The sequence below is a fragment of the Brassica rapa genome, chromosome A07, assembly GCF_000309985.2.
Source record: "Brassica rapa cultivar Chiifu-401-42 chromosome A07, CAAS_Brap_v3.01, whole genome shotgun sequence".
Classification (NCBI taxonomy): Eukaryota; Viridiplantae; Streptophyta; class Magnoliopsida; order Brassicales; family Brassicaceae; genus Brassica; species Brassica rapa.
This window is the reverse complement of record NC_024801.2, coordinates 5028262-5089209: the sequence shown is the minus strand read 5'-3', so window position 1 is coordinate 5089209 and position 60948 is coordinate 5028262. Positions and strand designations below refer to the sequence as shown.

Sequence of the window (60948 nt, the reverse complement as noted above, 5' to 3'; positions counted from 1 at the left end):
TGTGTGAAATATAATAACCAGTTATGGTAGTGGCAGGATTGTATTATTACTCGAGACTATATTATAAATAAAGATCTATCTTTCTGAAGCTTCTTCTTCGATCAATGTTATGTTCACTTAAAAACGATATAACACTCATATTACACCTAGACAAACTATCCAAATCCAAATGATGATTAGCATGTATTAATTTTCAAGGTCACAAATCCAGATGTTGTACATATATTTACGTAACATATCCAGTTCTGTCCTAATATATACAAGCTGGAACTCCGGTTTTTTTGAAATCAATCCAGTTATTTAAGGAGTATGGTTGATCAAATAAATTTTTAGTTGGTTATGGCAAAAGACAATCAATACTTAAATTAACTTCAACAAACGATCATCTAATACTCTCTAAAGCTATAGGCACTTCTATTTGGAAAAGAGTCATTCAGGTGTATAACCATTAAATCCAGAGTTTAATTCATGTTTCAATTCTCTTAAATCTAATTAATTTCGACAGGTATTAGGTTGCTATTCACAGAGTTCAATTCATGGTTAACAAATCCAGTCTTTGTCATTATTTTTAGAAGTTAGAGTCATTTAGGATTTAATTCATTTTTAATCAGAACTCAACCTAGGAAATCCGGTTCTACTCTTCTTACAATCACGTATATCAACTATAAATATCATCATGTTTGATCATTATTCATACATAACCATTTTTTTAACTAAATCAATCATGTTATTTTAACTCGTATGGTTGACCTATTCCTATTTTCAATGGTTGATCCATACTTAACCTCACACTTCGATCAACTAATATCATCTAAAGCTTGATTCATTCCTATTCTGAAAACTTAATTAAATCCGGTAAGTATTATTTTGCTATTCATAGAGTTCATACATGGCCACTAAATCCAGTCCTTGTAATTATTTTAAGGATTTAATGCATTCTTAATCAGAATATAACCTAGGAAATCCGGCTCACAATCACATATAAAACTATAAAAATTATTATTGAACACAACACACTAAATAGGCATACATAAACCACGATAACATGCATCAGTATTCATACATAAACCAAGTATACATCAAGTCTTCAAACACATTAACTGAAAACACACAGAAAATCCAAACATAATTCAAAGTACGAGGTAATTAAACAAGCTAAAACATCAACTGATCTTATCACTACAACTGCTCATGGAACTCATATGCCATCACAGCTGCCCCCTTTGCTTCTAAGGTTACATGATCAGCATTGACTGATCGGCAACCCTCCAACCCTCCAATTGAATGGTTCCACATTAGCACCATTGCAGTCATGCCGGAGACGCTGACTTCCATGTTTTGTCCTACTCCTTTTACCCTTTCAATAACCATTGGATCCAAATTATCCTCGTAGGTTGAGCCACACGCATGTTTGAACAGATATGGAAAGGCCTCCGCTATGGGTGTTAGGTCTTTCACAATATCCTTGTCACTCTTAATCGACGTGTTGCAATCGAGGACATAGATTTTCCACTCCTTGCAGTCAATACAAACTCCCACCCAGTGTTTTTTTGTCAAAGTTGAATGGCAGGTAAAACCGACGTATCATACATATTGAATCATTTATATTGTATAGAAAATCCAATGTACCTTTTCGGAACACGTGACCTTCTTTGTTCCTGCACTTGGCGAACTTAGAGTAATTTCTTGACAGAGATGCAGCAAATTTGGTATCAAAGAACTCATCTCTTTTACTCCTTCCACTGTTTGACTATTTTTCTTGAACTGTACGGAGTATACGGGTGACTACATCGACAACCTTCGCGGAGAGAGGACATGATCTTTCAGCGATGTCCTTAATGTCCTCATCCGACACAGATAGTCCAGTCACATTGATAACACTACAATATAAAGCATAGCGTTAAATCCCCTTCTTCAATCCGGTTTATATTACAAAATCGGGATATACATTAATGATGATTAATCCAGTTATTATAACAAAGTCTGGATAAACATATTTGATAATAGATATATGATAGACCATGGACTATAAGTGTTTTAATAACTAATTATTATTATATAGAATCTATTTAGAGTATTTAGAGGTTTAAGTACGTTCTAGAGAAATATGGTGATTTTGGAGCCTTTTGAGGTGTAGAACTGCACATACGCGTCAGATGTCTAGCTATGGATGGAGACCTTTTCACCGTTATATTAAGCTCTTATTTTGACACAAGATATATTTTTGCGCTATCTTTCCATTGCCGCCGGTTTGAGGTCAATCAGCATACTGTAGCAGAAGTTATGCCCGTTTTACTGAGGAGTGGTCAGTCTGCCTCGTGAGAGAAAGCTGCTGAGTTTCACAAAAGAGTGAAGAGGATACATGATCCTGTGAAGATTGTGGTTCCATGCGCTGTGGTTGAAGTTGAATCTCCTATTCCACCTGATTGAAGTATGCAGCTCAGTCCTTACATTGGGGTACTTGATGATCCTCTACATGCAGAAGCTTCTCAGAGAGGGTTGCGATTTAGAGATGAAGTCGATAAGAGCCCAGCAGAAGCAATATCGATCGACACCGACCAGATACCATCGAATGACATCAACAAGCCGGCATCGATCAACGCTAACCCTTCTCCATCGATCGACAGTGGACGTGTATCAGAGCAGAAGGAGTTCAATGTGTGTGGAAATCTTAGGGATGTAAATACCACCATGCGATCAGACAAGTCTTGGGGGAAAGAAGAGGAGGAATTGGAAGAAGAGAAAAAGGATCAAGGATGGTCCTCAGGTATCATTGACCCCTCACTTCTCAGATTGTGTCAGAAAATCCAGAGTGCGCAGCAGGTGCTTCTCACAGCCATTTGCAAAGCTTCGAGCACTCCTTATTGATTAAATGATAGACAAAGGAGAAACGTCTATGGAGAAGGCTTTCACACAAGAATGATAAAGCTTCAGAGAGCAGACCTTGATACTTGTTTTGGAGCATGTTCTCATTCTCATCTGGACAAAATCAGATATCCAAAGTCAAGCTAAATGACTATAACAAAGCGCTGAGTGGGAGGTAACCCACTATTAGGTAATTTCTTTCAGTTTAGTTTAGATTGTTACTGATTCAAGTTTTTATTTATTGCAGTTTAAAAAAAACAAGGATGAACAGTAATGATGGGACTGTAGCAACCGAACTATAGCAGAGGCACTGTAGCATCGATTGACAATGTAGCAAAGAAATCGATCGACACTGTAGCAAGGAAACCGATCGACACTGTAGCAAGAAATCGATCGACACTGTAGCAAGGAAACCGATCGACACTGTAGCAGTCACTGTTCATAAAAAAAATTGAATTGGTTTTATTAGTTATCTATTACTAACTTGTAGTGTTTTATTTATGTTAGGTAAAAGAAAAAGAACTGAGGAAGACGAGTTTGCAAGAGGTTCGACGATGGCTGCGCAGCATCGATCGACAGAGCATCACTAGCATCGATCGATCACCACTTAAATGTGTCGATCGACAAAGCTTCAAGAGTATTGATCGCCGCTTAACTGTGTTGGTCGACACTCACATCAAAAGCAGGTATACCGTTTTTCCTTGTTACATATTGTCCTTATAATTTATTTCCCCACCAATCTTAGACTGTATAAGACTGGTCACAGTGTTGTTTAATTTTGGGGAGGTTCTACTAATATTGTGCTTTAGTTAGCTATTTAGAAGAAAAAAAGATCCGAGTAGACGATTCCTCAGCATATCGACCGATGAGACCAGCTCGATATCGATCGATAGCACTTCAGATCCAACGATCCATTGTCTCTTCATTGTGTCGAATGATTGCTCTAGCCATCGACCAATGAGAGACCATGTCGCTATCAGTCGACAGCATTTCATCAACATCGATCGATTGTCACTTCATTGTGTCGATCGACACTGAGCAGGTTATCGTTCTTACTCATTAAATTATGTACTTATGTTTATGTTATTACCATAACTCCGACTGGATATACACTGGAGACAGTGTAATTTAAGCCTGAGGGGATGTTGACTGATATTAGTGTGTTCATGAGTCTTATCAAAATGTTTTAAAAAGTTTTATTGAGTCAAGAAAGGGATAATGAACTTATTAGATTTTTGCTTGTTATCTAACCACTATTTAGCACCATTCTAGACTTACTAATTGCAGATAATATTAACGATACTAAAGTGGATCAACCTGTCAACTATTCACACTTGCTGAGATTGTTTGAAAGAACCAAAGCTGACCTCCAACACTAAACCTGACACAACTGCTTGTCTTGAGGTTTGGTATACATGGGATCAGATTCTTCAAACAAGTCTGGAAGGTAAAGCCTTGTGTAGATTTATCACCTTTTCTCTCTTTATTTCGATCCTAGATTTATAGGTAGAGATATTTTTTTTTAAATAATAAATAACGAAAAAGAAAGAAAAATATAAAAAATAAATTATATATATAGGTGTTAGTTAGGTGGAATCCGAACAGGACTTGGTGGCTACAACCATTAAGGCTTGCTTCATAAGGATTCCAACAAAAAGAGTTCGAACGGGACTTGGTGGCGGCAATCATCAAGGTTCGATTCACATGAATTCTTGGATATAGGTCAAAAAGAAGTGAATAGGACCTGGTGGCAACCACCATTAAGGCTTGATTCATGGAAGCCTGTCCAATCTTGGTCAATAATCTTGCAATATAAGCAGATTTTGACTAAAGAGAGAAATTAGTAGGGAGAAAGGATATGAACTAACTTTTACCTGCAGATCCAGATACTTGTTTGAAAATCCTTGCATCATGTGATCGATACTCCCAAGGTAAAGCCTACACTTTTATTTATGTCAAGAAATGAGGTTGGTAGAGGGGAATGTCAGACAAGATTTGCTAAGTTGTTGGCTAGGTGAATTTGGTTGCTAAGCTAGGATATGGTATAATGTGCTTTTGTGATTAGGACTTCTTAGATGTGGATTACAATATTGTAGAGGTGATGATTCTAAGTTTTAAATCATGTGAGTCCCTGCTGTTTTCAAACCTCTTTCAGAGAGGCTGCCCGTTTGTTTTGCTTGAAGACAAGCAAAAGGGTAAGTCTAGGGGAGTTGATAAACCATGGATTTTATCCAGTTTTCAGCCATGGTCTATAAGTGTTTTAATAACTAATTACTATTATATAGAGTCTATTTAGAGTATTTACAGGTTCAGGTACGTTCTGGAGAAATATGGTGATTTTGGAGCCTTTTGAGGTGCTGAACTGCATAGACGCGTCAAATGTCTAGCTATGGATGGAGACCTTTCCAACGTTAGATTGAGTTCATCGTTTGACACAATATAGAGCTTTGCGTTTCATTTCCAATTCCGCCGTTTTGAGGTCAATCAGCATCCTGTAGCAGAAGTTATGCCCGTTTTACTGAGAAGTGTTCATTCTGCCTCGCGAGAAGAAGCTGTGGAGAAGAAAAACGTATGTCGATCGATCGATATGGATGCCAGAATTCGGGCCGAGTATATTTTATGACCGACTGAAGCCTAGAAGCAACCTTAAATTACCAGAATACCCTTGGACGACCAGAAACCCTATTAATGTTATTTATAAGCCATTGTTGACGGCTATGCTATCGAGGCTTTTCGATGTTTCTTGTTCTTAGTTAGGAGAGAAGAGAGGAATTCCTTTAGAGTCCTCTTGGAACTCCATTGTTTTGGTTTTATATTATTTATGCTTTTCATCTATTCATCTATGATTTTTGTGACAAACTTCATGTCTGAATAGGTCAACCTGTTAGGTTTAGGGTTCAAATAGGTTAGAGGGATTAGCCCCAACTATAGATTTGCTAAGTTGTGATATTCATTGATTGATTGTTCCTAATGCTTGTTTTAGCCTTGCTAACTAGAACATGAACCTAAGAATTTGCATGTGTCAAGCATCCTTGATCATCCTGTCCTGAATCTAATCTGTCATGCTAGGACTGCTAGAGAGAGCTAACCGCTGATCTAGGAGACTAGTGAGAATTATCAACATGAGCCTAGGGCTTAACTATAAGCTATCGATCGATATTGTCATCTGACAATCGATCGATATTGTGAAAGGTGTATCGATCGATATCCCTATAGGATCATCGATCGACACTTTCTTGTGATCAAAAGACTACAGTTGAGATCCAAGATCTAGTTAGTTAACCAGTGAAACATTTCCATCGCTGATCACTGTGATTAAGGAGTTGAGCTCTAATATATCATGCATGCAACTGTTAAGCATCTATAGGATTATAATCTCCAACACCTGAATAGAAACTATAGATCTAGCAACCATCCTTCCATCAAACAAACTCCTTGCCAAGCTGAACAAACTGCATTGCATTCACTACTTTATAAACTATTAGCCTAGCTTAATCAAACTGATTAGATTCCCTGTGAATTCGATCCCTAAGTACTACAATTCGACCTCTTATTTGAGAGAGTATAAATCACTCCTTAGGGTAATTTGAGTGATATCAATATATATGTAATAGTAGGTTTTAGTTATTACAATCCGGCTCACATAGACAGATTATGATTAACTTACAATGAGCTGAGAAGCTTCTCCCCTAATTGTTGGAACTTGGTTATAGTCACTTCACTGTCTGGCAACACAAACAGCAACATAGGGGCTTGACGACCATGACCCACTATGTTATGTCCACATTCGTAATCAGCCATTAAATTGGAGGGAAATATTTTTTGTCTCTTTCTTTTCCTACAAACGTTATTTCCCTCCACATTCTCCTCGCCTTCGTCATGCGCAACATTTAGATCTGCAGCTAGCCTTACTGTCCCTAACTGCTCATTACAAGGACTCTTCTCCTGCTGAGTGAGACCGAGTGAAAAACTAGGAATTTCGGGTACTTGTTCATTTGTCGCATTGTCGGGTACCTAGTAACCATAATTATGTCATTTAGTTTTTACAAAAAAAATCTCAATCACCATCTCCTATATCTAGTAAGACACCATGAGCTTACAAACTGACCTTTATCTCATTGACTCCATCCTTCCTCATATGAGTGTGGCTCGATGCTGATAGAGCAGTCCCGTTGTTCTGTGGATCAATAGTGACGTTGGCCTCGGCTCCAACGTTTTGACGTCCATCAGCAACGCCGACCTCCTAATTGTTTGTTTCAAATATTCTATTAAATCATTACCCGAGAATTACATTATTAGTAAATTAGTTAGTTGCATACTCACCTGAACCTGGATGTTCTGGCGCGGAGGCATCGTGTACTGTTTGATGCTTCCCATAACGTTTCGAATGGTATTCCGATAAAACTCATCCTCTACACTTCCTCCACCTACTAGATTTCTCGGGGCAGTTGGTGTGACTATAGGAACTGCTGGAGGATGTGTTGATGTTCCTACTGCTTCCTTAAGAGCCAAGCTAATCTGCCCCTGAATTTCCTCTTTTATTTTCTCCATCCATTCTCCCACCTCTGTTTTTATGGCCCCATGCTACACTCCTATCTTTGTGATCATATCATTAACGGCTCTCATTGTAGACGGCACATTCCCATCAATCCTCATCAGATCCGGCTTTATCATATCCATCAAACCAGCAGCAGCTTCACAATTTCCTCCATCTACAGCGCTTGGTCTCACTGGTGCTTTTCTACATTTCTTCTCTTTACCTCGTTCTTTTGCATCCCCTCTCATCCTCTGCACATCTGCCTTTGTCACTCCACCTTTAAACATAGAGGCACAAAACTTATAGCCTTGATTTATAAGCTTCACTAGATTGTCCACCCCAACATCTTCCACATCATTAGACCAACCGAGTGTACTCTCATCCAATGGTCGGGTTGGATCTTCATCAATTATGCTCTTCACATATACCTGCAATGCAACATAAACCACCAGTTGAGCAACACATGTTACTCTCATTTACGGACATAATAATCACACTTCATATATATTTTCGGTAGCTCTTGGATATGACCACCTCAACTTTACTTTTTTTTTAGTAAGTCGAGAACCAATTAAGCGTTTTGAGTTCCCGATGAAGAAGCGTGTAGAAAATAGCAAATCTCAGACATCATTGCTTGTGTGGAGTACGTCTTTCTCTAGTAGCTAATAGGGGAGCATATGTTAAGCACATGAGCACAGAGAATGTCAGCTAATGCTATCCACCTAGTATTAGGGGTATAAATGGAATATTCACCTTTCTCATAATTTGTCAAAACAACATGGTCAGTTACCTAATTACCAACCCTTTTATGGTTATACACCTAAATGACTAATAATAATAACAAGAAAAATTACTTAGAATAACTCTAATTAATCTAAAAATTACTAGAATGACTCATATTAAATTTTAATTACTAGACTAAAATGAGATACTAGCAAATTTACCAAAAACCCATTTCTAACTTGATTAACTACAAGTTTGCCTTTATAGTAAGTTAAAAAAATGAAAAATATAGGTTAAATAATAAAAATAATAATAATTAGAAAAGAAGGTGACGACAAAAATTAAATTAGAAAAGAAGAAAAGAGTTTCTCGGGTCTCTCTCACGAGTCACGACGTCGACGAAACTGGAGGTGAAGCCATCTCCAATCGAGAGTCGCCGTCATCCTTATCCCACTCCGGAAATATCTACTCCGATGCTGTCGTGGTTGATTTTGGCACCTCCTCGCCAAGTCGTCATCGTCCCTGTCGTGTAAGCCCTAGGTCCGATTTGTCTTTCCTTTTAAATCGACGAAATTGAAATTGTAAGTGCTAAATCTATCCAATTCCAAGTTGTTATTACACATTTTTAACATATTGTTTGGTTGAGCGTTTAGTTTCAAAAACCCTAAATCCCAATTTCAACATTCCTTCCCCTTTGAAATCGATAGCCTGTTTTTTTTGTTCCATAATTAATTTGGTTATGACAGGTTGTTTTATTATTGTTTTATTGATTGTGAAAGTTTGTAGACTCTAATTCCTAGTTTAGAGATAATGAACCTGTTTATATAAAGTCTAGATATTTTTTAGTTGCTGCTCACGCAGCTACTGTGAAATCTGGTTCTTGTAAAGTCATCATCTTTGAAAACTGATATAAAGTGATCCTGGTGTTACATGTCCCCATAAAAAGTTGACTTAAACTTATAATGATGAAAATGAAGAACTTAGGCAACAGTCGCATACAATTTTACCTGCATTTGTTCTGTTATAACGTTAAAACAATGATGTCTTCTCAGGTGCGAGCTGTCACTGTCCATGCAACGAATAAATACTCTGTGTCTGCATCGCTTGACAGTGCTTGGTGCTTCTATGATATGTCCTCCGGTTTATGCTTTGCCCAGATTCGGAAGAAGATGGGTTTGTTCTTGTTGATGTTTCATCTTCTAGGTCTCATGGAGAAAGGCTCGTCTACAGTTTGCATCTTCAAATGGGAAACATAAATAATCACGAGCTGACGTGCGAAGAGCTAAGCCAGAGAATGTTATACTTGTATGAGGAATGCGGAAACTTGTTTAGATAATAATCTGTTCTTGTTTCTTTTAGTTATGTCGTCTGTTTCTCAACATGTAACATTCATGTAGCCGAGTTGTTTCGTTTATTTTCTTGTTGAAATCAATGATCGATTATCACATTTACATGCTACTGAATATTGACTGATTACTATGAAACTCACTAATATTATATAATGAACTGTCTGCATTGCTTGACAGTTCGTGGTGCTAAGTATACTATTTTTAATTAGCTTTGGTAGCTTAAACTTATTTTTGCTTTGAGCATCTCTAAACAAATTCATTATCTCTATAGAAGTGATTAAACCACCACGAAAGAGAATAACTTGATGAAGAAAAAAAGAAAGATAAAAGAGATGATGACAAGTACCAAAAATTACCTAATTCTGATATTATTTAACCTAAAAATAAACAAGATTTGAAATTAATGTAAACCGGATCAAAATTAGATATTAAATTAAATCTGATATACATAAACCCAAATTTCCGTCAATAAATCTTCCACAACATAAATTAAAAAGTCTGCCACCATATAAACAAAAAATCTACCAACAATTTTAAATCATATATATAACTTTGCCGTAAAAAAATAAGTCGAACATAAAAAAATAAGTTGACCACAAAAACCTACCATTCATAACAAATCTGCTACCTCATTTGACAGATATATTCATAAAAATCTATTTTCTATTTAAATCGGACAATTAACTCTGCCGTGTAAACAAATCTCACGTTTTAAAAAAAGTCTGTCACCATTTTAATGGTAGATTTATTTTTTCATACAGATTTTATAAACAAACATATTATTCGATAGATTTATTCTTTTGAAAATAAATCTGCCGTCGATCAGATGTAAGGGTATTTTCGTAATAATTTTTTGGGCAGGGGCATTTCGACCAAAAAAATATTCTAATAATTTTCAAAAAATATGAGTCATTCTAGTAATAACTCAATCAATTTGTGTCATTTTAGTAAACTTCCCTAACAACAATAATAATATTTTTTTCTGCTTCCATTTCTATGTACCAAGGTAATATAACTCTTTTTACCCCAGGGTCTTTAACATTACATCAATGATATTGTAAACTCTTGTTATTCGTCTACCTTTAACTAAAATATTGAATTATAATTTAATATTATATTATGATATATTATTATAAAAGATTTATCAATGTTATTGTTCTAAACTCACAAATAGAGTTAATTCATGCCTGAATTTTGGTCTATATCAAATATTCAAAAGCAAACATATAATTTAACTATGAATTGCTATGAAGTAAACAACAAACATTCTTTTTTTCCTTCAAAAACAAAGCCTTCAAATATTCCGACGTAAGTATGTATTCTCTTTGCTTCTCCTCAAAGATATTCTTTGTATATGAACACAATCCATTCAAACACTTTTCGTGGAATATAAAATGTATATATACTGATGCCTGATCAGACGTCCAACTCAATCTCGTGCATTTTAATAATTTAATGACGTCCGTAAAGCGGTCAAAATCATTTGTACTTCTAATTTATTTAATCTCAAGTTTGCTATTACGGGTCTCAGAAGCGTCCGTTGTTTCATCCGGAGATTTTAATAAGGACTTCCTCGTCACATGGTCTCCAACCCACGTTAACACCTCCAGCGATGGTCGATCAAGAACTCTTAAGCTTGATCAAGAATCTGGTACATAATAATATGCTCATTTACCGTCACAAACTCTTTTTGACTTTGTATTCATTATCCATAACTTATATATATTTCGATTTCATATGCATACGTAGGAGCTTCCTTTTCTTCCATCCAGACGTTCTTGTTCGGAAAAATAGATATGAAGATCAAACTAATTCCTGGACCTTCTCAAGGAACCGTGGTTGCTTATTATGTAAGAAACATTCTCTCTCTCTCCAGGGCCGGGCCTGGCTAAAAGCTGATCAAGCATATGCTTGGGGCCCTGAAGTTTATAACTATATTAAGGGCCAACAATTTTGACAAAAGCGCAGCCAGTTCTACTGATCTTTGAAAAAATCAGAGGTTCAAGGTCGCCTGTTCGAATTTGTGCTACATGATTTTTTTTTTTTCAAACATAAGTTACTGAAAGGCCAAAAATGTATTATGTGCTTGGGGCCCCATAAAACTCAGGCCCGTCTCTCTCTCTCTCTCTCTCTCTCTCTCTCTCTCTCTCTCTCTCTCTCTCTCTCTCTCTCTCTCTCTCTCTCTCTCTCTCTCTCTCTCTCTCTCTCTCTCTCTCTCTCTCATCCATCCCAATGTTTAGACTTGGTCCAGAGCATTAGCAAATATATTTGTTCAGATTTTGGGAGAAACTTTTAGGCCTTTCTCTACAAAAACAAAAAAAAAAGAACATATTAAAAGAGGCACAAGTTTGTGCTGGATATATATATAGAAAAAATCAAAACCACCATACGTAAATCTCATAATGATAATCTTATGATTAATCTTTAAAACATTTGATCAGATGTCCTCGGACCAGACCAACCGGGATGAGATAGACTTTGAATTCTTGGGAAACGTAAACGGGCAGCCTTATATTCTTCAGACTAATATCTATGCCGATGGAGTTGACAATCGTGAAGAAAGGATCCATCTCTGGTTTGACCCAACCAAGGACTTTCACACCTATTCCATCTTGTGGAACGTTCACCAAATTGTGTAAGATTCTTTAGCCAAAATCTGTTTCACTACGTACTCTAAGAAGTAAGATGCGTAAAAATGATGTTTTGAGGGGTGGTTTTAGGTTTATGGTGGATCAAATTCCGATAAGACTATACAGAAACCATTCAGAGAAAGGAGTAGCCTATCCAAGGTTGCAACCTATGAGTATAAAAGTGAGTCTATGGAACGGTGAGAGCTGGGCTACAAGTGGTGGGCATGAGAAAGTTGATTGGTCAAAGGCTCCATTTGTGGCATCCTTTGGGGATTACAAGATAGATGCTTGTATTTGGAAAGGCAACCCAACATTGTGTAACGAAGAGAACAATGAAAATTGGTGGAACAAAAATGAATTCAGTTCTTTGACAAGAGTGCAAAAGAGATGGTTTAAATGGGTAAGTAAGTACCATTTGATTTATGATTATTGCCAAGATTATGCAAGGTTCCATAACAAGCTCCCCAAGGAATGTTCTCTTCCTAAATATTAAAGATTGAATTTGCATTTGCTCTTCAGCTTTTATTTTATATTCATTAATTATACTTTTTTATCTATTTTCTAAATGTGTTTGTTCTTCGTTTGTAAAAGTATATATAATTATACATACTGGTTTTCGTGATATGATGCGAGTTGATTCAATCAAAACACGTTAGAATCACTACTACTTGTCTTTGGTACCGTACCTTTGGCATAGAAATTGATCTTGCTTAAATTTCCAATTATGCCTCATAAGCTTTTCAATCTCTTGTAAATCATATACTTCTTTTTGTCATCGTCACTTAATGATATCACTCAAATTACCCTAAGGAATAAATTACTCTCTCAAATAAGAGGTTCAGATGTAGTACTTAGGGATCGAATCCACAGAGACTCTAGGATTACACAATAGATTTATAGTCTTTGAATTAAAGCTAGATTAATAGGTTTTAAAGCAGTAAATGAATTGGTGAGCAAGGTAATTGCTCTATTGGTTTGATTTGAGGTTGTTAACAGTTGGGGAATATAGCTAGATTTATGTATATTCTGAGGTATGATAAGTAAATAACTTAATTTGGGGTTTTAAGGGTTTATTGATATTAATTGTTCTCGAACTCAAACTTAGGGATTAACCCGGGCTACGCCCGGGATTTTTTATTTTTTTCTAATTTAAGTTGTTAAATCATTTATATTTAGTTTATGATATATATATATATATATATTTATATAAATGTTAAGATGCATGTCATAATTAAAATTTGTTTTTAAATTTTAACACGTTACACTAACATATTTTTTACTATTTAAATATTTTTTTGTAATTTTGTTGGCTATCTAGTTATCATATTTAGCAAAACTATATGTTGAGTGTTGGAATAAATGTTTTAGATATTTAATTAAACTGCAGAGTATTTTTGGATCGACCACATGCTCAACAATCGATTGATCCGTAAAAAGATGGTTGATCTCTTTGGCCAGGTAAGTACAATTTTAGCAAAAATATCTTTGATTTTCAAAGATTAAGTATATAACTATTGTTTTGAATATTGTTTATGTAAATATTTTTTGTGATGTTTGAATTTGTGATGTTCGTATACTTAACCTAGATGATATTGATGTTTAACTATTTCTTGTTTTCTGGAAATAGAAAATAATGATATATCAAAACGTATCTAATACTTGTTAAATGATAGTATAATGTAAATTACATCCATTATTTGAAAATAACCATTTGTTGTTTTTATTTTTTTTTAAATCAGAAATTATTTTTATTTAAAAACATTATTCATATAAAATATAATAGTTTAAGTTTGGAAGATTAATCTATATATATAAATTATGTATATTTTTTAAAAAATAATTTAAGATATTATATATTGAGTAACTGAATAAAAGCTGAATTTCTTATCTTGAAAATCAAATATTTATATTTTTGTCTTCACGTTATACTCACCAATCCATCATTGATATTTATAACTCTGTATGTTTTTAAAAAAACTTAGTTTTAAGTAATAAACGAATTGAATAAATTAAATTCATCACCTATAATGTTCTGTAAACTATATTTGAAAACTCTCTAAAATTATATTTTAAGCTTAATATTACTATTATTTAATTTAATTTATTTTAAACATAATATATGCTAAACCAACTTAAATTATATTTACAATAGGATCATCCTAAACCAATTAATAAACCAAAAACAATACTAAACCAATATGAACCAATACCTGATTTGGTGAGGAAAGAAGTGTTTCGGGATAAACGCTTGAATGAATATTAACAATAAAATAATAGATTAGATTACTTTAAATTTGTAAGAATACCTTTGAGTCTATGAAAAACTATTCAATTCTCATGAATAAGTTTGGCGTTTGGAAGTTGCGGGTTTCCCAACAATGAATCCACCTAATAAAAAGTTCGTTGTTATAAAAAATATCTTTCAAGGTCATTAAAGGTTTTTGGGGTGGCAAGAGTTGATGGTGGAACCATTTTTTTGCTCGAGTGATTTGAAGTTTACCTTGATAGTGTGAGGTTGATGTTGATGGAATAATGAGTTTTATAGGGACTTTCTTGATGTAAAACTATACATTTTTATTTTTTTTATTTAATGTGGTAATTCCATTTTTATATAATTTACTACCATTTTAAGATAGATGTACATTTTAAGATAGATGCTTAAATTTTAATGTACTTTTTCTATTTTTTTAAATGTTTATTTCCATTCTTATATTTTGTTTACGTAATATCTATATTTTATATTTTAAAATAGATATTTAAATCTTAATGTACTTTTTCAATTTTTTCAAATTGTGTATTTACTTATATTATATATTTTACATTTTAAGATAGATGTTTAATGCTTAATGAACTTTTTCCATTTTTTAAAACAAATTGTGTATTTACTTATTATTATATAGATAATTCATATATTATATATTTACATTATTTACTTATTATTTATAGATAATTCATATATTATATATTTAATGCTTAATGTTTATTTCCATTTCATGACTTTTTATTTACTTAATATCTCTATTTTACATTTTAAGATAAATGTTTAAATCTTAATGTAGGTTTTCCTTTTTTTTGTAAATTGTATATTTCCATTTGTTATACTTTCTATTTACGTAATATCTATATTTTAAATTTTAAGATATATTTTTAAATCTTAATGTAATTTTCCATTTTTTAAATTGGGTATTTACTTATATTATATATTTACTTATGATTTATTTTTCTTTATATTGTGTATTTCTATTTCTTAAACTTTCTATTTACTAATAATTTTATATTTTAAGATAGATTTACATTTTAAGATAGATATTTAAATACTAATGTACTTTTTCCATTTTTTAAAATTGTGTATTTCCTTTTCTTATACTTTCTATTTGGGTAATATCAATATTTTACATTTTAAGATAGATTTTTAAATCTTAATATACTTTTCCATTGTTTTTAAGTTGTGTATTTCTTTTTCTTATACTTTATATTTACTTAATATCTATATTTTACATTTTAAGATAGATGTTTAATATTTAATGTACTCTTTCCATTTTTTAAAAATTGTGCATTTACTTATTATTGTATATATTATTCGTATATTTATATATTTATAATATTTACTTATTATTTATTTTTCTATATATTGAGTATTTCTCTTTCTTATACTTTATATTTAGTTAATATCAATATTTTATATTTTAAGATAGATGTTTAAATATTAATGTATTTTTCCATTTTTAATGTAAAACGGCAATGTTTAATAGAAGAACTTGGACAAATAGTCAAATAGTTATATTTATGTTTTTTTCATTTTTATATAAAATGGTAATGTTACATTATGGAGATAAGCCATTTTTTTAGTGAAAATGGTAATCTTACATATGTTTAATGTAGTTTTTCATTTTTTTATGTTGTATGTTTACATATTTTTTTTTTAAAATAAAAATGTAAAATGGTAATCTTACATATGTTTAATGTAGTATTTCCATTTTTTATGTAGTATTTTTACATATATTTATTATTTTCAAAATTATATATAATTTTTTTTTTTTTATAAAACGGTAATGTTACATTATGAAGATAAGCCGTCTTTTTTTTAAGTGAAAGATGGTATCTTACATATTTTTAATGTAGTTTTTCCATTTTTTTGCTGTATGTAAAACTATATTTTTTTTTTATAATTTTACACATTTTTAATGTAGTTTTTTACATATTTTTTACATATTATTTATAATTTCCGAAAATTAGTAATATTAAAATGTAAAACTATATTTTATGCCACGTGTCATCTTTCGGGAGAAGTTTTTTTTGCTGATGTGGACGCTCTATGGAGCCTCAAAAGGTCCATTTTATTAGTATCTTTTTTATAAAACGGTGTTACATTATGGAGATAAGCCGTCTTTTTTTTTAAGTGAAAAATGGTAATCTTACATATCTTTAATGTAGTTTTTCCATTTTTTATGATGTATCTTTATATATTATTTATAATTTTCGAAAATTAGTAATATTTTAAAATGTAAAACTATATTTTATGCCACGTGTCATCTTTCGCAAGAAGTTTTTTTTGCTGATGTGGACGCTCTATGGAGCCTCAAAAGATCCCTTTTATTAGTATAGATTATCTAATATGGATCTCGGATTTCAACTTGTGTATGTTAATCACGAGAAAGTGTCAATTGTGATTTGTAAAGAAATCGATCAATACACCTTTCAAAATAAGGATCGACAGAACTGTCGTCGCATCGATCGATGCTTCTTTTAGAAAGATTTACGAGCGGGTTTTGATTAGTGTTCTCTAACTTACTAGACCAAATTTCGTGTGTATCTAGTCAGTTAGATCATACTAGTTTAGTTTCAGGTAAAAGGACAAGTTCTCACTTGCACCAATCAGTCCTAAGGATTCAGGGTTTATCAACCCTAAGCTTAGTAGTAAGAACAACTACTGAAACTGAAACTCCTTACGTCTTTCACGTTGGTGGGTGTTGGCAGACCGGTCATAACTTCGATTTTAGCTCGATCTACTACTATACTAGCTGCTGAAACTTTGTGCCCCAGAAAAATTCCATCATTTACCATAAAGTGGCATTTCTCCCAATTCATTACGAGATTCTTCTCCTCACATCTTCTAATACTTTGCACAAGTTGTGAAGGCATGATGTAAAATCGGATCCATACACCGAGAAATCATCCATAAAGACCTCCATGAAATCCTCGGTTATATCTGTGAAGATAGACATCATACATCTATGGAAGGTAGCAGGAGCATTACAAAGCCCAAAGGGCATCCTGTGGTATGCGAACGTACCATATGGTCAAGTGAATGTGGTATTTTCTTGGTCGTCCGGATGGATAGGAATCTGGAAGAACCCCGAATACCCATCTAGAAAACAGTAGTACTTTTGGTGTGCAAGCCTTTCTAACATCTGATATATGAATGGTAGAGGGAAATGATATTTTCTTGTATCAGCATTGAGCTTCCTGTAGTCTATGCACATCCTGTGACCAGTAACAGTTTGCATAGGGATCAGCTCGTCTTTATCATTCTTTACCACTGTCACTCCTCTTTTCTTAGGAACCACGTGTACTGGACTGACCCAGTTGCTGTTCGAAATCTGATAGATAACTCCTGCATCTAGCAGTACTGGACTGACCCAGTTGTTGTCCGAAATTGGATAGATAACAAGTAAAATCAATAAGTTTATTGTCCCCTTCTTGACTCAATAAAAACTTTTTTTTTAACATTTTAATAAGACTCATGAAATAAACTAATAATAGTAAACCTTCCCCGAGACTTAAACTACATTGTCCCCAGTGTAAATTCTGTTGGAGTTATGGTGATAACTAAAGCAAAAGGACTCAATTTAACAAGTAAGAATGATATACCAGACCAGAATAGATGTCGATCGATGTGAAGATGTTTTCATCGGTCGCGGCAGGTGCTGTTATGTCGAACGATATTTGCAAAGTCTCGTCAGTCGATATTATTGGCAATCATCTACTCGAAATCTTTATATATATATATATATATATATATATATATATTAAACTACTTAACCTAATTCCTAGAAATGGGTTGCCTCTCATTCAACGCCTTTTTTTAAGTCTTAAGCTTGACTTAAGATCCGATATGTCTAATGATCAAGAAGGCATAAATGTAAAGGTCAGCTATTTGGTGGTTTAGCCCAATAATCTTTCACTCGTTGTCCATTCACTTTAAATTCTTTCCCTTTATCATTTTCCGGGATACAACGTTAGCCGAGAGTTATATAACAACACTTGATCATTTGGTTCGAAGTGTCTGGAGATAATCTTTTTATCATGGTATGCTTTTGTCTTCTCTTAATATATTTTTGAGTTCTCATAGGCTAAGTGTCTGATTTCATCCTGCTCGTTAAGCTGTAAGAGTCTCCTTTCGGCAGTTGGTTTAATGTCGAAATTTAATAGTTTTACTGCCCATGCTGTCTTGTGTTCTAGCTCAACTGGTAGGTGACAAGATTTTCCATAGAGCAGGTGAAATGGGGTTGTTCTTAATGGAGTTTTGAATGCAGTCCGGTAAGCCGAAAGTGCGTTGTCCAGTTTTCTAGACCAATCTTTCCTAGAAACTAGACTTGGGCCCCTGCATTGCAATGGGTTTTATTTAATATTTTAATTTAATAAAGAATATTAAAAAATCATTTTATTATTGTTTTAAAATCGTTTTTGCATATGTTATGTGAAATTTATTTTATAGTTAAGAACTCGTTTTCACACATAAGTTTTAGTTAATATTTGTTAGAGCTAGAAAAAACATCCAAACGTAAAAATTTAAACCGGATCCAACCCGAAATAATAATTATAATGAAACAAAAATGAATTTGGAAGTTAAATAAGGCCAAGAAGCGATGACAACATTATACACTTTCTTATGTCGTAATTTAATGCTTTATTAAACTTATACTAGAGCTTGACCCGCGCACCCGCGCGGGTGTTAGTTTTTTATAAATGAATATTTATTTGTATAAGTGATAATATATATTTTAAAATTTACCCGTTTAATTTTTTTTTAATATGACATTTCTAAACAGAATAGTTTTATAGTTTGTATTGAGTAGTTTTATTTTATCATGTAAATCCTAAATTATATCATCTATTTATTTAGAATATGACGTGTAAAGTCACACAAATGTATTTTTATTTTTTATGGATCAAAATTTTATGATTATATATAATAAAATTGTTGTATAAAATGTTTTTGTGGATCACAATTTTATGACTATATATAATAAAATTGTTGTATACTATTTATTATGTATATGTGGAATTAGTAAAATAATTACCGTATAATGTATGTAATTACGAAATGTATATATGAAATTAATTATTTTCAAACACACATATGTATAATAAAAAAGGAAAAGACAAAGAATATTAAAAGTTAGGTTTATTAATTATTGTTGCCATGATTTTTTAGTTAGAATTTAATTTTGGAAATACATTAATTGAAGAAAAAAGACAAAAATCCTAAAAGGTAGGTTAATTAATAACTTCAGTGGCATGCCATTGTAAATATAGTGGAAAACTAAGGGATAATCTAATTTTGTACTCCTCTTTTAATAGATTAGATGATGTTAAATAATTTTCTTGATTCATTATTCATTAATGATATATTTTCATAATAACATTTTAATTAAAATGGATTATAAACTACTACATAGTAAAAATAAAAACGTAATATGATAATGATGAAGCTTGATTTGTTTTTGACTAAACATATATACGGTGACAATAATAATAATCAATTTGTTTTATCAGCAAACATGAAAATATACATATCAAACATGTGTTTGATTTTTGTATAACCAAACAAATAAATATCAATCACAACAACACCCTAAGTTTTGATTGTTGTTAATTTAATAGCTTTAACATCATACTTGTCATCAATTTTTGTTAAAACACTATTAATTAGGTATGTTTAGTTTTGTTAGGGTTTATTTTTAAAAGGAAAAATTATATTTTATAAATCTCGTTTTTATTTACAATTAAAAAAATAAAAACTATCAAATACTTTTTTATATTTTTGTTTAGGATTTTAAAAAAGGAAAAGTATTATCATATAAACTTTTACAATTATCTTCTGTTTAGAATTTCAGAAAAATCTTATTGCTATCAAATAATTATTTTTAGTTACTATTAAATAATTTTAAAATTATTATTTTACTGTTCATATCAATACTATTTTGACACTTTGTTTTTTGATTAAATGATTTTTAGTATCATATAAATTATCTCTTAAAATATACTATCAAATAACTTCTTACAATTCACTTTTGGTTATGAGTTAAAAAATATGATACAAATCTCTTTTGTTTAGGATTTTTTTTAAAGGAAAAAACTATCAAATTTTTTTTACAGTTTTTTTTTTTATGATCCTCGTATCCGGATCAGCCTCGAGAGGATCCGAGTAGCGCCAATGACCGTCCATCAGAGCTTTGCCGGGGAGCCCGCCAACTCATCCAGCAGGCTTCTCTGTATTGGGCCCAAAGGTCCCTCAAGATAATCACCTCCCAGCGGCACTCGAACCCATGACTTCTCAGGTTGAAAAAAATTTGGTCCATTTCTCGATTTTTTTTTACAGTTTTAGGGTATTAGAAAAGAAAATTAAAATTACATAATCTTTTATAATTATCTTTTTCTAGGATTTAGAAACTAAAATACTATCAAATAATTATTTCCAACAAATATTAACTATTTTTTTCAAAATTTGTTTTTTCAATATCACTAATATTTTTAATTAAATATTTTGAGTATCATATTTATCATTAAATTTTAAAAGTAAAAATTACTTTTACAATTATATTTGGTCAGGATTTAAAGGGAAAAAATTCTTATTTTTTCAGATTTCGTTTATTTAGGATTTTAGGGAAGAAAAGTTATTTTCACATAATGATATATTTTTATTAATACATACACAATTTAATTTTTTTTGTACAAATGTAACAATCATACCGGGTGAAATATTTGAAGTTATTTTTCGTTTATAGTTTTTTAACACAAAATTATCTATTAAAATGAAAAGTTAGTTATTTATAAGAAATATGTTACTTTTAATTTTTGAAAAAAGGAAATTTGCAACTATAATTCGTTTTTGTTTAATATTTTTACACAACTAATATATTTTCAATAAAACAAATGTGTTTAGTTAATTATATATTGTGTCTTATACATAAAAAAATATATTCCTTATATTCACACATACTTATGTACGACAAAAACATCATAATTAAAAAAAAACTTGTGTTAGCATCATAAGATGTAATAATGATGATAAAAAAAAATTGAGCTGTTTAAATAAATTAAAATAAAATACTCAGATAATAATTTTCTTATAAGTACTATTTTTTTGTGAAATAATATGAGGAAACTTAAACCTAAATATAGATGTGAAAATAATTATTATTTTGGTTTATATTTTTGTAGCATACATTTATCTTTTAAAAATGAATGGTTGTTATTTATATGAAAATAATAAGAATACTTTTACATTTTTATTTTCTTAGGTTTTAAAAAAGAAGTGTCACTTAATTTATAGTTAGTTTTTCTATTTGATTTTTATTAAATAATTTCTTGTACTTGTAGAATTTTATAATTCGTTTTTATTTATGATTTGTTTTTAAGAAATTAATATTTCTCTTATAATATCTTTCTTTAGTATCTTTAAAGATGAAAAATATAAAAAAAACTATTTTAAAAGGAAAAAAAAACTTTCAAATATATTTTTACAATTATTCTTTGTTTATAGAATTATAAAAAATTAATCATACTTCAGCACTACAAAATCTGTAGGTATATGAAATTCATTTATCCTTATGGGCACGTCTTCCAGAATACCTTCTGGAATCCTAATAGATCTATCAGCTAAAACAAGAGTAATATTTGTGGGCTTGAATTGAGTTAACCCGAGGGCTACTGCGACGGAATAAGGTATTAAATTCACATTGGAGCCTAGATCTCAGAGAGATCTCTGAAACCACTTATTGTGGATGTTGCAATCCAAAACAAAACTACCAGGGTCTGGTTGTTTAATTGTGATTCTTTCCTGAATCATAGCACTTACTTGCTCAGAAACAATCATCACACTCTCTTTCGATGGTTGGAAACCTCTGGTGACCATATATTTCATGTAATTCTTGATTGGGGGAGAAATCTGAATAGCGTCACTGAGTGGCATCTCTCGACCGTGATTTTTTCAAATGCTTTCTTGCAAATCGTTTTCTCCAATTCTCGCTTAGTCTGCGACTTGTTGGGAGGAAAAAGGGGGGGGGGGGGGTAAAAGTCCTATACACTCTCTCTACTGCTGGTTTGGCAGGAATCGAGTGCCGATCGACATTGTTTCCAGTTTGTCGATCGATATTTATCATAGTCGGTCGATCGACATTATTCCCTTATTGTCGATCGATTTCGACATCTTCTTCCGACATCAATATCCCAGAGGAGTTTCTTATTACTGATGGAGATGATCCAATTGAATCAATTAGCACAGCAGTGTATGGGGATGTTGTTTCCTTACAACATAATAGAGAGCCAAAGTTTTTCCAAGAAAGAGCAATTTTATGTCCCACCAATGAAGATGTCAACAGAATTAACCAGCACATGTTGGATAAATTACCAGGTTATACTATTTATATTGACAAGTTTCTTTTGGCTATTGAAATCGCTTTGAATATTATTTAATTTTTGAGTTTGTAACATGCAGGAGAAGAAAGAATTTACTTAAGCTCTGACTTGATTGATGCTTCTGATAGATTCTCGAGAAATGACCAGGCTCTAACTCCGGATTTCTTAAACACCATCAAGGTTTCTGGTCTGCCAAATCACAGTCTTTGCTTGAAAGTCAGATGTCCGGTGATGTTGCTTAGAAACATTGATCACACAAACGGACTGATGAATGGCACAAGGCTCCATATTACAGAGATGGATGATTTACTGGTAAAGGCGAAAGTGATCACAGGAGAAAAGGTGGGAAGAACTGTGGTCATTCCTAGACTTTCTATTACACCTTCTGATAAGAAATTGCCATTCAAGATGAGGAGGAGGCAGTTGCCTATTGCAGTTGCATTTGCTATTACAATTAATAAGAGTCAAGGTCAATCTCTATCTCATGTTGGTTTGTATCTACCAAGAGATGTCTTCTCTCATGGACAACTATACGTGGCTGTTTCCAGAGTTACATCAAAAAAGGGATTGAAGATTTTGGTTGTTGATGATCAAGGAAAGCTTAAGCGTGAGACAAAGAATGTTGTTTTCAAAGAGATTTTTCAGAATCTCTAATTTTGTTGTTTTCTTTGCTGTGTTTTTCAGATTTAAACTTATTTCAGTTATTTTCAAACAATGTTTACTTAATTTGCAAACGTTGGAAGTGCTATTTTTGTCTCTAATTTATTCATACAAGCAAAAACACACAACAGACTTACAAGCAAACTATATTCTCTTCTTAAACCTACATACATACGCAAAAGTACACAACATACATACAAGTGTATTCACATGTGGTTTCACTCTCTAACAAGCAACATTCGAATTCCATTCCAGACATACCAGCAAGCAACATTCGAATTCCATTCCAGACATACCAGCAAGCAACACTCGAGTTCCATTCCTGACTTCTAAGCGCTAGCTGAGTTCAGTTTAGTGACTTACATGTTATTCCAATGCTAAAGGTTGTTTCTGAATGCACTCCGTGTTCCTTTCCTTAATGTCGTTTCTGAACGTATAACTTTTTTCCAGCGGCTCCTGAAGAATAATACAGAGTTCAATAAGAACACAGTTGTAATAGCGTTTTGTTACGAAAATATATTAAGAGTTTATTTAAAGGGAAGTTGACTCAGATATTATATATTTTAGGACTTATTACCAGAACCATACAAATCTTTTTTTTATTATTGGCATTTTTTAAATGTCAAGCGTGCCCTTTATCCACGTTATGAGAAAAAACGTATTTACGAGAAGGCCATTAATTTTTAACGCCACGTAAGCAAAAATCCGGCGACACGTAGGAATACGCTTCCGTGTTTTCATTAAGTCAACCGTAAAAGAATACGTCTTTCGTTACGGCTGGTATATGTATAAGTTTTGGCTGACTTATAATAAAATAGTTGACTTAGTAAAAAAGGCTGATTTAAGACAATAAGTAAACCACGCGTAAGGGTTGAGTTATATGAATCTAGTTGAGTTATTGGACAACGGCTGACTTACGTACTGACGTTACGGCTGACTTATTCAACGATGGATTGATTTCTGGAAAATTTGGTTGAGTCGTAGTAAAGACACGACTCAGTTATATACCCACGGCTGAGTTAATGAACACCGAATGGCTGGGTTATGGGATGTTTGACGGCTGGGTTATCTTAAATCAGCCGAAACTGGATGGTTTAACATGAAACTCAGCTATATTGTGGTTGAGTTATTAGCGAAAGATTTATTACTAGAATAATATTGTTTTACGGCTGAATTGTTAAACGATATGGTTTGCTTATTGTATTTCATCCTATTTACAGATGGGTTATCGAAAAAGATTAATTACTGAACTAGTATCCACGTTTCGGCAGACTTACTTACTACATGTGGACTGACTTAGGGTGTCTGAGTTATATATTATTTTGGTGGCTGAAAAACCAAATTTCCATGTCAGCTGCCATGTCATTAATTCGGATTTGCCATGTCATCAGTAACGAAAGAACTTCAAAACTAGGTTTTAATCAGCCTGTTCATATTTCTCTCCTCCCCTTTCATACCCGTTATTTCTCTTCTCCATCTATCTCAGTTGGTTATGGATCTGGTTATTATTGTTTCCGGTAACTGGATTAAGAAAAACAAATATGTATTCAACGCTGATAGTAGAGGGTGTAGAGTTCTCCATTTAGATGAGAACTCTACAAATGAAGCTTTCGCAAAGTCTGTTCTCGATGATTACGGATTGAATGAAATGAGTGATCATATTCAGCTAAGCTACATGTTCTCGAATAAATCATTGAAAACAATGGCGCACGACACTCCACCAGTGTACGTGTCCAATACTCGGCAGTTGCAAGGTTTTGTAGCCCTAAAGAAAATCGAACAGCTACGTCTTTGTGTTGAGATTACGGAGAACAAGGACGACGGAGCAAGAGAGAAGACTAAAACAAACTTCAGTTTTAGCTCAGAAGTAGAAGCGTCGGAAGTTGAGTCCAGAGACGATAATTACAGTGGGAGTTACGATGGTTGCAGTTCGGAGAAGGAAGAAGAGGACAATGAGATTGATTGCTCTAGTATTGTGGAAGGAGAAAATCAGAACGTAGGCGGATGTGGGAACCGAAATTCGCACTGTCGATTTCCGTTTAAATAAGGAAACAAGTAGACCCTAATTTCTCAGAGGACCCGGATATCTGCTAATTACCACACGTCAAGCAATCAGAACACGAGAATAACAACGATAAAGTATAAGAAATCGAAAAAGAGAGCAAAGAAGATCTTATTCTGAATTTGCGTATGAGCGTTTACAACAAGGTATAAGCCTGGGCTCGAGAGCTGTCGGCGAGATTCCTAGTTCTTGTCACCCTAAGACGGCTAAACCTAATTGAGTCGCAGCTCGAAATAACAAAAACAGAAAATTGCCTAAATTGCTCTAAGTGCTAAGTTTGCTCTGAAAAACTTCTTTTTCTGCTCCTCGCCTAGGACTCCTTATATACTAGCTCCAAAGTCGGTTTATGCTTTTACTCTTTTGCCCTTAAGCCATCATAGCATAAAAATGGAGATATTCCATTTTTCCCGATCTTCACAATTATCTTCAAAACTTCCGTATTTATCCGCGGAAACTTGACATTTATCCTTCCTTGTGGGCCAAGCGTAAACCATGCTGTGGTTTACAAGCGTAAACCATGCTGTGGTTTACGGGCTTTTGGTTAGAAAATCGTAGGATGGGCCTCGAGTCGTGTTTTAGGTCCCTTTGGGCCGTCTTCCGACTCGACACGTTTACTACGAATTTTCCGCGGTTTCTAATCAGCGAAGTTTGATCGATGAATTAGAATAGCGGGAAACATGGACTGATCTTGCTACGGTCTTCGGGAGATAGCATTCGAAGGTTTGACGAGAATGCAAGGATTGGTGTCGTATCGATGTTCGGAAAGGTTCAATCGCTACACAGCGACCGAACTTTGGCTCGAGCCCGGTCGCTTCGTAGCGACCGAGCGGGACGAGCGCTCGGTCGCTACGTAGCGACCGAGCTTTGGCTTGAACTCGGTCGCTACATAGCGACCGAGCGGGACGATCGCTCGGTCGCTACGTAGCGACCGAGCTTTGGCTCGAGCTCGGTCGCTACGTAGCGACCGAGCGGGACGATCGGTCGGTCGCTACGTAGTGACCGAGCTTGGTCGAGTTCGGTCGCTACGTAGCGACCGAGCGGGACGATCGCTCGGTCGCTACGTAGCGACCGAGCTTTGGCTCGAGCTCGGTCGCTACGTAGCGACCGAGCGGGACGATCGCTCGGTCGCTACGTAGCGACGAAGCTTTGGCTCGAGCTCGGTCGCTACGTAGCGACCGAGCGGGACGAGGGCTCGGTCGCTACGTAGCGACCGAGCTTGGCTCAGGTTTGGTTGCTGCATAGCGACTGGACGGCGTGCATGCGTAGTGACCGAGCTTGGTTTGTTCGGTTTGAATCTCAAAGGATACTTCTTCGTAAAAACTTCGTATTGGTTATTTTTTACGAAAATTACATCTTTCCTTTTACTATCTCTTTCGGAAATACGATCTCCGAGGATTTTTGGGTGGTAATTCCGTCGTAACCGTTTTTGACCCCAACAGTTAGCCCCCCAGCCCGTTAGGATCATGCATCGTAGGATCCTAGCGTGCGGTTAGGCATGTTTGGCAAGTTAGGTGTGATGGATGGAATTAATATCCGAAAGTCCGAGCTTGAATAGTAAATCCTCATGCCAATAAGAAGGGAGGTAACTTGTTTCATAATTTTTTCACTTTCTTGTCTTTCTCTAAGATCTTTCTTAAGAAAAACTTTCTATCTTTCTCTCCACCCTTTTCCTCTATTTTCTGAAGAGAAGTGTAAAGATGTAGAGCAAGAAAAAGATTGCGAAAAAGGGTCTTCTTCCGTGAGTGCTTATGAAGAGCTCATCGTTCCGAAGATCGAGTTCGTGCCTCACTCGGTACATCCTGCCGAGAACGAGGCATGGTGGGTTGCTCATTATGGCTCGTTGACCCCTCCCAAGGAGAAGTCGTTCCCGGTCCTGATCCATCGTGGAGTCGAGAAAGGGGATGCAAGCAGGAGTACCGACGAGTTTCTCGCGATCATGCGATCGTTCTACCATATCCCGGATGCTGTGGAGTTCCGGGTTCCCCGCCGGGGGGAATGTGCCAACAGCCCCCCAGAGGGTTACTTTACTTGCTATGAGGCGTTCATAGTGCGTTGTCGCCTATGGTTCCCAATACCCGAAATTCTCGTCCGAGTGTTGGATCGTTTCGAAATTGCGATAAGTTAGTTGACTCCCCTTGCCATTCAGCATCTTATTGGGATCCTGATCCTAAGCTACGAGCATGGCCTTTCCCTTTCTGTCGATCATTATGAAGCGCTTTTGAGGCTTCAACTTGTCACGGATACGGATAAGCATAGGTTGGTCCCTCGGAAATTTATGTCAGTGGTTAAGAAGTTCATTTCGAACTTCAACTCGTGGAAGAAGTTTTTCTTCTTTGTCCGTTTAGACGTTGCGTCTGTCGAAGAGAGTTGCATTCCATTGTTCCGGAGATTACCGAACGATCGTCCTTTCATCAATCCTCTTGCTCCTTTACCTGAGGACACTATTGAGGTGAGGGATCTTCTCATGAATGGTCCCTTCTTTTGGACTTCCTTTACGCCGAAGAGGGTTCGGAGGGCACTGAGGTTCGTGCACCCTGGTCCTGCCTCGGTTGCGGACACGGGAAGTGACTCTGAACCTGATGACCAGAGTCCCGCTGTAGCCCCACCAGCCGTGCCGGAGTCGAGCTCTTGGAAGGGAAAAGATATCGACCTTGGCAATATAGAATTTTCGATGGACGACTCTATGCTTCCAGGATGGGATCCGAACCTAGCTTATGGCGATGGGAGTGGCTCGAGCGAGGCCCCTATCCCGGACTTCGATGATTTCTTTGCCGGTCTACCACCGGGTTTTGATGCTCCTCCACCTGCGAAAGAGTCGGCGAGGCCAAAAATCGTCGCGGAAGGGTCCCGAATCATCAACGGGGTATGATTTTTTCGAAAATATTCGTGATTGCCTAGGTTTTTCCTTTTCTGCTTACAATGCGTTAATTGATTTCGTATGGCCTTAACTTGCTTGGCTCGGCCATTGAAGCGAGTCATAGGGAGGCTATGATCTATCGTTTCAAAGCGAGAAAGCGGAACGAGATCTCGCTCGCGTGCAAGGCGAGATCTTGGAGCGAGAAGCGCAACTTACTCGTGATCATGCGCGGGCTGTCCGTAAGGCGGAAAGGAAAGGCAAAAGAGAAATCGTTGAGGTGATGAAGACTCGTGCCTCTCAATTCCAGGTTGAGTATGGGAACCTCAAGAACGCCTTTACTTCGGTGGGTGATTTCCGTGAGTGCCGCGGTTCGGTCGGAAGTCTTTGGAGGACGCGAGCCGATGACTACGTGTTCTAGGAATAAATGAGCTTGATGAAGAGTGGGATGAATGAACATGCCCACGCTGAGGCGCTTATCCCTCCGATCGACGAGCGGATTCAAGGGTTCTGGGATTCCATCCCGATTTCCCCTGAGACCGAGGAGGTTTCGACCGGGTTTCCCGATGGTGGCGAGGAAGTGGATCGTCCCGTGGATGCGTTCGGTGCTTCGTTGTCCGGGGACTTTGACTTTGGATTATGAGCGGTGGAGTAGTTATCGTTTTATATGTTTTCGGCCGAGTGTGGCCTTTTGAATTTGGATTTTGCTTAGGCCTAGATGGCCGTATTTGTATTTACCGGGACTGGCCGTTGGTGGCTTTGAATCCCTTGTCGCCTTACGCGGTTATTTATATGACGAATGTTTTGTTTCGAGTTTTCCTGAATAGGGTCGAAGTAAATACGAGTTGTCGTCTCGTATTTAGTTCTGATTAGACGTTCGACCTGTTAGTTCGTTCATGATTCTCGTAAAAGTTACCTATCTTTACGATTTTCGAGAACATTGAGGTGCGAACGGAGAGACATGGTTTAAGATCTCGTATCTTTTAGATATCATGCCTTGAGATGTTTGAGACCAGAGCGTTGGGTTTTGGGCAAGACCTAGGTTTACTTTCAGTTAAGGTTTGTGCGGTGACTAGCCGGCTATCGTTTTTCCTATTGTGATTTCTTCCTGACTCGTACTGATTTAAAGTCCGCGATAGGTTCTCGGCTTATGTGACTTGTATGGTACGAATCGAGCATCTTCTCAGAGTCAACTGGAAGTGCTAAACCAAAATTTCGGAATTTTGTTGTAGCGCGCTTTTGTCCTTGTGCTGGACGTTTTGAAGATCAAAAGAGTGATCGAATTGCGTTTGTTTAAGACGGCTAGCGTGTTCGTCGGGGCCAATCGACGAACGGGGTGTAAGGTTTTGGTGGTCGCGTTCGGACAATTTGTTAGTATTGTCCTCGAATTTTAACTTTTGCGACGTCTCGCAGTTATTTCGAGGATTATACGTGTAATTTTGTGTGTTTGAAAGATGATAATTTTTACGATTTTTGGGCCTGATGAGACCGCATACAAGAGTCTTTAATGTTTTCAGGCGTGTCCTGAAAGTTTCTTTTGTGTTTTACTGAAGCGTAAGCGTTTTTGATAAAAAAAGGACAACGTATATTGTAGTAAAAGTTTTTTGAAGTTTCTAAAAACTCGATTACAATAATGAAGATTTTTCTAAGTGGGAGTATACGAGTATACGCACCCACTCCCCCCCCCCTTTTTAGAGAGGGGGATAGCTGAACTCGTCTTTTTGACGAGCTGCCTACGTACCCCTTTCGAGGATCAAGCCATCTCGTAGTTCTGTTTCAGGCCGCGAGTGTTCTTACTCGGCGGTAGATGTCGCGATGTCCGCCTTGACCGTGTCGATCATGGCTGGGTCAACGCTATTTTTTGGATGTTCTGGTTGAGTTGTCGCGTGTGCTTTGGACTTGTGTCGAGCTTCGACGTCCGATGCGTTTGCGTCGGTAGACGATTTTAATTCGTCTTTTCCCGGGGCGTTTTTGGCTGAAGATCGGTCTATCTTCGTGCGCTTGCCGTTTACAGCTGCAGAAGTCGTGATTTGCCTTAACTTGTGCTCTGCGAGGAAGCATAGCCGCGACTGTTTTTGGCATCCCCAGATGGCCGCGAGTCCGCTCGGGGTTGGGAATTTGAAACCCAGGTGGTAGATTGACGGAACTGCCTGCATGGCGTTGAGCCATGGGGTTCCCATGATCACGTTGTAGATAGCGGGATGATCGACTACCGCGAACTCGACGATTTTCGTGATCTCCTTGGCCATGACTGGCAATTGGATCGATCCGAGAGTCATCGATACTTCACCTGAAAAACCCGTGAGCGGTTTTGGCGTTGGAATTACTTCTCCGAGTTCGATGCTCATCCGCTTGAGAGTGTCGCGGAAGATTACGTTGACCGTGCTTCCCGTGTCGACGAGTACCCTTCCGACTTCTGAATCTCGTATGACGAGATCTATGACGAGCGGGTCGCAGTGAGGTTGGTCGATACCGCCGGCTTCTTCCTCTGTGAAGGTGATCGAGCAACTTTGGCCATCTCGAGGAGGAGACCATGTAGGCCAATTTGCACTTGACTCTGCCTTCCGTTGGTAAGCCTTGATGGCCGACACGGTATCGCCGTAGTATTGTGATCCTCCGATGATCATATTGACTATGCGACGATTGTTATCGTTCCCCTTGTCGTCCGGTCTCCTACCGCGTTTATCCCCAGGTTGGTTTCGTTGAGGGGATTTTTCAGCGGGCGGATTTCTGTCCGTCTTTGGAGGGCGATCAGAATCAAGGATGAGATCCTTGACGCTAGTTACTTCCGAGAGCTCTCCGGCGAGTAGCTTCGCGGCCAGTCTTGCTCCCAAGACTTTGCAGTTGGTCGTGGAGTGTCCTCGGGATTGGTGGAACTTGCAGAAGGTGTTTTCGTCATACCCTTGATTGCGAGTCCATGTGTTGCCCGTGGTCCGGCCTTGATCCGAATTGATCGCATAGTTATGCGCCCCTTGTAGATCTTCCCCCTCGTGATGGATGTACTTGTCGTTACGAGAGTTCTTCATTTTCCCTTTTGGATCCACGTCTTTCGAGGATGGTCTTGCCGCCTTATGTTTTTGCGATAAGACTTTAGTTTCTTCCTCAACTATGATGTAGTCCTTCGCTTTGTGGAGGGCGTCCTGGATCGTTCACGGTTTGTCGAGAGTTAGCCCCTTTCTGAATTTTGACTTGTACCAGCGCGTCGATGGCCACTTTGTCGCTTATCCCGCTGACCCTGGACATTATCAGCTTGAACCGACAGATTAACTCGCGGAGGGGTTCGTCTTCCCTCTGGGAGAGACTCTAGAGGTCAACATCGGAAGTTTCTCTATCTATGAATACAGAGTACTGTTTGAGAAATTCCGATGCGAGCTGTCGGAAACTCCCGATGGTGTTGCGACGAAGGCGTGCTAACCATTCGAGCGCTGCTCCATCAAGATTTTCGACGAACAGGCGGCAATAGCCGGCATCCTTTTCGCCGTCCTTCAGTCTTGCTCTTCCCATCGCGATGTGGAAAGCCTGAAGGTGCGCTTTTGGGTCGGCCGTACCATCGTACTTCGGTACTTTGATTTTTCCCGGATCGGACACCCTCATATCCAAACTGCGAGTGGTAAAGGGGGTCTTTCGAGCTCCTTCCAGCAGTCGATCGATCTCGGGGGCAGCACTACTAGCATGATGGATTTGAGACTTTACGGCTCTCACTTCTGCCACAGTCTTGGTGATGTAGTCGCGAAGATCGCGGATATCCGATGTCTCGTCAGCAGATTTCCGAGCCTGTCGGCGTTTACTGCGAGTGAGCTCGGTTTGCCTTTCAGCCATCTCCTCCTGTTCGTTCCAATAGGTGATTTCTTCTTCTTCAGTCATTGGTTTTTCGAACGGGGAGCCTTCCCGAGCAGATCGGCTCCTGGTCCTTCTTGGATGTCTGTCGACATCCTCGTCGGTGTCGTTGGAGACATCGCTAGGATCCAGGTCAATGTGTTCGGCTTCGTTATTCTCCGAGTCCTTTGCAGGGGGCGGAAGACTTTCAGAGTTCCCCTTTTCGATGGGAGATTTCTCGCTAGGGTTTTGACCGGAAGGTCGTTCCCACACGACTCCTGTTCTATCGAATGGGGTGGCGAAGTCGAGCCTCTTCCCGCGGATTTTGGTGGTTCCGTGGGGACGGATTGCTTGGGTCCTTGCCGTTAAGGTTTCAACCTGTTTGGTCAAGGTATTCACGAGCTTATCCTGTTCTTCCGACCTTATTCTCATAAGTGGCGAACATCTTTTTAAACTCCTCGAGCGTCGTGGCGTTGGCTTGTGCGTTGGCCGCGGATACGTCCGCTACTGGAGTGTGGAGATCAGTGCCGCTGCCTCCGTTAAGAGGAGTTTGCACGTTATCTGCGTCGTTAGTTGACATGTCTGATTGAGAGTGATGTGGCTTTTGCGGGTTAGATTGATCTGTACCCCCCCTCCTTCTAGCGCCAAACTGTGGGAACCGAAATTCGCACTGTCAATTTCCGTTTAAATAAGGAAACTAGGAAAACCCTAATTTCCCAGAGGACCCGGATATCTGCTAATTACCACACGTCAAGCAATCAGAACACGAGAATAACAACGATAAAGTATAAGAAATCGAAAAAGAGAGCAAAGAAGATCTTATTCTGAATTTGCGTATGAGCGTTTACAACAAGGTATAAGCCTGGGCTCGAGAGCTGTCGGCGAGATTCCTAGTTCTAGTCACCCTAAGACGGCTAAACCTAATTGAGTCGCAGCTCGAAATAATAAAAACGGAAAATTGCCTAAATTGCTCTAAGTGCTAAGTTTGCTCTGAAAAAGTTCTTTTTCTGCTCCTCGCCTAGGACTCCTTATATACTAAGCTCCAAGGTCGGTTTACGCTTTTACTCTTCTGCCCTTAAGCCGTCATAGCATAAAAATTGAGATATTCCATTTTTCCCGATCTTCACAATTATCTTCAAAACTTCCGTATTTATCCGCGGAAACTTGATATTTATCCTTCCTTGTGGGCCAAGCGTAAATCATGCTGTGGTTTACGGGCTTTTGGTTAGAAAATCGTAGGATGGGCCTCGAGTCGTGTTTTAGGTCCCTTTGGGCCGTCTTCCGACTCGACACGTTTACTACGAATTTTCCGCGGTTTCTAATCCGCGAAGTTTGATCGATGAATTAGAATAGCGGGAAACATGGACTGAGCTTGCTTCGGTCTTTGGGAGATAGCATTCGAAGGTTTGACGAGAATGTAAGGATTGGTGTCGTATCGATGTTCGGAAAGGTTCAATCGCTACACAGCGACCGAACTTTGGCTCGAGCCCGGTCCCTACATAGCGACCAAGCTCAAGCCAAAGCTCGGTCGCTACGTAGCGACCGAGCGGGACGATCGATCGGTCGCTACGTAGCGACCGAGCTTGGCCGAGCTCGGTCGCTACGTAGCGACAGATCGGCGGGACGATCGCTCGGTCGCTACGTAGCGACCGAGCTTGGTCGAGTTCGGTCGCTACGTAGCGACCGAGCGGGACGATCGCTCGGTCGCTACGTAGCGACCGAGCGGGATGATCGCTCGGTCGCTACGTAGCGACCGAGCTTTGGCTCGAGCTCGGTCGCTACGTAACGACCGAGCGGGACAAGCGCTCGGTCGGTACGTAGCGACCGAGTTTGGGCTCGAGTTCGGTCGCTACGTATCGACCGAGTGAGACGGACGCTCGGTCGCTACGTAGTGACCGACCTTGGCTCGGGTTTGGTTGCTGTATAGCGACCGGACGGCGTGCATGCGTGGTGACCGAACTTTGTTTGTTCGGTTTGAATCTCAAAGGATACTTCTTCGTATTAGTTATTTTTTACGAAAATTACATCTTTCCTTTTACTATCTCTTTCGGAAATACGATCTCCGAGGATTTTCGGGTGGTAATTCCGTCGTAACCGTTTTTGACCCCAACAGCGGAGAAGATGAAACAGGCAAAGAAAAGGAAGAAGACGATGAATTTGATAGCCAATTTGATATGTTCGACGACTCGGACGGTGCGTCATCTGAAGATGATAACTTCAGCTCATACGGTGAGTCTCCTTTAGAGGACGAAGAGTCACCAACGATACCTCCCAAGAAGATATATCAGAACTTCTCGATGAGCGGGTCTAAAGAGAGTGAGGAGGTTCTTCTAAGGTTGGAGATGTCGTCGTTAAATCTTGCGGTAGGGCAACGATACGAGAGTAAAGCCGATTTGGAGAGACGACTGAAACTTCTTACAGTGAAGGATCGATTTGATTATGATGTAGACATATCAACCCGAACATTATTCATTGTTAAGTGTTGGGTTGATGGATGTATCTGGAGGGTTCGTGCTTCTACCAAAGGGGAATCCCCGGTGTTCTATGTTTGTATTTACGAATCGAATCATACATGTTCTACAACTGAGCGTTCTAATCGATGTCGAAATGCAACACCAGATATTTTAGGAGAGTTGTACAAGAACTTTCTCGGCGACGTTGGTCCGGCCGTTCGCCCTACGAGTGGTGGAATAGCTATCACTAAGCAGTTTGGTGTAAATGTAATTACTTTGGTGTAACTGAGTTATGTTTACGAAACAGCTGAGTAATATGTGTTTCGTAGCGGCTGATATATTTACACAATGCGGCCGAGTTATATTAAATAGTGTTGAATTAGTTTTACGTTGTGACTGACTTAATTGTATGATGTGGCTGATTTATGTGTATCGTTTTTCATGTGAACAGATGGAATATTGGAAATCTTACCGGACGCTGAAATTTGCAAGGGAAATCGTTCAGGGAACACCTGAGAGTGGGTTTGAACGCTTGCCTTCTTACTTATACATGATAATAAGGGAAAATCCGAGTACAGTTACGCGTCTTCAAATCGATGAGAATGGAAAATTCATGTATGTGTTTCTTGCATTTGGTGCGAGCTTAAATGGGTTTCCTTTCATGCGCAAAGTTGTGGTTATCGACGGTACGTTTCTTAATGGTAGATACAAAGGGACGCTTCTCTCAGCACTAGCTCAGGATGGTAACTTTCAGATTTTTCCAATAGCCTTCGCAGTGGTTGACACTGAAAATGATGATTCCTGGCAGGGTCGATGACCTTCACAGCTCCCAACTCTGCTTCGGCTTCACAATGCTAAGCGGTAAGTGTCTCCAACTCAGCCACGAGGTTAAATTTGCCTTCGGCCTAGATAATGGCATCAAGCAATTCCATGCGCGCAGCAATAGAATTTACTTTGCTGGAGGCGTCGTTCCATTCAGATTCAGATTGCCTTTGTTCCTTGGCCAAGCGGAGAAGCGCCCTGTAATGCTCCGTCGTTTCCATTTTCCCTTTGTTATAACCTTCAACAGCATCCGCGCCATAGACATCCTCCATAGGACTGTTCATCGATCTTTTTGATCCTTCCATTGCCACTTGATCACTTAATGAGGGTTTGGATTTGTGGCATTGTGCGCTTTGTATTTATAGATAAAAAATGATCTATTGGAGTCGTTTGGAAAGCATCTCTTCGACTACGAGATAATTCATGTCCTTTGGAAAGCATCTCTTCGACTACGAGTTAATTGTTTCCAAGGGCTGAGTTAATTGTTTCAAAGGCTGAGTTAATTGTTTCTTAGGCTAGGTAAATGCTCTTTGAAGGCTGAGTTAATGGTTCTTAAGGCTAAGTAAAATCTAATTAATTGTTTATTACTGGTATTTTTTATTGTCATTTTTTAAATGCCAAGCGTGCCCTTTATCCACGTTATGAGGCTAGGTAAATGCTATTTGAAGACTGAATTATTTGTTTTCACGGCTGAGTTAATTTAATTTTCCGGTTATTAAATGATTTTATTAAAACATACTGACTTATCAAAAGACTGATTTACGGTTTCGGTCAGGTTATCGTTTAGATATGACTGAATTAAACCAACCTAACAAGAAACTCCATTAACGAAAATTTTATTATCTCCATAGTATAAAGGTCTCGATATTTGTTTGAACCTTGACTTATTTTCACACGCCTAAGAAAGGGCGGCATAAATGATTGAAGCGACTAATATTAATTTTGATTTATTAGTACGGATAACCACACAATATATAAGAATTATCTTTTTTATTTTAAAATATTTTTTTGATTTTAGATAATTCTTATTATTGTTAGTTATAATACATGAGTGCTTGCCGTATCTCTATATGTAAAGACATACTAATAATGAGTCTCGATATTATCATGGCAGCCAAAAATTCTCACACGCATAATAATGTTATTTTCTGATATTTGATTAAATGCTATTTAAAGGCTGAGTTAATTGTTTCCAAGGCTAGGTAAATGCTATTTGAAGGCTGAATTAATTCTTTTTTACAGCTGAGTTAATTTTATTTCACGCCCAATATTAATTTTGATTTATTAATTGCCAAGCGTGCCCTTTATCCACGTTATGAGGCTAGGTAAATGCTATTTGAAGACTGAATTATTTGTTTTCACGGCTGAGTTAATTTAATTTTCCGGTTATTAAATAATTTTATTAAAACATACTGACTTATCAAAAGACTGACTTACGGTTACGGTCAGGTTATCGTTTACATAGGACTGAATTAAACCAACCTAACAAGAAACTCCATTAACGAAAATTTTATTGTCTCGATATGAAAAAGGTCTTGATATTTGTTTGAACATTGACTTATTTTCACACGCCTAATAAAGGGCGGCATAATTGATTGAAGCGACTAATATTAATTTTGATTTATTAGTTCGGATAACCACACAATATATAAGAATTATCTTTTTTATTTTAAAATTTTTTTTAGATTTTAGATAATTCTTATTATTGTTAGTTATAATACATGAGTGCTTGCCGTATCCCTATATGTAAAGATATACTAATAATGAGTCTCGATATTAGCATGGTATAATTGATTGAAGCGACTAATATTAATTTTGATTTATTAGTACGGATAACCACACAATATATAAGAATTATCTTTTTTATTTTAAAATATATTTTTTAGATTTTAGATAATTCTTATTATTGTTAGTTATAATACATGAGTGCTTGCCGTATCCCTATATGTAAAGACATACTAATAATGAGTCTCGATATTATCATGGCAGCGAAAAATTCTCACACGCATAATAATGTTATTTTCTGATATTTGATTAAATGCTATTTAAAGGCTGAGTTAATTGTTTCCAAGGCTGAGTTAATTGTTTCTTAGGCTAGGTAAACTCTATTTGAAGGCTGAATTAATTTTTTTTACAGCTGAGTTAATTTTATTTCACGCCTAATATTAATTTTGATTTATTAAAATTCACGTGAAATCCCAACCGTTGCAAATCATGTTTCGGCTTGAGTTGGCTGAATTATAAATAAGGTACTGAGAACAATCGGACTCTCAACAGTCAATTATTACGCATTTTCTCTATCTCTCTAAATCAATTATAGGCTGAGTTAGTGTAGATGGAATTTTTCCCTCTTCTTGAATTGTCTAAAGAAATTCAGGCGGTAGTGGTTGAACGTGCGGCCCGTAACTCCATCCAAGATCTCTTTGGCCTCAAAGCATCGTCGAGGTCGATGAAGGCGTTAGCAGAGAGGCGTAGGGTTTACCATTTCCTCGATGTCTTATCCGTTCCCTGGAGACTTAATATGCCTTCTGAGTTGTTGAAAGCTTGCTACGCTGAGGGAAATCCAAGCACGCTTTATATAAAGGGTGTACAGTTTTTCTACACCTTCGACCTTAAAGAAGAAGGGCTTTCTCTCATGAAGCGTGCAGCAGATGCAGGTTATGAGCGTGATGTGTATACACACGCAATGACTCGAGCAATCTTTTGGGGTGAAAGGAAGTATTTATCTCGTATTCCAATAGAATCAACTCTTCGATTGACTCCTTCGAAACCATTCTCCTAACACGCACCTGTAACACCAGGGCATAATATAACTCAGTCACCAAATAAACACAACACTCAGCCATTAAGTCTAATAAATCAGCCATTTAAGAAATCAAAACGCAGCGTTACACCTTACCTGGCTATGTTGTTTTATCTCGGCAGACAACAAGTTTTCGAAATTTGCACGAGTACGCTTTCCACCCCATCGTAAAAGTGGAACGTCTTCATTATTCACCACTCTCCCAAAACACTCGCCAAAGCAGACGATGGATTCATACGCCCAAATCAATAACGCATCCTTTAGGCCGCTTAATGTGTATGACCCCCTGTCTGGAGCCAACGTTTTAATAGAGTCAATGAGAACTTCGTATGCAGTCCGACCCCATGGATACGACTTCATGGCTTCATCGTCAAACACTCTTTTGGCACTTTCAAATGGCACCCGAGAATTTTGATGCAAACAATAAAGTACCATGTGTTGAAGAACTAATAGCCCTAGCCATTTCCGCTCTTCAAATGTCCAACTCGGGCAGACCTCTATTGAGTTTTTCAGTTCATCCAACGTGGGTCTCCTCCCAAGCGACACCTTCAGCTTCGCCCAAAACGGTTTGTATTTATCAGGATCAGGTTCAAAACTTTCTGTTGGAAATGGACCAGTATTTAACCATTTATCTCACCAAATTCTACCAAGCTAAACCTGATAGGCTCATCAACCACCAGACTCCATATCTCCTTCCTATGTACTCGCAGCTGTCTACATAGTAGATAGTGTACTGTTCTACCGGACCACACGCTTCGGCGTTCAACTAGCCTAGCAACTACTCCAATGGGAGAGTTCACCAGTGCTTTCCATACATCTTCTCCTAGTGTTTCTATAATATGAGGTAAATCTCGTAAACGGAAATTGTGATTAATATCTTTATTTTCTAGGTTAGAAGACCCTACAGGATAAAGTCTTGCAGGGTAACCCCGTGATTTAACATCAGAAACATCCATCTGAACAAATAACCAAACAATAACTCAGTCACGACATATAACAATAACTCAATGAATATAAAAATAACTCTGCCACAACATTAAAATAACTCAGACACAACATAACAATAACTCAGAGAAAACATAACAATAACTCTGCCACAACATAACAATAACTCAGACACAACACAACAATAACCTAATCACAACTACACCCTAACTCACTCGAAACATAGCCCTAACTCACTAGAAACAACACCCTAACTCACTCGAAACAAAACCCCAAATCAATATTTAACGTCGCGACATCCTACCGAAAAGACGAACTTGTAGATATGAATGCGACGAAGACGATTTCGTACAAACGAACGATAACGATAACGGAGATCTCACAGTTCTTTTTAGGAAGAGGAAGTAAACACAATGTCGAAGGCGATTTCGTATCCTTGCGGTTCCTTCTCCGTTTCCGACAATGTTTTTTTTTTCTAATTGTTAGGTCAATCTGAGCATAAAAGTAAATAAAACTAACCAAAGGCTATTTATGTCATTTACCAGAGGTAACAAAACATTCTCGCTTTTATCAATTTGATTTAACGGCTGAGTTATATATTAATAAACGCATAGTTTTGTTTACATACGACTGAGTTAAAACAACTTAAAAGTTAATAAAGGCTGAGTTACATAACACGCGAAAGCTGACTTATGATGACAAAACATGACTAAACAGAGAAGTAGTAGTAGCAACGTATCGCCATTCCAGCCACACAAACAACCACTTTCCTCAAACACCGACTTTCACTCAAACATTCGCCTCCTTTTCTCTCAGATTCTGTCTTTACTCCATTCGCCAACCGAGCAACGTTAACTCGCAACTCCAAGATGTCTCTATTCATGCCATTTATCACTGCCTTAATATCTTCAACCTCTTCCACCAAGCACTCATCCGCCCATTTGAATAAATGACTCTGTTTTCACCAATGTAACCAGATCTAAGTATTACGTTTCCGAACATGGGAAATAAGAACCAGAACTAACCTTATGATATCCTTTCGCACAGCAATAGTAAAATCTTCATGGATTTGTTTCGCTTCCAGATGTAAAAATGTCAGATGGTGCACCACACCAACACTCTTTCGGCGTTCCTCTTTCCGTATTCCTACGTCGTCTGTAATAATTTCCTGAGGTGAAGGATGAGGAAGACATTGTTAAAATAGATTTCAAAGTCCTTGGAAACTAAAAATTGTTTTACTTTGTAAGAAGAGATACGACATCACATATATAATACTATTAAATATATAAAATACAATATAATATCAGTGTTTCGATATTGTAAATGAAACATATATATAAAAACTCGTAATAATGAGTCTCGATATTATCATGGCATCCAAATTTTCCCACGCGCATAATGATGGAACTTCCCATATACTGCCTCTTAAAATTAAATCGATGCTGGGTTATTTAAATATAATGATGACTGAGTTATTTAATTACGATATGCCTGACTTATTTAAATAAAATGATCGCTGAGTTATACCTTAATTATATTAGATATGTGGCCGAGATAACATTTACAAACAGAAATAATGCGTTTCAAAATACAATTACGGCTGAATTATTGAAACAAGTTATGACTGAATTATATAAAATGTGTGGCCGAGATTACATTTAAACTAGTTGCGGCTGAATCATTGAAACAAGTTATGGCTGAAATAATGAAGTTCAAAATTCAGACACGAAAAGACTTTCAGGAACCAAAATTATTTGGACCAGACTCTTCAAACATGTGGCAGAGATTACATTCAAACTAGTTGCGGCTGAATCATTGAAACAAGTTATGGCTGAAATAATGAAGTTCAAAATACAGACACGAAAAGACTTTCAGGAACCAAAATTATCTGGACCAGACTCTTCAAACATGTGGCATAGATCAAGCCAAACGCTGGTTAGCATCCAAGTTGGCTTCTCGCCTCCTTCCAACCAAGTCCACCTCAAATGGCGCATCTGACAACGAAATAGACTTCTGGCCACAAGATTAAAATTACGCCAAACTGTCAAATGATGCCTTCGATCCCATGTGTTTGTCCGCTACGGCAAACAAAAAATACAAAGATTACAGACCGATGGTATATATTAATATATATGAACAAATGTCGGGCCTTACAGCGAGTTTAAGAAACCAGCGTTCTTTAAAATGATCGGGAATGTCGCAGTATGTCGGCTATGCATGAACCCATCCTTCTGCAAGAATCGTCGGGATGACCAGGGAGAGATCAGCTAAAAAATTAAACCATGTAGGGCTGGTTGTGTCAAGCAAGTCACACGGACCAGGGTATAAAACAGGGAGGTTTTCACGATTTGCAGAGCTTAGTATCGCAAAAACACTGTTCTCTAACCTCTCTGAATTTCCAGGAACAATCGGCATGGCTTTTGATGGGGATAGAGAGATATTGTTTAGGTTTTTTCTAGAGAGATAAAGGCGTAAGAAAGGGTATTAGAGAGGGCACTATATATAGAGAAACATAGAACGTGAAACGGCGGGAATTGAAATTTCTCAAAATTCATTATCTTATTTCCCGCCAAACGACAACATTTAACAAACGTGGCGGCCGAGTTATATAGCCTATTACGGCTGATTTAATATTTGGGATTTAGGGTTTAGGGTTTAGTATTTAGAGTTTAGGTTTGTTTATTTAGGGATTTATGTTTAGGATTTGGAATAATGGTGTGATAAATATAACAAATAACATAAATTTAGTCTTAAAATGCGTTGTATATAGTTTAGGAGATTTGTATTATGATCACACTCTATATCTACATGTAAGGTTTTAAGTAACTGCAAGACAACATATACCTCAAGATCATGATCGATTCTAAACTCGTTAATTCAATAAATAAGAGACTTTCGGTTGATTATATATTCACTTATTAGGGAATGTTATAACATTTTTAAGTATAAACATATCAATTATTTTAATTCAGGGTATGGTTTGAGGTATGGCTGACTTTTATCTACCTTAATGGCTGCTTTATGAAGACGAATCGGCTGACTTATTAAATATTTTCCTATCTTAGGGTATGGTTTGAGGTTTGGCTGAGCTATATCTACTTAAACGGCTGTTTTATGAAGACGAATCGGCTGACTTATTAAATATTTCCCTATTTTAGGGTATGGTTTGAGGTTTGGCTGAGCTATATCTAACGTAACGGCTGCGTAATTTAAACAAGGTGGCTGAGTTACGATAAACAAATCATAACTTTAAGTCAAGTACAAAATATCTAGCCATAAGTCATACAAAACTCATCTTCATTCATCGCCAAACGACCCTACCAAACTACAACAACTTCCTTCATTGAAGACATCTGCTGCCATCTTCATTCTCAGACCTTGAATATTTTCATCCGATATCCCATCAAAAGCTACACCAAGTGCTAGACACTCGACGAACTTCAAATGAATACACTCCACAGTCGCCTCTCAGGTTGTTTTGTGGAACAATACGTTTTGTTCTTCGTCTGAATACAAACTCTTTCTTGGTAGGGACTCGGATCTCATCAGGAATAAGGGCATTCAGAATCGCAGGGAGCATACGAGTAAGCGGCCCAAAGAAATTTAGCATTCTCAGATCACTTTCCAGTGTTTGCTCTCCAATGATTGAATCATAGCAATCAACCTTCTCTTTATGCAGATCCGCGTGAAAACCCACCCAATGATTGCCGCCAGTATTAAGCACTCCGTACAAGTGATCTACATCTGTAAACCACCGCAACTTTGTCTGAATGTCTGTGGGGATCAAACTGTTTGCTAACCCCTCGTAACCACTTCCTTTGAATTTGACCATTTCCGGTTTGACTTCGAACTGCTTATAATCGTGAACCCATGATTCAAGAAACCAAGAGTCTATAAAGGCAACGCGCTTGGACCAGAATGGGCTGGGATCTTGTTTGGACCTTTGAATGAGGACTCTAATATACGAAGCATTATGCTGCACAGATAATATATAACTCACCTGTACCATACTTATAACTTAGCCGTAAAGTAAATATAACTCAGCTGCATACTTACATTTTGAACCAGCCATCCATAATCTTTGATGGGCCAAGGTCTTGGAGTGATGAGGATTCTGTAGAACTCAATATCCTCGTGAGCTTCTCCATGTGGAATTTTCCTGATAATTTAACACAACTCAGTCTCTGCAAAATATTTTTATTAGCTAAAATCAACGAAATTGTGCAAAAGTCCTTACTCGTGTGGCTTTAGGTGTTGCAAAAGATTATCCATTTTAACCGGATCAACAGGTCCTAGGGGATCATATATTGCAGGTGAAGGTTCAAAACCTTTTCTCATGCACGTCGTTACATTGTCTCCGATGTGGGGAAATAGTACAGAAGGACCAAATTCCGCACTCATTTGAGACCCATATGGAGATAATTGAACAGCTTTCAGCCGATACTCCTTTATTCTTCCACACCTTTTCCTTTCATCTTCCTCCACATCAGATTCCGGCCACAGTTTGTCTGAATACTTGGTGTTCTTAATTTTCTTAGTCGGAATGGGTATTCTTATTGTACCACTGCGAGTCCTTTTTGAAGCAGGAATATCCTTCTTTGAGTCAGCCTATTCTTGCTTCTTCTTCTTCTTTAAATCAGCCTCTTCTTGCTTATTTTTCTTCTTTAACTCAGCCTCTTCTTTCTTCTGCTTCTTCTTTAACTCAGCCTCTTCTTGCTTCTTCTTCCTCTTCAACTAAGCTTCTTCTTGCTTCTGCTTCTTCTTTAACTCAGCTTCATTCCTCTCCAAATCAGCCGCTAAGTTATTTCTTTTCCCTAAGCCCCTGCAACCGCGTCCGAATGGTGGTTCCTTACCAGGAGAATCAAAGACCAAATCAGCATTTGTTGCATCGGCATTACCAAACGCCAAATCCAAGTTCTTTTTCACCCCAGCAGCCTTATCCCTGACAACCTTCGAATTCAGCTTTGCTCCCATACCTTTCGCATCAGCTTTAGCAATATCATCTGCCAGATTCTTCTCAGATTGGCCTTTATCAGGGGTCTTTTGCGGTTGGCTGTCTTCGGACTGTTTATCAATAGGGGTCTTAGATGCAGGTTGACCACTATTGGAGTCCGGCTGTCGGTTGTCTTCTGAGACCATCATGTTTTGACCATCAGGTTGACCACTATTGGACTCCGGCTGTTAGTTGTCTTCTGAGACCATCACGTGTTGACCTTCAGGTTGACTACTATTGGACACCCCCAAAACTCTCAGACGCTCTTCAACTGTAGTTTTCACTGTATCTCCAATGGTATCCAAAAGGCCTTGGGAAAAATCTCCAAACTTGGTGTCGTATTATGTTAATCTCGAGTCAAATTTTCGGTCCAACTTCTCGAGATGAGCAACTATGTTCAGCAGAACCGCTTCGCTACGACCCTTCTCCTTTGCACTCTCCTTCTCCTCTACAACAGCAGTTTCACCCTCATTGATTTTCACCTCCTTCTGTTTCTTACCTTTCTTCTGCTTCTTTGAGGGTGGCTCAGCCTCTGACGAAACTCCAGCCTTCGTTTTTTTGTTCTTCTCATTCGATTGCACATAAAAATCTCTAACAAACCTATCTGCATGTATATCTTTAATTAGGTTATCAAGTTGTGGGTCATCTGCTTCATCCTTCCACTGAGGAAACAGCTCTTCTAGACCCTCCTTCATCACCATTTTCCTCACACGCACATACAACACAAAAACATAAATCAGTCATTAAAATTAACAACTCAACCATAAAATAATCCAATAACTCAGACATTACATTACAGGATTCATATGTCTGATTTAAACCTTACCGTTCCATGATCATTCATCTCCTTAGCTATTGTAGTAGCAAGACTTGCATGAGTACGACTTCCACCCCATCGCAAAAGCGGAATTTCGTCTGGATTCACTTTTCTGCCATAAAGCTCTCCGAACACTGTGACAGATTCATACGCCCAAACCAATAACACGTCCTTGAAGCCGCTAAGGGTGTACGACCCTCCTTGTGGATGCAACAACTTGATAGAATCAACAAGAAATTCATAGGCAGTCCGACCCCAAGGGTAAGTCATCAGGGCGTCATCATCGAATACTATTTTTGCACTTTCAAAGGGTATTCTACAATTATGATGCAAGCCATAAATTCCAATGGCTTGAAGAAACAACAGCCCATACCATTTCCGCTGATCAGCACTCCAGAATGGACACTCCGTTAAAGCTTCTATAAGTTCATCAAACTTGGGTCCGTACCCAAGCGGCACTTTCAACAACTCCCACAACGCTTTGTAATTCTCTGGATCAGGTTCAAAACTTTCTTCTGCCAGTGAATTTGTGTTTAAACCCGTGATCTCACCAAATTCTATTAAGCTAAACCTGAGAGGTTGATCAACAACGAGAGACCAAATCTCCTTCTTATAGACTCGCAGCTGTCTACAAAGTAGATAATGTACGGTCTTACCAGACCACACCAATTTGCTCTCAGCCAGTTTAGCAATCAATCCAACAGGATACGTCTTCAGATTATCCCACACATCTATTCCAATTGCTTGTCTAAATCGAGGGATCTCAGAAAAATGGCTATTCGTATTAATGCTTTTGTTTTCAAAAATAGAAGCCCCTTCAGGGTACAGTCTTGGAGGGTAATCCCTTGCTAGATCTTCGGAAACATCCATCTGATCAAAAAAGACATATATAACATATCAATGATAAATCAGAAGAAAGACATAAAATAAACAAGCCACAAAACATAACTCAGCCATCATTACATAAATAAATCAGTCTCAAAGAATACTAAATCAGTCACAATTACCTTCTATAAATCAGTCGTTAAGGATCCTAAATCAGCCGTAACGAATACTAACTCAAACTCAGACAAAACATATATCTAACTCACAGCATTAATTATACTCACTCAAATACTCGAAAAACTCAGGGCAAAGCCTCGAAATATACCAGAGAATACGATTACGGAGATTTGAGGAGACAACCAATCTGAAGAAGAAGCTTACGGACACACGATTTCAGAGAAACGGAGACTAGAGAAGAAGATTACGGAGATTATTTCAGAGAAGCCGCTTTGCCGAGAAGAGTTGTAGTGAACACGATTTCGAAAACAGTTAGGGTTTAGTGGGAGAACAGTCTCGGAGAAGTTAATGATCGTCGTTTGATTTTCCTTCGTGTTAAGTGACATGGTATCATTACTTCTGATGTGGATTTTCAAATTAAAATTAATCACAACTAAAAAATAATAATAAAGGGCTTAAACAGTAATTTACTAGGGTTCTAAAAAAAATCTAGTTATTTTCAAAAGATTTGTATTAGTCTAGTCATTACTTCACTTTTTTGTATTAGTCTAGTCATTTTCTCTCTTATTTAAACTAATAGTGTTTTGTTGTAATAGAAATATATTAAAAAAAATTAAACACATCATAACCATGAAGGGGTAGGTCAGTAAAGTTGATTGCTCTCCTATCTTCCATTTTTTTTTAAGTCCTCAAGAACAAATACAAGAGTTCCGTTAGATGACAACATTACAACATAGACTATTTAGATATATAATTGTAACCAATACATGACTTATCTTATTAGGCAGTACATGTCCTTCATAATTCACTGAAATTTTGTCACTTTCGTTCCCTACCAAAATGATTTCATCTTTTATTTGGAATATACTGCAATTGTAATATATCCTGATTAATAAAAAAAAACAGAAAGCTTTTGCAAAAAAGCACTTATGGATTGGAGTTGAATAGCAAGGTGATGATAGAGACATAAATAGATGTTATGTTTTCAGACAGTTCTGTTATCCATGGAGACAAAGAAGATCAAATGGTTTCCTTCTAATATACTTCAGACACAAAAACTCATCGATCCAGAAACTAACTCCATCCAGAACAGCTTCATTAAGATTGATCATCCATCGTCTGATCCGACATGCAAAATAAATTACAAAAAATAATACTTTCAGATCTACTGCAGATTCCAGCTCGAAAAATAGTGTAGATTATGCCAATATCTACACTTTAAGCAAAAAATATACAGTATTACAAATACCTGAACAATCCGAGTATAAATCTTCACAGATCGATGAGTTTGAGACAACCTTTCGATGTAATAGAGAGAGAAAAAAATATATATTTTCCCAAATACGATAAACAAAGTCAAGACAGCTTAAACATAGGTTTTGTTTTCTAAGTTTTGTTTACCAATTGGGCTTCACTATTTTTTAGCTTAACTAGAATTGGTTTTTAAAAACTAAAGTGGGCTTTTCATTTACATTGGATCAAACATTATAAACTCATTTTTATTTGCATCATAAATTATTATGTGTAATAATAACATTTTATAAATCATTATATATAAAATAAAATGATGAAAATTAAATGGAAAACTATTTTTACAAATATTTAATTACTATTTAATTGCTAAACAAATTTGTAACTATGCTTTATTAATTTTTTTAAAAAATGACAAATTTTATAACTGTTTAGAAAAAAATCAAAATTAATGTGTGAAATGACTATGGTACAAGTGTATACTTTGGCAACCTCACAAATTTAATAGAATTATCAAAAGTTTTTACTAAAGTTTTTTAAAAATATTATGTACAAATATGATTACAAAGAAAACCACAAATATGATTACAAAAAACACAAATATGAATATTTTATTTCTAACAAAAAAATATAAACAAAAATATACCTGGAGGACGAGCCAAAATGTAGTTTTATCTTTAAAATTGTACAATGTACAGTTTCCCAATTTCACGCAAGAGGCCCCGGTAAGTCGACTGAGAAGAAAGCAAAGAAAGCAAAGAAAACAAAAATATCTAAAGATGGGGAAAGCGAAGCGATACTGGCTTCTGAAAACAGAGCCAAGCGAGTGGTCATGGTCAGACCAAGACGCGAACGGCGGCATCAGCAAATGGGACGGGGTCAAGAACAAACAAGCCCAGAAGAATCTCAAGTCCATGGCTTCAGGCGACCTCTGTTTCTTCTACCATTCCGGTTCGAAATCGAGATGCGTTGTGGGTGTGGTGGAGGTGGTTCGTGAATGGTACGCAGATGATGATGACGGAGAAGGAGTGGTTGACGTCAAAGCTGTTGGAGAGATGAGGAGATTTGTCGATTTGAAGGAGATGAAAGGAGACAAAGGGATTAAGGATTTTGTTTTGTTTAGACAGCCGCGGTTGTCTGTTGTTCCAGTGGAAGATGATGTTTGGAAAAAAATTTGTGAACTGGGAGATGGGTTTTGTGGAGATGGTAAGGAAGATCGTGAAAGTAGCGATGAGTCTTAAATTGGTAGTCTGTTTTTTTTTTGGTATAATTACGGATGGTGTTATTGTTATGATGCATGATTAAGACTCTAGTGACGCCATTGATGTTCTTCTTTTGTTAACTTAACTATGATTTATGATTATTGATTGCGTTGTGGTGTGACTCCATTGATGTTTCTTCTTCTTTGCTTTGTGTACTCTATTACGCATTCTATCGAACATATGGCGTGCAAGTAACGAGGTGAAATCTATAGGGATCAGTCAAAAGAAAATTCAGAAATATCCAAAGTGTTGAGATAATGATTATTTATTTTGTATTCAAATTCAGAACCAAAAGACATGTCGATTTAAGAGTTTTATTAAAGTAAACCAAAGACAATTAGGATTAGAATTCCTAAACCATCTCGGTTTAGGCTTAGGGTTTTCTAGCTAGAGTAGTAGCCGCTTTCTTTCTTATTTATGTCATGTAACAACCTAAGTTGGAGATTAACGATTAATCTAAGAACTTTGAGCTATTGCTTGTCTTGTGTCCTATTGCTTTCTCTGTTCAGCATCAAGAACATTGAACTCATCTAAGGAGTGGAATCTGCAACATGATCATCCTAGCAACCAGCAGGGCGCACCTGCGCTAGAGAGTAGCTATACATCCTGTAAGCAATCCATAGCTTCCAGGAGAAGTCCATCCATCCAAAGAGTGTTAGTAACCTCGGAGGACAACTTCAATTCGCCCCACTTCAAGTGATCCAGGAACAACAGCCTATTCAAGGCCGTACCAGACCGAGATCAACATCTAGGAGATAGAAAAAGCAACTTGTGGACTCATAAAAAACCTTGATTGGAAAACCCAGTGGGACAAAACCAATCAAGGGAAAAAGAGTACACACAAGCTACTTGCCTAGAGGATGATCAGCTTGAAGATGGAATAGCTTGAATGGTGATGAGTGTGTCTTGATTGATCAAACTTCGATCAAGACCTTCTTCTTGCTTCCAAGCTATCTTAAGAAAACCTCCAATAGCTTCATTGAGTCTCTTGGTTCTGGAACGAGTCATAGGACCTTTAGGAATGATTAAGACATCCTCATCAGCCGGTTTGTCCATGATCTCCATGTCTTCATCAGCTAGCTGATCCATGATAACATAATTCCCTCCCTCTTGAAAAGGATTTGTCCTTAAATCTGGTTCATCTGTAATAAAAGGAACTAGATCAGTAACATTGAAGCTATTACTCACATCATACTTACCTTGCAAATCCAGCTTGTAGGCATTGTTGCTGAGCATTCTTATGATCTCAAATGGTCCATAAATATGCGACATCAGCTTAGACTTTCTCTCATTTGGAAACCTTTCTTTTCTTAAGTGAACCCACACTATGTCTCCAACTGCAAAGACCATCTCACGCCTTCCTTTGTTTGCGTTCTTAAGATATAGCTTAGTCTTTTCCTCAATGTTGCACCTTGCTTGTTCATGAATCTGCTTCACCATCTCGGCCTTCTTATTTCCATCAAGACTAACTCTTTCACACTCAGGTAAAGGCATTAGATCCAAAGGTGAGATGAGATTGAACACATAAACAATTTCAAATGGAGAAAACTTAGAAGCTGAATGCATAGCATGATTTTATGTAAATTCACAATGAGACAAATAGTCTTCCCATGATTTCAAATTCTTTTTGATGAATGCACGCAAGAGAGTTCCTAGAGTTTTATTAACTACTTCAGTTGGTCCATCAGTTTGAGGATGTCAAGTAGTAGAAAACAACAGTTTAGTTCCAATTTTAGACCATAGAGTTTTCCAAAAATAACTAAGAAACTTAGCATCTTTATCTGAAAATGTGCCATTTTTAGAGAATCTATCAACAACCACAAAGATTGAATCCTTTCCATTTCTAGTTCTAGGCAATCCCACTATGAATCCAATAGAAAGATCATTCCAAGGATGATAAGAAATGGGTAATGGAGTGTACAAACCGTGATATTGGACTTTGGACTTAGCTTGTTTTCAACTTACACACCTTCCACAGATTCTCTCAACATCTTTCTTCATGTGTGGCCAAAAGAAGTGATCCTGCAAAAATTTATGTGTCTTGGCAATTCCAAAATGTCCCATAAGACTTCCTCCATGGGATTCCCTGACAAATAAGTCTCTTAAAGAACAGTAAGGCACACACAAACAGTTATCATAGAACAAGAAACCATCATGTCTAAAGTAATGTCCAGCCGCAAACTTCTCACAAGATTCATATGCCTCTTTAAATTCAGGATCAGTTTCATATATACCTTTAAGTTGTTCAAATCCTAGCAACTTAGCATCAAGAGCGTACTTAGCATCAAGAGTGTTCAAGAGGACATACCTTCGGGATAGTGCATCAGCAACTATGTTTTATTTACCTTTTTTATACTTGATAACATAAGGGAATGTCTCAATAAATGTGACCCATCTCGTGTATCTCTTGCTGAGCTTACTCTGTCCTTTTAAGTACTTGAGAGACTCATGGTCTGTGTGTATGACAAACTAAGATAATGTTGCCAAGTCCTCAAACCTCTCAACAAAGCATATAGTTCCGTATCATAAGTTGCATAGTTGAGAGTAGCTCCTTCAAGCTTCTCACTGAAGTATGCTATGGGCCTTCTATCTTGCATCAACACAGCACCAATACCAATTTCTGAGGCATTACATTCAATTTCAAATGTTTTAGAGAAATCAGGAAATATGAGAAGAGGAGAATGAGTGAGCTTCTCTTTAAGGGTTTGAAATGCGGTTTCTTGTGCTTCTCCCCATTTGAATCCCACATACTTCTTGATTACTTCAGTCAGTGGAGCTGCTAGAGTACTGAAGTCCTTTAAAAGCGTGTATAAAAGCCAGCAAGTCCATGGGAGCTCCTCACTTCTCCCACTGTTGTTGGACTCGGCCATTCCTTGATAGCCTTGGTCTTTTCCTCATCAACCTTAACTCCATCTGCTCTTACAACAAAACCTAAAAAGACCAAGTTATCAGTAAAAAAGTGAATTTCTTCAAATTGGCAATGAGTTTTTCTTTTCTCAAGACATCAAGAACAGACTTAAGATGATCTAGATGTTCCTCAAAACATTTTCTGTATACTAATGTCATGAAAGTAAACTACAACAAATATGCCAATGAATGATCTAAGAACATGATTCATCAGTCTCATGAATGTACTAGGTGCATTGGTTAATCCTAATGGCATAACTAACCATTCATATAATACATGTTTATTTTCAAATGCAGTTTTCCATTCATCTCATTCTTTCATCCTAATTTGATGATAGCCACTTTTAAAATTAATCTTAGAAAAGATGCAAGAACCATGCAATTCATCAAGCATATCATCTAATCTAGGTATAGGATGTCGATACTTCACCGTGATATTGTTGATTGGTCTACAATCAACACACATGCGCCAACTACCATCTTTCTTGGGTACATGTAGAACCGGAAAAGCAGAAGGGCTTAAGCTCTCTCGGATATAGCCTTTCTCCATCAGATCTTCTACTTGTCTTTGCAACTCCTTTGTTTCAACTGGATTAGTTCTGTAGGCTGGTCGGTTTGGTAGAGCTGATCCTGGTACAAAGTCTATCAGATGTTCAATCCCACGTATAGGTGGTAGGCCAATTGGACTCTCTTTTGGAAACACATCTTCATACTCCTGCAAAGGAGCAATGAGTTAACTCGGATACACCGGTATAAGATCAGTCAAGGTTAGAAAGGATTCTTTAAAAACTAGTAAGAGAACATGTTGTTTAGAACAGAGGGTTCTCTTGATATCACCAGCTTTAGCATAGATGTTGTGTTGCTTGCTCTTATCTGGTCATAGATCAATTTCTTTCTTCTTTTGGAGTTTAACCTGATCTTGTTGAACTTCTTTAGGAGTGATAGGTATAAGGACGTTTTTCTTCCTTTAAACTCAAAAGAGTGTTTTTTGGTGTAGCCATCATGGATCACACGGCGATCTGATTGCCAAGGTCTTCCAAGAAGAATATAACCAGCTTCCATAGGCAGTACATCACACGAGACTTCATCTTTATACCTTCCAATAGCCAAAGGAACCAACACCTGAGTAGACACTTTCATCTCACCTTCTTCATTGAGCCATTGTAGTCGGTATGGCCTGGGATGCTTCTGAACTTTCAATCCAAGTTTCTTCACCATAGTCTCACTAGCAACGTTCACACAGCTTCCTCCAACAAAAATAAGACTACAAACCTTTCCTTGAACCAAACATCTCGTATAGAACAGGTTCTCTCTCTCTGCTCAAGCTCCTCGGTCTTATATTGCAAGTTTAGAGTCCTTTTAGCAACTAGTAACCTTCCATGAATCGTCTCTTCTTCATAATTTTCTTCAGAGTGGGTTTGATCTTCTTTTTCATGCTTTCCATCTTCAGATTCAAACTCACCATTCTCAAGAGGAATCATGATTCTCTTGTTAGTGCACTCATTAGCATAGTGTCCTCTCCCTTGACCCTTGAAGCACTTCACATCTCTAGCCCTTGAACTAGTAGCTTCACCCTTGCCTTTATCTTTGATATAGACGGTGCTTGGATTAGCTTCTTTTTTCTGATATGGCTTGCTCTCCTTCTGATAGCGTGGTTTCTCATATTTAGAACTTGGATACTTGCTTGTTCCATAGCTAGAACGAGAGTGGCCTTTTCTTTTGAACTGTTGTTCCACCAGCATGGCTTTGTGCAACATCTCTTCTATCTCCACATAGTGTTGCATCTCCAATTTATCTTGTATCTCACGGTTTAACCCTCCAAGTAATCAAGACATAGTACCTTATCTGTCTACTGAGACACAAGCTCTCAACATAAGCATCTCCAGCTCTTGATAGTATTCCTCCGCGGTGTGTGATCCTTGTGTGAGTTTCATCAGCTGGTTGCGGAGATCACAATGATAGTGGCTCGGAACAAACCTCTTACGCATGATAGTCTTCATCTCAGTCCATGTATCAACATGGTCTTCTCCATTGCGCCTTCTGCTTGTGACTAGTTGATCCCACCAACTGATAGCATAGTCATAGAACTATGTTGCAGCTACTCGGATCTTCCTAGCTTGAGAGTACTTTTGGCAATCAAAGACAAGCTCTATCTTCTTTTTCCATTCTAGATAAGCATCTGGATCGGCCTTCCCATAAATATGTCGGACATGGTGAAATATATATAGCTGATTGGCTGATTTTTTTTTAAAGGACGTGGCATAGCTGAGCATTAAGGGTATTCCCTTTTTAGTATAGGAAGTACTCTGTAGAGTCTAATAGTTGGGAATATTTGATATACAAACAAAGATACCAAGTCAATAGATATAGTAAGCATGAAAGACATACGTGTATCTTCGTATGAGAAAATCAACGGCTCAAAGGAAACACGAATCTGATGATATCTGTATAGTTGTATGATGGGTTCAATAATCCGAGCCTTTTCTTCCTTATCTGGAATTTCCCTATCAATTTCTCTGATTTGATGAGTAACAAATTGTTAATGAAGTTCTTAAACCTTTCGTATTAATTTCAACGGACTTTGTGTCATGAATTAACAAAGACAACAATCTAAAGATGACAATTTAATCATCACTAAGAAGGAAAAATTCAAAACCCATAGCATACCTTTGAGCCCAAGTTCATAAATTAAATCAATATTGAAATGTGTTAATACTTTAGGACTGACGAGAATTGAAATTTGGATGTAGGATCATTTGATATCACTTAAATTACCCTGAAGAATGATTTGTATTCTCTCAAATAAGAGGTTGAGTTGTAGCACTTAGGGATCAAATTCACAAGGAGCTAAGGGACACAAAATATCTAGTAGTTATGTGGTTAAGCTAGGTCGAATGGTTTAAATGTAAATAGCAGGGGTGAGCAAAGTAATTTCTTGGTTGATTGATCGAGGTTTTCAAACAGATAAGAAAGGCGTTAGACTTAGGGTTTCTATTCAGACAATCATGATTATAGAGATATAGAGACTAAGTGTATGTTGGATATTCTAGAACTAAAACTAAAAGAATAGTCGACCAACGTCCGTATTTTTAGACTATCTATTGCCGGATCTAAGACCTAGGTTGTCCCTTCTTGGTCTTGAGAAAGTGTCAATCAATACCAATTATGGATTGTCGAATCATGCACCTTTAATTCCGGTGATCGACGAACCTTCCAGGAAGCTTTACGTACGGGTTTGAATTGTTCACTAGGCTAAACTAAATCAGCTTCCGCTTGTTTCTAGCAATTCTAAAACAATGTAAACTAATTCAGACAAAAATCAAGCTTCTGCTTGCTCCCTAATATCTATATGCAAGGTCCTAGTTAGCTACTCTAGAACACATGCATTAAGAACAGTTTAATTGATTAATATCCTAACACTTAACAGTTCTATATTTTGGGCTAATCCCTCAAGAATATCTTAACCTAGATCTAACAAAGACAACTACTCAAGCATAGCGAAGCAATTCATAACAAAGAAATAAGAATACTGCACAAATAGAATAGAGTAGAAAAACTTGGAGTTCCAATCACAAATCTCTGAAGGAGTTCCTGGATCTTCTCTCCAAACCTAAAACTCTAAGTCTTTTGGTGTATGAAGTATGAAAGTGTAGAAAGCGTGTGTTTCCTGGAACAATGGCTGATCACATAAATATTAGGTTAAAACTCTTCAAGGGTAATCTGGTAATTCTTGTGGGACTTGGGCTTAAAGTCAGCTGGAACCAAATCTTGCCTTTGCGCGCTTCGCTGTCGATCGACAACACAGAGTATATGTTGATCGATTATCGTCTTAAATCATTTACCGCTAGGCTGTTCGATGGTCAGCTATGGGACTTTATCATTTGATCTACAAAATGCACCAAATCACCACTTTCCTCCAATTCACTCAAAAACCCGAAAAGATATTTAAAAGACTCCAAAAAAACTACAATATATCTTAAAAAATCCATATACCATGGCTAAAAGTGGGTAAAATCCATGGTATATCAATACCCCTAGACTTACTCTTTTGCTTGTCCTCAAGTAAAACAACGAGCAGTCTCGTTGGAAGCGGTTTGAAAACAGCAGGGACTCACACAACTTAAGAATTCACTATCATCACCTCAGCAATATTGCAAACCACATCAAATCAATCACAACTTTTAGAAGTACTTTATATGCAATATCTTAGTTTAGCAACCAATTTCATTCATCCATCAACTTAACTAATCATGACTGACTAACCCCTTACTGACCTCATTTCATACATATAAATAGAAGGTGTAGGCTTTACTCATATCACTCAAATTACCCTAAGGAGTGATTTGTACTCTCTCAAATAAGATGCCGAGTTGCAGTACTTAGGGATCGAATTCAAGGGGAGCTAAGGCACAAAAAAGATCTAGAAGTTATGTGGTTAACCTACGCAAACATGTTTAATTTAAATAGAAGTAGTGAACAAGTAATTGTTCGGTTGATTTATTGGGCGTTTTGAAGACAGATACGAAAGGCATTACACTTAGGGTTTTTATTCAGATAATCAGGATTACAGATATATAAATACTAATCATATAGTGGATATTCTAGAACTCAAACAGTAAGAATAGTCGATCAACTTTCGTATCTTTAGACTATCTATTGCCGGATCTAAGACCTCAGTTGTCGCATGTTGGTCTTGAGAACGTGTCGATCGATACCAATTAGGATTGTTAGCCGATACACCTTTCAGCCCGTCGATCGATGAAACAACTTAGTTGTCGATCGACGTACCTTCCAGGAAGCATTACGCACAGGTTTGAATCTGTTTACTAGGTTTAACTAAATCAACTTCCGCTTGTTTCTAGCAATCCTAGCACAATTTAAACTAATTCAGACAGAGAATCAAGCTTCCGCTTGCGCTCTAATATCTATAGGCAAGGTCCTAGTTAGCTACTCTAGAACACATGCATTAAAAACAGTTTAATTGATGGATATCCTAACACTTAGCAATTATATATTTTGGGCTAATTCCTCATGAATATCTGAATACTAAATCTAACAAAGAGAACTACTCATACATAGCTAAGGAACTCATGACAAAGGAATATGAAAATTACATAAATAAAGTAGACTAAGAAAACTTGGAGTTCCAATCACAAATTCCTGAAGGAGTTCTTGGATCTTCTCTCCAAACCTAAGACTCTAAGTATTTTTTTGTATGAAAAGTATGAAAATGTGTGTTGCCTAGAAGAATGGCAGAGCACATAAATATTAGGTTAAAACTCATCAGGGATAATCAGATAATTCTTGTGAGACTTGGGCTTAAATTCGGCTGGAACCAAATGTTGCCTTTGCGCGCTTCGCCGTCGTTCAACAACACTGAGTGTATGTTGATCGATTATCATCTTCTATCATCGATCGCTAGGCTGTTCGATGGTCAACTACGGTCTTTATCATTTTATCTCCAACATGCACCAAAATCACCAATTTCCTCCAAATCACTCCAAAACCTGAAAACATACTAAAACGACTCCAAAACAACTATATGTATTTGAAAACACCTATATACCATAGCTAAAAATGGGTAAAATCCATGGTATATCAACTCCCCCAGACTTACCCTTTTGCTTGTCCTCAAGCAAAACAACGAGCAGTCTCTCTTGAAACGGTTTCGAAACAGCAGGAACTCACGCAATTTAAGAACTTACTATCATCACCTCAACACCATTTCAAACCACATCAAATCAATCTTTACGTAAAAGTACGTTTTCTGCAATATCCTAGTTTAGTAACCAAATCCATTCATCAAGCAACTAAACTAATCATGTCTGACTAACCCCTCTACTTGCCTCATTTAATACATGTAAATAAAAGATGTAGGCTTTACCTTGGGAGTATCGATCACTGAACACATGAAATCAACTCAAACAATTATCTGGACCTACAGGTAACCCCTTTCTGATTCCCCTTCTCTCTTATCTCTTCTATGAATCCGTTTTTTTTTTACTGGGCAAAGTTGTAGGCGAATAGTGGGGTCATCAATAATGTATCAAGCCCTCGCTTCCAAAAAATGTGTGATCATTCATTTAGAAGTAGAATAATGGGATCCCAGGAGACACTCCTACCCTCTACACCACAAGAAATCATCTCAATCTTTTGTAAATATATATTGATGCCAAAGACAAGTGGAAGGAAAACAAGAGACACTAAGTCTAATACCTTCCAGACTTGCAGGAGTATTTCGATCCAATGTATACCAAGATTGAAGACAAGCAAGCTAAGCTCAATTAGGTTGGAGGTCAGCTTGGTTCTTTCAAACATTCTAAGCAAGTGTGAATAATTGGCAGGATGATCAACTTTAGCATCTATCGTACAATATACAGTCAATAAATCTAAGAATGGGGCTAAAGAGTGGTTAGATAAGTAAGGAAAATTTAAAAGTTCATCGTCCCCTTCTTGAGTCAATAAAATTTTTTTGAAAACATTTATAAAACTCATAGGTAAATTAATATCAGTAAACCTCCCCCCAGACTTAAATTACACAGTCCCAGTGTATATCTAGTCAGAGTTCGGTGATAACATAACTCATAAGGAGAATATTTAACAAGGAAAACAATATATCTGATCACTGATGTCGATACGGATCTACACAAGGAAGTGTCTATCGATCGGTTTTGGTGTCGTGCTGTCGAACGATGTCGACATGATCTCATCGGTCGATGACAAGTAAACGTCTCCATGGGTCTCTTTTTGGTTTTTTTTCTGGTTTTTGTATTTTTTTATAACCTGAAATAAAGTTAAAGACGAAAATGAATAACTGTAAATACTAAAACATAAAGAAAATACTTAATAGTGGGTTGCTTCCCACTCAACGCTTTGTTATAGTCATTTAGCTTGACTTTAGAGGTTGTTTTTTTGCTAGTAATGATCAAAGTGACCACTTGGTTGTATGCAAGTGTCCACCTCATCTTTTCTCTTCTGAAACCAAATGCCCAAGAAACTTCTTATGGCCTCATTTCCTCTAGTCCACTGATTATTTAATCTTTCTCTAGCAACCTCACTTGCATTCATCCTATGCTGAAGATTTCCAATTTTGCGCTGTTGCATTCCAATTCTGGCATGTTGTTATTCTGAGATGTCTTTCAACTCCTAGTAGACATCTTCTTTCAACAAGTCTTGAGAGAAAGTGATATCATCAAGTTTATCATGTAAGACCTTCTCGGTTACCGGCTTGCTTCGCAATGATGTACGGTCGTGGTCGATCGATGGGCAAGTACGTCTGTCGATCGACGGTGACTGTTCTGCTTGAAAATCTAGTTGTGTCTGAATATTGTCCATCTCCTTCTGCAACGTGTTCATGTGTTTAGTCAATAAATCTATGTCATCACAGAGCGGGTAGTAGACACCATCAAGCCTATAGGTGAATGATTGTAGCCTATCTTCGAGTGATGCAACTCAAGCGTCGATCGATGTCCGAGTGCGGGCATCGATCGATGGCTGAATGTGATTGGCGGTCGATTTTGATGTTCCTTCGTCGACTGAATATTGTTTGTGAATCATGGCTATGTCTGGTTTCATCTCATCCATGCGTGTGGTCAACCAGCTTATACTGTTGTCGAATGGGAAGTAGATGTCATCGAGCCTCTTTGGTGATAGTCATCTGAATTCCGAATAGCTCTGTAAAGCTCTGCTACCAACTCATTAATCTTTGCTTTGCTGTAACTAGCTTCGTCTGGCATGGTCGGTATGGGTGTCTCTGCATACTCCCAGTGAGGTTTCCGTTTTCTGTTATGCTGAAGTGTTCTTCGTCTGAAGTTGAGTTGATCGTCGATCGATGGTGCATCGGCGTTATCGATCGATGGTGGATCCTCTGCTCTGTTCGTCATGCTGAATAAGTTTCTGGACCCCTTCATGGCAATGATTTCAGCAACGTCCTCCTTGGATATGTTGAGAATGCGTCCGTCCATGGCTCATGCTTGGCCTTCTGGATCCCTGAAAATATAAAATTCATCCGAAGTTAGATGACCATAATATGTATCATCTTTTACTTGTACCTCATGATTTGGTGTGTGATGAGCGTCGATCGATGGCTTGGCGTTGCTGTCGACAGATGTTACCTTTTCATCTGCAAGCGATGTATGGAGGACTCCTCTATCATCCATGGCAAGACCACTGTACTCAATATCCTTCTCTCTGTGATAGTCCTCGTCATACTAATTAGATTGCATCTCAGGTAGTGCAGTGTCTATTGCAAAGCTCTCATGATGGCTCTCATCTGCCCAACTGCCAATAGAATAGTCACCTTGTTTCCTCATAGTGTCACCGTGATGGTAACCAATCGATGTCTTTGGCTGGGTACTAACTGCAAAGCACGGATAGCAATGTTTTTGCAAAACAAAAGTCTCATTCGCAGGACTGCCATCGACCGATTCTCTGGGATTGTATCGATCGATGCTTGAGTCTGGCTATCGATCGATGCTTGAGTCTGGCTATCGATTGATGCTGAATACTCTGTCTCGTATTCACCTTCAAAATTGTAGTAGCATGCTGCTAAGTGTGTTAACTCTAGTATTGGATGTATGTGGCTCGACAATACTGACTGGATCATAGTAGACATCAGGGTTTATCAGTGTTAGAAAAAAACTAATTAGTTTGCATGTTGCAAACAACTCCTACAGTAGCCATGAAAGCTCTCCCAAGTACTAGATAATGATTTTTGTTCTGTTTGTCCAGGACATGGAAGTCAACTGGGACTAGTGCATTACCAATCTGCAAATCAAGGTCTCTGATGATTCCTCCTGAGTTCGTCGTAGAATAGTCCACAAAAGTGATTGAATCCTCCGAAGGCTCTATCTTCAGACCCATATAGTCTGCCATTACCTTGGGTAGTATGCTGACTGATGAACCTGTGTCACACAGCGCACACGGAAACTCAATGCCCTTAAACAAACATGGCACTGCAAATTTCACAGGATAACTCTTCTTCTTAAGTGTAATCCTCTGCTTCATCTTCTCTCTGATCTGATTGAAGATCCTATGTATGTCTTGCTTAGTTTCCTTGGTCTCTCAGAATAACATCCACAACATGTGGGTAAAGTAAGCCTCCTCAAATGGCTTGTCCAAGGGTATCCTAAAAACTCTTTTAGTGAAGCTATCCATCTCCTTCTCATTAACTCCTCTCTTTAGATGCTTCAGAACCTTTTCCTTTCTTCTCTTCAAGGTTCTCCTCTTAGAAGTCTGATCAACTTGCATAGACTCTAGTGCATCATTAGAATGTTGACAGAAGTTCTCTGCAATGTTCTCTGAGGGTTGAGATGGGTGTCTGAGTGCATTCAGTCGTGCTACATCTATCTTTGGTGGTTGCACTCGGTAGGTCAGAGGTGGTCGTTGATCAATGCTGGATGGGTCGTGTTGATCACTGGTGCAGTCTGTATGTCGATCTATAGCTTGCTCGTGGTGCCAATTGATATCCGACTTCTTGATGCATAAGGGTTTGGGTGGATGAGGGTGCTTAGCTATGAACTCCTCGTGAGTTAGAATACTTACTGTATCCATG

At 37.4% G+C, this 60948-nt stretch overlaps 5 protein-coding genes across 5 annotated transcripts; 4 read left to right on the top strand and 1 right to left on the bottom strand.

Moving 5' to 3' along the window:
- Positions 1 to 10519: 10519 nt before the first annotated feature.
- Positions 10520 to 12729, top strand: LOC103847929 (probable xyloglucan endotransglucosylase/hydrolase protein 10). The gene is made up of 4 exons (XM_009124942.3): positions 10520 to 11125; positions 11224 to 11324; positions 11916 to 12109; positions 12195 to 12729. Exons 1-4 carry the CDS (start codon positions 10930 to 10932, stop codon positions 12595 to 12597), a joined length of 894 nt encoding a protein of 297 aa, XP_009123190.1. The 5' UTR covers positions 10520 to 10929; the 3' UTR covers positions 12598 to 12729.
- A 9995-nt stretch (positions 12730 to 22724) lies between these two features.
- On the top strand, positions 22725 to 23402 carry LOC117126790 (ATP-dependent DNA helicase PIF1-like). Its single transcript, XM_033275902.1, has 2 exons — positions 22725 to 22743; positions 22828 to 23402. The coding sequence occupies exons 1-2, from the start codon at positions 22725 to 22727 to the stop codon at positions 23400 to 23402; spliced, it is 594 nt and encodes a 197-aa protein (XP_033131793.1).
- A 10912-nt stretch (positions 23403 to 34314) lies between these two features.
- On the top strand, positions 34315 to 35410 carry LOC117126789. The gene is made up of 2 exons (XM_033275901.1): positions 34315 to 34860; positions 35045 to 35410. The coding sequence occupies exons 1-2, from the start codon at positions 34315 to 34317 to the stop codon at positions 35408 to 35410; spliced, it is 912 nt and encodes a 303-aa protein (XP_033131792.1).
- A 9087-nt stretch (positions 35411 to 44497) lies between these two features.
- On the bottom strand, positions 44498 to 45843 carry LOC117126788. The gene is made up of 2 exons (XM_033275900.1): positions 44978 to 45843; positions 44498 to 44861 (listed from the first exon to the last, which is right to left on the bottom strand). Exons 1-2 carry the CDS (start codon positions 45841 to 45843, stop codon positions 44498 to 44500), a joined length of 1230 nt encoding a protein of 409 aa, XP_033131791.1.
- A 1365-nt stretch (positions 45844 to 47208) lies between these two features.
- Positions 47209 to 48626, top strand: LOC103828465 (thymocyte nuclear protein 1). Its single transcript, XM_009104063.3, has one exon. The coding sequence runs from the start codon at positions 47784 to 47786 to the stop codon at positions 48465 to 48467; it is 684 nt and encodes a 227-aa protein (XP_009102311.2). The 5' UTR covers positions 47209 to 47783; the 3' UTR covers positions 48468 to 48626.
- Positions 48627 to 60948: the final 12322 nt, after the last annotated feature.

Excerpts from the sequence above, each read along its gene's own strand:
- LOC103847929 (XM_009124942.3), top strand. The coding sequence starts at position 10,930 with ATGACGTCCGTAAAGCGGTCAAAATCATTTGTACTTCTAATTTATTTA. Across the intron at positions 11,126-11,223 it reads TAAGCTTGATCAAGAATCTG|GAGCTTCCTTTTCTTCCATC; the intron begins GTACATAATAAT and ends ATGCATACGTAG. Across the intron at positions 11,325-11,915 it reads GAACCGTGGTTGCTTATTAT|ATGTCCTCGGACCAGACCAA; the intron begins GTAAGAAACATT and ends ACATTTGATCAG.
- LOC103828465 (XM_009104063.3), top strand. The coding sequence starts at position 47,784 with ATGATTACAAAGAAAACCACAAATATGATTACAAAAAACACAAATATG.
- LOC117126788 (XM_033275900.1), bottom strand. The coding sequence starts at position 45,843 with ATGGATGTTTCCGAAGATCTAGCAAGGGATTACCCTCCAAGACTGTAC. Across the intron at positions 44,862-44,977 it reads AATGATCATGGAACGGTAAG|GAAAATGGTGATGAAGGAGG; the intron begins GTTTAAATCAGA and ends TGTGCGTGTGAG.
- LOC117126789 (XM_033275901.1), top strand. The coding sequence starts at position 34,315 with ATGTTCGACGACTCGGACGGTGCGTCATCTGAAGATGATAACTTCAGC. Across the intron at positions 34,861-35,044 it reads CTAAGCAGTTTGGTGTAAAT|ATGGAATATTGGAAATCTTA; the intron begins GTAATTACTTTG and ends TCATGTGAACAG.